This window comes from Anolis sagrei, chromosome 1 (genome assembly GCF_037176765.1).
Source record: "Anolis sagrei isolate rAnoSag1 chromosome 1, rAnoSag1.mat, whole genome shotgun sequence".
Classification (NCBI taxonomy): domain Eukaryota; kingdom Metazoa; phylum Chordata; class Lepidosauria; order Squamata; family Dactyloidae; genus Anolis; species Anolis sagrei.
The window spans coordinates 185,562,314-185,634,402 of NC_090021.1; the positions used below are offsets into that span (position 1 = coordinate 185,562,314).

Here is a 72,089-nt window from a genome sequence, read left to right on the forward strand (position 1 = left end):
TACAGAGAGGTGCATGAATTTCCCCTTTGTATTACCCTGGTGGCGCAGTGGGTTAAACTGCTGAGCTGCTGAACTTGCTAACTGAAAGATCGCTGGTTCAAATCTGGGGAGTGACGTGAGCTACGGCTGTTAGCCCTAGCTTCTGCCAACCTAGAAGTTTGAAAACATGCAAATGTGAGTAGATCAATAGGTACCGCTCCGGCAGCAAGTCATGCTGGCCACATGATATTCAAGGTGTCTAAGGACAACGCCAGCTCTTCGGCTTAGAAATGGAGATGAGCACCAACCTCCAGAGTTGGGCATGACTGGACTTAATGTCAGGCATAAACCTTTTCCTATTCTATGTTACCTTGGGAATACAAAAAGCAGTTTTGTCCACAGTCCTGTATTGCATTCAGAAATAATGCCTGCAAAGGGCTTATTGCAGGAAATGCTTTTAAGTAGTAATAGGAATTATGTGGTTTTCCTCATGTTGGACCAAAGGTGCCAGCATAGCTAATGGTAAAAAAAAAAGCTAGGGTTGGCAATCCAACAATATCTGGAAGATCTCACGTCACATTCTCGATTTAAAGACTAAAAATAATATTTCATTGCTTGTCATCTGAAATAGGAAGGATGGGAAGCAGAACCCAACTGTTGTGAATAAAGGACTAGAAATGTTGGGTTTTCTGTCTCTTTAAAGACTAAAAATAATATATAAAGACTAATAATAATAATAATATTTTTAGTCTTTAAAGACTAAAAATAATATTTCATTGCTTGTCATCTGAAATAGGAAGGATGGGAAGCAGAACCCAACTGTTGTGAATAAAGGACTAGAAATGTTGGGTTTTCTGTCTCTTTAAACTCTGCTGATTTCTGTTGGACAGGAACCTCTGCTGCCCTGGAGAGTAGGACTGCTGTCCTGGAGACTAGGATGTGGAACAATGGCTTCACGCTACAGGAAAGGAGATGCCATCTAAACATTAGGAAGAACTTCCTGACTGTGAGAAGTGTTCAGCAGTGGAACTCTCTGCCCCGGAGTGTGGTGGAAGCTCCTTCTTTGGAGACTTTTAAACAGAGGCTGGATGGCCATGTGTCGGGGGTGCTTTGAATGTGATTTTCCTGCTTCTTGGCAGGCGGTTGGGCTGGATGGCCCACAAGGTGTCTTCCAACTCTATGATTCTATGAACCCTTCCACAATTATTTGTCTTTTTGCTTCAATTTTTTTTTAGACTGTAAATCTAAGGGCAAGAACTCTCCTACTAATTGGTGCATTTGTGACTTAAAATCATTTATCTGTCTATCTAGACCAGTGGTTCTCAACTTGTAGGTCCCCAGGTGTTTTGGCCTACAACTCTCAGAAATCCCAAGCAATATACCAGCTGTTAGGATTTCTGGAAGGCCAAAACATCTGGGGACCTACAGGTTGAGAACCACTGGTCTAGACACAGAGAAGGGGAAAAACTTATACAATGCGAATTGTATAAGTTTGTAGTCATGGCAAAATGCTAATTGTTGTTCTTTGTCTTGTGTACAACAACTGAATAATATGTTCTTCAGCAGTTCTGTAATCAGTCGGCTAAGACAGATGCTGGATAAAACCAGTCTTTTCAGCTTAACCGTCTGACTGCAGCATTATACCAAATGATTTTTTAAATTCTTATTTAGGATCCCTAATTGGAAGAGAATGAGGATGTCACTATTACCTTAGCCTGGCTGTACAAATAAGGTGTCTCCGACCAGCTAATACCCTTGGCAATTTAGTCTGGTAATTATATTAGGATAAGGCATTGCATACCTTTATATTTAATTGTCCCTCTTGAATGATAGCTGTGTTGATGAAGAAACACAGGTTAGTTAATCTTGATTAAATGATAAAGGACATTATGAGTGTCGGAAGCAATAATGCTTTTCTTCTTTGGCTTATGCCTATTATTTAGCTGTCTGTCAAAAAAGATTAGCACTCCTAAGCGTTAAATTAAATGCACTGCTCTGGTTGCTCAGAGTAGCAAGCTGTTTTGCATCTAGGCAAGCTGATATTCTTTGTGATATGGAAGAAGTGAATGTGCATTTCTGATAAAATGAATCTGGGTTTTGTGGCTATTTCCACTGCTGTGACAGGGTGATCTCTGGCAACATGTTCGATATAACAAGATATATATTCTTCATGTTGACTTTTTTGGACTGACTATAACATGATTCTAGGTCTTCTTGTTAAGAACAGTCTTGTACAAAGCCAGTCTTTCAATAGAGACTCCAAAGCTCTGGAGAGCAAAGCTGCAAAAGCCTAGCTCTCAGAAGTCCTACAAACAAAATATTGTGAGCAAACTGTTGTGGGAGATTAGCAACCCTTTTCTTGTCCTTTATGATTTTTCACATCTTAGCTTGATGAAGAAGCAAGTGAAGCTTCAAAAGCATGCACAAAGCCCTAAACAGTTCTGGCCCAGCTTACCTGTCCGAACATATCTCCCTCTATGAGCCATCCAAGAGGTTAAGATCGTCCAGGGAGGCCCTGCTCTCGGTCCCACATCCTTTGCAAGCATGACTGTTGGGGACAAGAGACAGGGTCTTCTCAGAGGTGGCCCCTCACCTATGGAATTACCTCCCTACCGAAATTAGGCCATCGCCCTCCCTTTTGATCTTCAGAAAGAAAGTAAAAACATGGATATGGGACCAAGCCTTTGGACAGTAAGCAATGCAAAAAACGTACAGGATTATGTGCAATTGACTCTTGGAAAGGCCTCTGACTTCTGGATTTGTGATTTTAATGTTTTATATTAATATGTTTTTATTCCATGTTTAGATGTTGTTGTTTTTCTATTTCATATGGTTTAATTTAATTTATAGATATATGTTACAGTTGCTTTTATGTTAGGTTATATATATGTTCTAGGGCATTGAATTTTGTCATGCCCTTGGGAGAAAAGTGGCATATAAATGAAATAAATAAATAAATTTTGTTTCTGTCGATTGGCCAATAAAGATAATGCTCTTTTATGGCTTTTGACTTTTGTTGTGCAGGATTTTCCTGCTTGGCAAACACAGTTTTCTGGTTAAAAAGAATTGCAAAATTTCAGTGCATTTTAGGAGGGACAAACGGGGAACCGCTGCTATTTGAATAAATAAAATTTGGGTACAACTGCCAGGAAGTCCTTCAGCCAATTTCGTCTGATGCATTGATTTCTTCAAAAGGGTAATGTTCAAAACTCTCTCCAGTCAGTCCTAAGTAAGTAAATGTTTTAAGTATTGTTTTGAGTTGAGTGTCAGGTGTCATGTTGCCAGGGCTCTGCCTTATTTAGGTAGAGATGAACCAAACTCTCAGTTTTATCAAACAGTTTAATTAAAACAGCACTTACTTGCTGGCTGTTTTAAAAGACCAAAATATAAAACATAAAGATAGCACTCAGCCACAGAATACGCAAGAACTGAAAACAAAACCAACTCCGTAGTCAAAAGAGTCCAGTCCAGTGGTCAAATGCTGAGAGTTCAATAAACAAAGTCCAAGGATCAAGAGTCTATACCGTAGTCAAAAGCAATTCCAAAGGTTCAAGGTTCCAGGATTACAAGAGACAGGTCAGGATACTGAAAAATCCAACAGACCTGGGGGAAAAAACCATCAGCATCCACCACCAAAATACAACAAATACTTTTCTTCCAAAGATCAGTCTCAAGGTTAGCTCCTTAAATCCAGTAACACCAAGCTGCAACCCATCTCCTGCACACCTCCCCCTCTAATTGATTTCACCCATGAACTACCACTTACAGATTACCAAACCCTCTAGAACTAATACTCACATTAACCCTTCCATCACCACCACCAACTGCAGAACATATGACATCAGGCCACATAATTGAAATCAACTGCTTATAATGTAAGTTAGCACTAGGGCTCAGATAACAGTATATTGTTTGTCATGTCAGCTAAAAATTCTAACACCATTTTCCAAAATTGGGCCCAAAGCTGTGCGTATTCTCCAACACAATGTGAAACTGTGCCCAAAGCTGTGCGTATTCTCCAACACATTGGCAATATTCTGCTGGAGAGATGGGGCAGAAATTGTGCCATCCCTACAGATACTGTTTATCAGGCCAAGCCAATTGAATTCTGCTCATAAGAAAACTTCATCATAAAAGGTGTCCCTTATAGTTCAATGGCATTGAAAGACGGCCTTCCTAGTTCCAGCCTCCAGTCTCTCCAAAAAATCCTTTTACAATAATACAACCTTGCAGTTATATGAGCATGCATGGATCCTGATAGACTCTGAAGCTGTCCTTTCCATATTTTACAACTTCATGCACAATAAGTTATCAAACACTACTAAAAATCTTACCTGTCTTCTTATCAGATGACAGTCCAACTCAATTTACATATGGTACCTTTTAAAGTGATTCTTCATCAATGGAACGTTCCCATGTTTTATTAATGGCATATTTGTAGATAACATTTAATTCAGTGCCGAATGACCCACTGTAGTTATCTAGAATTTACATTAGTGACATACAATTGATAATAAATCAAGGGAACTCTTCAGCTTTATGATCTTAACATTTAAGAAGCTAACCTCTCTCTCAAACCAATTTGCTCCGCTCTGAGCACTGTAAAACTTTCGCATTAACCTCCTATTATATCTTTCCTTTCGCAAAGTCATTCTGTTAATTTCTTTCATCACTCTGAACTTTTTCTTGGGCCTATGCCACCAGGGAGCACTGAGTCACTGAAAAGGCTGCTCATGCTCCTCAACTGTTGCATCCGGAGGTGTGTATTTATTTTGTGGATTTCAATCAAATCATGTTCCATGCTTTCATATAAAATGCAGATTGTAACTGTGTGATTCACAAGCTTCCTGAACATAAGCAAATATGTGCATAATTTTTCTTCCTCCAAAACACAATAACAACCTCAAGAGTTCAGTCCAGAAAATGCTCCTCTTCCCACAGTAAATAATCCCTGAAATATAATGGAGATGGTAGTGATCCTTGGAGATAAATCCCCTTCTGCCTTGCATTTTCTTCCAGCTATTCTTTCTGGGTTGACAGACTTTTTTCTGTCAAAAAATTCATGGAATATTTTAATAAGTGCAGAATTTACCAAAGACTGCATTTTTCAAATAAGGGTGTAACCACACTGTAGAATTAATGTAGTTTGACACAACTTTAACTGTCATCTCTCAACACAGTTAACAGTTATGGAGAAGCTTTTATTCTCAATGTAATGGTATTTAATTTTATGCCAATCATTTTGTGTAGTCTTTTTATAAGTTTTATAGTGTTGTCATTTTATATTCTTTTATACTGTTGCTTTTTTATATTGTTTTGTATTATTGCCTTTTAGATATTTGGTCAGGTCATGTAATTGTGGGATTTGTAGTTTGGTGAGGGACCAGAACTTCTTGGCAGAGAAATCTAAAAATACCATGATTCCATAGCACTGAGTGGAATCAAGTTACATTAGTTCTACAGTATAGTTGTATCCTCAATGGCAATCCTTGAGAATGTAACATATTGAAATGTGGACAGCAAACTAACCCCCTGCTTCTAGCTGGTTGTGCAGGCAACCCTTTCAGTCATCAGCAGAGGAACACACAATGGACAGGGGCTCAGACAGTAGAATCATAGAATTATAGAATCAAAGAGTTGGAAGAGACCTCATGGGCCATCCAGTCCAACCCCCTGCCAAGAAGCAGGAATATTGCATTCAAATCACCCCTGACAGATGGCCATCCAGCCTCTGCTTAAAAGCCTCCAAAGAAGGAGCCTCCACCACACTCCGGGGCAGAGAGTTCCACTGCTGAACAGCTCTCACAGTCAGGAAGTTCTTCCTCATGTTCAGATGGAATCTCCTCTCTTGTAGTTTGAAGCCATTGTTCCGCGTCCTAGTCTCCAGGGAAGCAGAAAACAAGCTTGCTCCCTCCTCCCTGTGGCTTCCTCTCACATATTTATACATGGCTATCATATCCCCTCTCAGCCTTCTCTTCTTCAGGCTAAACATGCCCAGCTCCTTAAGCCGCTCCTCATAGGGCTTGTTCTCCAGACCTTTTATCATTTTAGTCGCTCTCCTCTGGACACATTCCAGCTTGTCAATATCTCTCTTGAATTGTGGTGCCCAGAACTGGACACAATATTCCAGATGTGGTCTAACCAAAACAGAATAGAGAGGTATCATTACTTCCCTAGATCTAGACACTATGCTCCTATTGATGAAGGCCAAAATCCCATTGGTTTTTTTTGCCGCCACATCACATTGTTGGCTCATGTTTAACTTGTTGTCCACGAGGACTCCAAGATCTTTTTCACATGTACTGCTCTCGAGCCAGGCATCCCCCATTCTGTATCTTTGCATTTCGTTTTTCCTGCCAAAGTGGAGTATCTTGCATTTGTCACTGTTGAACTTCATTTTGTTAGTTTTGGCCCATCTCTCTAATCTGTCAAGATCGTTTTGAATCCTGCTCCTGTCCTCTGGAGTATTGGCTATCCCTCCCAATTTGATGTCGTCTGCAAACTTGCAAACAGTGCTCTATAGCTGTCAAGGAACAGCGGTTAGAGGTGTGCAAAATGGCTCAAATCCAATTAGTAATTTGTTTTGGAGGTTTGGATTGTCCCTGCTTTGTTTCAGAGGGGTCCTGTTCTGATTTATCATAAGAATCTCCAAAGCTTTGTAATTGCTTCATGAAGATTTGTTCCATTAGCAGCAATGGGACAAATGTAGAGGCTTGTTTCTCTGTCATTTTTATGGCTATCAAAAGGAAACTTGGCACACTTGTAGGCAACAGTTACAACTTTAAGCCAAGTTTTAGAACATTTTGGACATCCATGGATTTTAAGGATTAAAAAAATGTTTTACAATTAATTTTTAAACAAAGGATTACAAGAAGTACCCCCCTGAATTTTTACACAATGAGACAACATAAGCAGGTTATCAGTCATGCAAGGGTTCAGAAAGATTAGTTAATTTACTGATTTTTAAGGAATTTTTAAAAAAGTTGTTTCAATTTAAAATATTTTTTAAAAACTACAAGAGGTATCACCTTAAATTGTGGCACAATGAGACAACATGAGCAGGGCTGGAAGCCTGCCAAGTTTCAAAACAATCAGTCTATCCACTGATTTTACAGACTTTTTTTCAATTTAAGCACATGTGATTAAACTAACTCCCATATCACACTGGGGCTTTAAAGTGGGCAGACCCATTCTTCTGGCATGAGAAGAATTCTGGGAAATATAGTTTACGGTGGGGCCTTTTGAAAACTCAGCTACAGAGGTCCTCACCTTCCCAAACTACATTACCAAGAATTCTGCTCATGCCTGAAGAACGGGGCTGCCTGTGTTATAACCCCAATGTGATCACTTTTATATCAGTGAGACTTATCAACAATAAGCACAGAAAGCTGATAACAGAAGAATTTGAGGGGAAGGAAAAGGTTGTAAAGTTGGGAAGGGAGTAGGGAAATTTGGAAAATATACGTTCAGGTTGGATAATTTTAACAGGGGAAGGTTATAGATTGAATATAAAGAAAGAAACAGAATGATCAAAAAGTTGAAGAAACAGAACAGACTTCCAAACAGACAGAGACGCTGAGAATAAGAGTCCCATTTTGCAGAAAGCCATGTGATTGCCTTTCTTCTTCTGATTAGCCGACAAGGAAAAAAAATCCAAGCATGCAGCTATCCTTGTCAATCACATTGGCCCCTGCTCCCTCCCACCCCAGACAATTATGGACAACGGTGTACGTTACATTGAGAAAAATAAAGCTCCAAAACAAGAAATCTTTATAGAATCATAGAATCATAGAGTTGGAAGGGACCTCATGGGCCATCCAGTCCAACCCCCTGCCAAGAAGCAGGAAAATTGCATTCAAAGCACCCCTGACAGATGGCCATCCAGCCTTTGTTTAAAAGCTTCCAAAGAAGGAGCCTCTACTACACTCTGGGGCAGAGAGTTCCACTGCTGAACAGCTCTCACAGTCTGAACGGTTTGGAGGCTCATGTTTTGATTTGTCTTTCTGATTTTTAGTTCAGAGATTCATATTAACGAATCATAGGAATCTCTGAACTATGAAATGGAACTTCGAAGCTTTGCATACTGTAAGGGAGATTAAGGAACGAGGGGTCCCTTAACGCACGTGTGACAGGAATTTGCATGAGGGAATAACTAATGATGTGAGGGAATAACTAATGATGTGAGAGAACTGGTAGATACTGGTAGAGTTTTGCCACCACCACCTCAATTTTCTTGTTTGCGGAAACAAAGGTGTGAATGTGTTTAAGGTAATATGCACCCAGGCTTCTGGTTCTTCTTTTTGGGCTCATTTGCTTGCTGACTGGACTTAAAAGAGATTTACATTGACTTGGTTCCACTAAGTATGACAGACTGAGGCAGACACCAGTTAACGATGAACTAATAACAGGTTTATTGAACTTTAAGACGATGACAACTCATAAAATGAGAGGTACACACACGTATTTCTGTTACTGAGGCTTAGGCTTACTAGACATAAAGTTTCTACAGAAGGTGTATCTTTTACTTGAAGTGAGTTCCCTTCTTCACACTATTCAACTCTTTGAAACAGTGAGTTTCTAAGATCAGTCCCTCTGACTGTCTTACAGAGTAGCCAGACTTTCTCCAGTCTACTCTCCACTATAGGGCAATAAGCCTTCTTGTATTATCTCCTAAATACAAGCAGACAAGTCTTCTCACTGTCTATCCTCGTACAGCTCTGCTGAAGCCTTTGTCCCTGTCTGTATTCCCTATGAGATCCACTCACTCAAAAGCTTCCTTCTCCCTGTCTAAAATACTTCTTCTCTGATGAAATCCTACTTCTCTCTCTGTTCGTTAGAACCCTTCTCTCCCTCCTGTCAGAAGTGACAGCCTTTTTCACTCACCCCCAACTCCTCCCCTTGGTGCTTCAACCAATCAGGAGTTGGCTGACTCCTCCCCTGCCTCCTTGCCTCTCCCAAGATGTCAGCTATTTCTAAGCTTCCCTACCAAGATGGAGACCCAGCCCACTGACTCTCAGGCTTCGGCCTAGCCGGCAAAGGTTAGAATCTATTATACATACCTCTAGCAGTGTTTATACAGGCATGATCCATCCCTTCTGACTGCATAGATAAAAGTCTGCCAGTCTGGACAGCAGATTGGTCAGAATCAGATCCAGTCCCTTTGTGTAAACTTCCATAAAGCTGTGGGATTTTCTGGTTTCCAGCAAACTTTGCAGTATTTTCCCCAAAGTAAGGCAAAGCTGGTTTAAAACAGAAGAAGAAAACCTTACAACATAATATTCACCAGGAGTCACTGTGCATCATTAGGACAGTGAGCAGTCAATTTGGGTAAATCCGGGTGGAAGTTTTTTTTTTTTTTTTGCCAGTGTAGGCAAGCCTCTAATCATGTAGCTAGTGGTAGCAGACCCCACCTTTTCTGTCTTCTTAATAGTTGCCACACAGTGAAGACTATCTTTGGTCAATGATTGCAAATACCAGTTTGTAAAAAAGCCTACAAGTACTGAAACCTGTCTGATCTTGAACACTAAGTAGAGTCAAACCTGGCTAGTCCTTTGATGGGAGATTGCCAATGAATGCCAGGTACTGTAAGCTATATTTCAGGGAAATGCACTGGCAAAACCACATCTGAGTATTCCTTGCATAAGAATCCACCTTAAAATTAATGAGGTTGCTATATATCTATGATTAACCTGAAGATAGTGGGTTGTTGTAGGTTTTTTCAGGCTATATGGCCATGGTCTAGAGGCATTCTCTCCTGACGTTTGTTCTGATTTTGTTCTGGCTAGCTACCAGTATTAAAAAACTCTATAATTACAACAACGCAAAAACAGAGAGGAAACAAACAAGGATATCTAATCACCTCTCAACAAAAGTTTGCTCTAGGCACTGTCAGGCCATTATATGCTAATCAAGGTGGTCAGTTGAAACATTCACACCTAGCTCCAGCAGATAAGAGTCCTTTGTCTCACCCTGGTCATCCCACAGATATATAAACCCTTTTTCCTAGTTCCAACAGACATCACTACCTCCGAGGATGCTTGTCATAGATGCAGACAAAATGTCAGGAGAGAATGCCTCTAGACCATGGCCATATAGCCCGAAGAAACCTACAACAACCCAGTGATTCCGGCCATGAAAGCCTTCAACAATACATTAACCTGAAGATACACACACTAACACATTAAAGGACCTCCTCACATTATTGAGATCCCCTGGATTTATTTGCCGGGCTCTGTGGTGAATCGGCAGAGCAGTGGGGCAGTCCTGGCGCCCTGTGCCCTGCCTTACCAACAGTAAAACTTCCCCATCACATGTGGGGAAGGGTCGCTGCTCAGCTTCCCTTCGTGCTGGCTCTGGGATTCCTAATAGAACATGGGAGGTTTTGGACCAAGAGTTTTGGGCCAAGGATCTTAGGATACTTGCACTCCAGTTCACCAACTGAGCCCCACCAGAAGTCAGCCTGCATTGTGTGATGTGCAGTGTGGGGCTCTGCCAATCAGCTGTGCTGCAAGAGCATGTGTGATGAGGTCAAAAGAGAACTGCTTGGCTCTCTGTAGGAAACAAGGTTATTAGAGAATGGGATGTTCTGAGGCCGATTTGCTGCATTAGGAAGCAAAGAAAGTTTGTTGCACTTTTCTTCAAGCAACTACTGCAGTGTTTTAGTTGATACAATGAACTCAGGGGACTGAGTATATATAAAATCCAGTTGTGACTTCTGTTTGTTTTGCTGCTTTCTTTTGCCTGCTTTAAAATGCAAATCCTTCCAAGTTTATAATTGTGTTTGCAATATTCATTAACAAAATTAGCCACATAGAACCCAAGAGAGAGACGCATAGACACCGAGGAAAAGGACACACAAATAAAAGTCACAGTAGTAAAAGACTGTGGGGCACTGGAGGATAAATAAGTAAAGTAAAATGCAACACATATCAGTAACTTCTTCTAATGGTGATTTTTTAGAAACTGAGAGACTGTGGAAGAAACTGTGAAGACTCTAAAGAGGGGATGCACAAGCGCTTGTCTTTGATGTAATTTCACTTGTCCAAACTACAGTGTTTCCCTTTCATGTCCACAGGTATAGGTGAAGATAACTGTATCACATAGTATTATCTGAAAAATTAACATATACACTAAGATTAGAGAGAGGAGAAAAAGAGAATTTTTTGAGACTATATAGAAACCATTTTTGAACCACCATGAATGAAGGATGTTGGATAAATGTATTAGGAGAAGACTATTTTTTAATATGAAAAGACATACAAAAATTTATTTCTAAGTATTTGTATAAATCTGTGACAGAGAAGAGAGAGAGCATGGATAAGATAAAAATAAGGTTTTAAATTATGACTTTTACTGTATGGTTATATTGTATATATTGTAAGAATACATTTTAAAAATTTTATTGGCCCATTATTTATCTGCTTTGAACTGGATTATGTAAATCTACACTGTCATATAATCCAGTTCAAAGCAAATAATCTGGATTTTATATGGCAGTGTAGATGGGACCTGAGAAGTTTGGGGAAGAGAAATACACTAACTAAGGCAACAGAGAGGAGTAAATAAAAGCACCCTGTGCCAACTCAGAGAGATACTGTATATGAACAAAGATTATTTGATTTTTGTCACAAACAGAAATTATAAGGAAGACAATATAAATTACAGTTTTATAACTGATGGGATAGTGTCAAGCAGCAAGCTGACATCATAACCCCATTCTAGACAATGGCACAGTCTAGACTCCTCTGACATGTCTTTCCCACCTCTCAATTTGTATTTTTTTTAAAAAAAGAATTAATAATCCAGTTTTCTAACAGTGTTCCCACGTATAATGGGATTAAATGATTGTTTCCCTGGAGGGATATGAGTCATGAGCAGAGCCATAGAACTTCTCCTCCCTTAAATTTCTTTACTCAAAAATCATTTCTAAGCTGAAAAGATAGGAGAAAAAAACCTTATTTAAATTGGCTACTTCTTCTTTATTGCATAGAGAGATACAATAGCCAAAGCATTCCCGACAAGAAAATGGGATGGATATAACCTATTAACAGTGCTTACAATTCAATAAATACATTTGAATAGTGCAATTGCCAATTATTCACCCAATTATCTTAATTAACCTATAGGTTGAATGTTAATCTCATTATAAATTAAATATTCAATAGCAAGCCACCTCCATCTCTGCAGCAGGGCTTTTTTTAGATACAACATATAATAATTATTGGAGGACACTGAATGAGACAGCGGGTCCATCTACATTGTAGGATCAATGCAGCTTGACACTCTTTAACTGCCATTGTTCCGTGCTATATAATCTTGTGAGTTATAATTTTGCGAGCTTCTTAGCCTTCTCTGACAAAGAGCATTGGTACCTCCCCAAGCTACAACAGCATTGAGTCATGGCAGTTAAAGTGTTGTCAAACTGCATTAATTGTAATATATATGTGTATTGGGATGGGAAAGAGGGGGGAAAGAAAGAAGGTTTGATTCGCCTTTGCAGATCACTGGGAGCTCCACTTTTAAAACCACCCACATGCTTTGACTTTTGTTATATTTCTGCTGGTACTTTTAGCTTATTACTGTTCACATCTAGGTTACATTGCAGTGCTATGTTTCAAAGGCAATCATCTGAGACATTGAGGTGGTATGGTTCAAACTTGACAACACTTAAAAATGTATGTATAACAGTTGTTCCTTTCTCCGTTACTCTACAGTCAGTAGGCCTGGGTAACAACGGAAAAATTTGTTTCTAAAATCGATTCATTTTTTGGGGTTTTTTGCGTTTCGATATTTAAAAGAATTCCGAAATTTTCCTTTAAAAAAGTTCGATATTTACGAAATTTCGTAAATGGTAAAAAAATACAAAACAATAACGAAACAATAACGAATCGATTCGTTAATGGCGGCTGCGATCGCTCAATACGCTAAAAAAACTTCTGAAGCTTCCCTCTCCCTCTGTTGTTGACTGTTGGTGTGATATTATAATTTTTTTTCACTAAACAAAAAACAACTATAAAATTTGCCCCAGACATGCGGAAATAATAACGAAACGACCTCAAACCAATAACGAAACGAACACATAACGAAATACGAAGCATTTACGAAACGAATTGAAAAATTCGTTTCGTTTTTAAGTTGCTCCAGAATGGTTCGTTATAGCTTCGTTAACAAAAAAATAACGAATTTTTAACGAATTACGAATTAACGAAACGAAACCGCCCAGCCCTAACAGTCAGCCCTAGAAATACAGTTTGAATCAGGATACCATTATGCTAGTAGGGACATTTTCGCTGTTTTCTTTTGTATTCATCTGGATAAGGTTTCCTAACATTAAGAAAAGGATCATAGAGTATGAATCACAGCATCTGATCTAGTCCAATCTCTTACTCATTGCAGGATCTCCAGTTAAAGCAGCCCTGGGTCATTCCACCCAGCTAACCCATCAGCGATCGTTGTTATAGACCAACATCCATTTCCTCACCAGAAAGTCCCCCACCAGCAGAAGGGAGATAGACCCCAGTAAAGCAATGAATTCAGGGTTTCTCCAATAAAGCTTTATTAAAATTCCCACCACACACAATCCACCAATCACATCTGTGAAACATGACAACAGTGAATGTACATCAAACTAATAAGAAAATGGATTGTAATTTTGGGCCAATCAGAACAAAGTCCATTAGTTTTGAAAACCATAAAATACTGTCAGCTAAGAATGGAAGGCATGGCAGATCTGAGATCTGCCATGACTTCTTGGCATCATTCCTTGATTGACAAAGAAATAAAATTGACCTCTGATTCTGCTCTCATCTCTGCATATCTTGATTGGGAATGTTGGAGCTGGCATGCCGAGAATGGATCCAGCTCTGGGAAAACACTAGCAGGTAGTTGTGCACACTCTTTTTGAAGGCATCCAATGAAGGCAGCTCCAACACCTCTCTAGACAATTGATTCCATTGCAGAAATGCTCTCACTGTCAAGATTTTATTTATTTACAGTATTTATATTCCAGCCTTCTCACCTCGCAGGGGACTCAGGGCAGATTACAATGTACATATACATGGCAAACATTCAATGCTATAGATACTCAACATATATAGACATATATATTCCAGTTTTTCTTGAGGGTATTCTGGCCACCAGGGGAGCTGTTCCTTCACCTACCATTTGTGGCACCAATGAAGTACTTCCTCATTCTTTGTATGCTTGCTGGAGATTTTTATGGCCTTGTAAATTAGTTAAATTTGCCTCCCTGCATAAGCGGTACTTACATTTCCTACTTGACACATGCAACTGTCTTTCGGGCTGCAAAGGTCAACAGCAAGCTACACAAATTGGCTGGAAGCTCACTCCTACCCGGGCTGGCTTCGAACTCATGACCTTTTGGTCAGTAGTGATCTTAATGCAGCTGACTCGCAGCCAGCTGTGCCACAGTGCAAGAATTTATTTGTAATGCTCAGTCAAAATCTACCCTATTGTCACTTAAAATTAAAACTTTAATTGCAAAATTGAAAGGGATCCCTATAAGCAATAGCAAACAATTACATGGGTGGATGAGGTTCGGACCATCTCTGACACTCAGGACATAGCCCTGACCTTGGTTGTGGAACCTCCTCCCCTATAAGTAGAGGAACCTGTCTATGAAAAGCATTCTATAACTAGAATGCCTCCACTGAAAGAGTTGTTACTTCTGGAGAAGAAATTAAAAAAATGAATTTAAAGGCGTAGGTTAAATTGGAGGAAGAGATGATTATCGGAACTATTGTTTATTTATTTGGCTTCTAATCTGCATTTTCCCCAAGGTGTGCAATCTGAACAATGATAGCTGTTTTTGTGATTTTTACAACCAATTGCAAGAAATAGAGTGTGAAACAAAAATGTTGCTATGGTTTTAGTTTCTGTATGCACTGTATTAACAATCCACTGAATGAAGATTGATATGTAAACTTAACCAATATACAGTTTATCTTATTGCCATGAAACTACCTCGTAATTGTTCTTCCAGTACATTAGATTGACTTATAAAAGAATCTTAATTTTTCTCCCAGGAAAATAGATTAGACAAACAGTAGAGAGATTATCAGCTTGGGTTTCAGATAAGAGACTTTTCTATTTTAAGGCAATTCCTTCTTTTCAAGTGATTTACCTGTAGTAGTTTCTGCAAGATGCTCAAAGTAAAATTCCCAGGAGGAGCATTAGATTTTCTTGTTCCTAAACAATCATCTCATCTGCTCAAAAGTTCTCTCTTTTGTGGATATTTGCTAGGAGGAATGGTGGTTGATTTCCTTGTATAGCATCCTTTTTTATCTTCTCATGTAAAACTCCAGATTCATGACTAGTTGCCCAGATGCTTCTAAATGGCTTCTTTTATGCAGGCTGCAATATATATACTGCTAGATTGGCCCATTTTAGGTAAGAAGCCTCTATTTTCCCAGATAATAAATCCTGGAAGCCTTACTTAGCATGGTAAATAGCAAAGGTTTTTGAGATTTGTACTCAAAAGTATCTAGAGAGTCCTTTCAAAGATGAGGCTACTAACGGATGCTCTTCAAAGGAATACACAGTTCTTGTGGGTTTTATCACAGTTCTCAAGTGTGATGAACTTTATGTTTTGAACTTATAGGTTCTAGATGACCCAACCAGGACAGACCAGGCAAGTGGTGATAGGAGCTACTGCCCAAAATATCCGAAGCACCTCTTCCTTAAATTAATCAGTTGTAAACACATTGGTCAAATCCTGACACAAGTCTTTTCTGTTGACACCATGAATTTACTATCTATCAGTCTTTTAAGTAAAACTTTACTGATCTCTGACCTTGATTCTTTGGATTAAGTAGAGAAGCCCTGCTTGGGGCTGGATTTTAGAGGCTATATATGTAATCCTCTGAAATAGATATGTTTCACATTGAATCTCTGTAACATGCTTTTTACTATGCAATTCTTGGTTTTGGATCACTATGACCACTCCCTTCTTTACTAATATTCAGGTCCTTAGTGCAGTGCTGAACTAATTTGTGAGGTGCCACCCTCACTCAGGATGTATGGATTAAACTACATCCATAAAAATGTTATAGTTGCCAACCAGTTATTAAATAAACATTGAACTCCTGGATCTCTATTTGAATCATCTCCCAAAGCAGTTACTATACTCCCAAGTCAAGAACGGAAAACGGAATGTTGATGTACAGGAAAGGAGATTTAAAGATGGGATTAAAGTGAACCTTAAAAACTGTGGCACAGACACCGAGAATTGGGCAGCTCTGGTCATTGAGTGCTCTAGCTGGAGGTCAGCTGTGACCAGCAATGTTGTGGAATTTAAAGAGGCATGAATGGAGGGCAAAAGGGAGAAATGTGTCAAGAGGAAGGTGCATCAAGCCAACCCTGACCGGGACTGCCTTTCATCTGGAAAATGATGTCTTCATTGCAAAAGAACATGCAGGTCAAGAATAGGCCTCTACAGTGACTTACTGACCCACCACAAAGATCTTATACTTAAAAGGCAATCATGCTCAGCCATGAGCGATCATTTGTGATGATGATTTGAAGCAAGGAGATTAAGATACATTTCTGTTTAATAGTCAAGGTAGTACATTCCCAGAGCACTGGTTTCCTTCATTTCCATGATAGCTTTGGCTGTGCTTGCTGTTTGTACAGTAGCGCCTCTCCTCCTTCCTCCTCCCCCTTCTTCCAGATGTGTTCCTCTTTTGATGCTTGGGTCTGCTAGATGTAGATCTTGCTATGTGCCTTCCTTAGCTGCTGCTTTGGATTGAATTCTGATTGGTTTTGTTGAGTGTTAGTGGATGCAGCTGTTGCTACCAGTGATGGCACACTGCTTGGTGACAGTTCTGCCAAAACAAACAAACATACAAACATCTGCTTAAACCCCCCCCCCCCCCCCCCCGCTTCTCAAGGGCTGCTGGTTGCTGCTGACTTTACTGCTACAGATTACTAAGGCTGCTCCAACTGACTTCTGATTCTGCATGGCAATGGTAGTTGCTGCTTTCCATGTTGAAATGTTTACATTTTTTTTAATATAATGACCATGACAATCATCAACTTGATTTTGCCTTCAGTAGCATGTTACTTCACTTGCTTGTTGAAAGCCTCATTATTAAACAAATAAACAAAAATGAGGCCTTTCCCATCAATTGCTTGTCCTCCTGTCATCTCCACAGTGAAGTATGATTTTAGGAAAGATCTCATCTTTCTTCCCTCATCTAATGATCCAGTGATCTCCTTCTCCTCCTTACTCTGCACTTTCTTTCCCTTTGCTCCTCTTCTTTTAACACTTTGCTCTTTTGTTCTTGCGATTCCCCCCATGTACTTCTCTGCTCTTTCTGACAAGGTGAACACATGCTGAGTGCTGAAGGTGTGCTGTGAGAATATCCATGCACCCTTGAATGTTTCTAGATTTAGATGTCAGTATTCCTCCTTTCTGGCTATGTTGGCTAATGCAAAGCTGATGGGTGCTACAATCCATCAATTTCTTATTTTACTATCCTTCCTCTCTAGATACACTGAGATTCCTGAAAGGTACACAATAGCACTTGGAAAGATCTGTATATTTTTTTCCTCCTTGAAAATCTCAATGCTAAAATTTTGTTCATTGGCTAATCCCAGAAACTGACCAGAAAATCAGAAAGCTGTCATGGGGTAAAACAATAAAAATACTTTAATGTTTCTGAAACATGTTATTAATGAATTGAAAACAATCAGATCTCGAGATGTTGCCTGATGTTTTAATGCAGTGATGATAGCAAATGCTCAAAACACAGACAGAAGTGACCTAACAAGTCACATTTGACTATTTTCCATTTTGACTGTGGACAGATTCAACAGCTTTATATAATGTTTTTTGTTTTGTTTTATATGTCTGAACGGCTGTTGCAATGGCTTTAATATTACATAAAGGAGTCCATTCATTAGCTAACTGAAGCCTCCACTTCTTGTGCTTTCTTTCAAGTGTGAAATATTTGGGGGGGGGGGGGGGGAGAATGACAACTTTAAATGGCTATTGTACATTTCTATTAAAAACTGGTACCCATTTTTATGGCTGAATTGGAGTCAGAAGGGTCACAAAGCATAAAGCGATACTTTCACTTCACAGAAATGAAAGCATCAAAAATCTCACTTATTTCCAATACCTGGTTGTCTGAATTCCCACTCCTTGCTGAGAAATGAGGAATCCTTTCCTTAATTAGCACATGATAAACATGCCGTTCATTGTATTACAGAAAATCCTTCCTTTTAAATACATTTTTGTAAATGATTCTGGAGTATAAATATGTGAAAACCTTTCCTTAAGTATTATATTATTTTTTTTCATGTCAGAAGCGACTTGGGAAACTGCAACTTGCTTCTGTTGTGAGAGAATTGGCCATCTCCAAGGACTTTGCCCAGGGGATGCCAGGATGTTTTGATGTTTTACCATCCTTGTGGGAGGCTTCTCTCACGTCCCCGCATGGGGAGCTGGAGTTGACAGAGGGAGCTCATTCGTGCTCTTCCTGGATTTGAACCTATGATCTGACAGTCTTCAGTCTAGCTGGCACAAGGGGTTAACCCACTGCGCCACTAGGAGCTCCATTACATTAATCATCCTAAAAGAATCTATTTCATAAATATCTTTTTATTTGGAAAACCAGAGAGAGAGAGAGGAGAAGAGAAAGGGAAAATAAATGAAATTTTTCATCCTCTGCAATGCTTTTAACACCCCCCCCCCCACCTTCACCTTCATATTACTAGTCTTGGGTCAAATGCTTCTTCAGATATTCAGACTTTCTTTTCTTCTTGAGATAGAATATCCACCACTTTCATGTTCCTGTGGTGGTGAAACTTATCTGACCTTTCCTGACAATGTACATCACATAATTGTTATAGAATGGATGGCACAGCTGGTGTGGGAAGATGTACCCAATGGATTTTTCCAACATTATCTTAGGCTTCTAAAATTACCACTGTGATGCAGGAAAGAGGAAGGGGTGATACAGCAAAAATTCCCATGATGCCAAAAGCTTCTAATAAGGTCAAAGGGGACCTAAGTAGGAAACACCTAGATAACAGCAGACCTTCAATTTTTCTGCTACTTTACATCATTTATCTCTATCTATCTTAGGTCTCTTTCACATTAAACAACCATAGCCCTCTTTAAGTACCATTATTATTTCCTCTTGGATCTTGGGAATTGTTGTTTAATGAGGTATTTAGAAATCTCAGCCAGATACAGTAGTGCAGCAGCAGAAATTGCAAATCCTAAAATGCCAAACAATGTTGCAGTCGCAGTTAAAGTGGTATCAAAATGCTGTAACTGTGTGATAGAGATTGTGCATTGATATGGATCAAAATATAGTGTGGAGTCTCTCTCTCCAGCTGCATGTAGAACAGTCAAATGTCATTGTGTTCATTGTAGAGCTTATTCCAAGTTATGTGCATAGGACTTCAAATAAGGACATTATTGAACGAGACAGGCAAACGGGCACTAAAGTCATATCATTCTAACTGGTCTCCTTTCCATGCTATTGATAGACAAAACCTGTCTTCCATTCAGAGGAAGGCCTGTTCATCTCAGCAAAGCTTTCATGGAATTTGATGTGGTACAGTTCAACTTTATCCTCCAGTGAAAGAGCACTCCATGACGCCTTCTCTTTCTCTTTCAGGGCTTTCTGCCCAGAAGAGAGAGTTTTTGTATACGCAACGTCTGGCAACGGGATATCCCGGCGGTCGACATACGAGGGCAAGCTGAAGTCCTCCGTTTTCACAACGCCATGCCCATGTGCCCTGAGGCAAACTGAAGTGGAAATTGCCCTTTTGCCAAGAAGGCTAAATGCCCTTGAAGCCAACATCCTGCAGCCTCCTCCGCCTCCAGGCCCGGTTCCGTCCCGTGTCCTCTACGCCGCAGACCTGTCAATAGCTCACAATCCTGCAATGTTCCGGTTCCGGTAAACGGTTCCGGCCCAGCTTATCTATCCGAACGCATCTCTCCCTATGAACCCACCAGGAACTTGAGATGGTTGGAGGAGGCCTAGTTCTAGATCCCGCCTGCTTCACAAGCACGTCTGGTGGGGACGAGACACAGGGCCTTCTCTGTGGTGGCCCCTTAGCTGTGGAACTCCCCGCCTAGGGACATTAGACTGGCCCCTTCCCTCCTGCTCTTTTGAAAAAAACCTGAAAACTTGGCTCTTTGAGCAAGCTTTTGGAGCCTTATCGTAATCAGACAAACTCGAATCGGAAAATGACCTAGGAACAGCTAATTTATTTATTTATTTATTTCACAGTTTTGTATACCGAGCTTCTCAACCTCGTTGAGGGACTCAGCCCGGTTTACAGCCATAAAAACATATACATTCATTAAAATATCATATATCACAAATTACACATTAACTTTAAAATACACTAAATATAAAACTACAGTGGTCAGTCGTCCTATTAAGATGGATCTACATCAACTTCCACCCAGAGTCCTATGGTGTTGTCTCATTCCTCAAAGGCCTGACTCCACAGCCACGTCTTCACCCGTTTCCTAAATGTTAGGATGGATGGGGCGGTTCTGACCTCCAGAGGGAGAGAGTTCCAGAGTCGCGGGGCCACCACCGAGAAGGCCCTGTCCCTCGTCCCCACCAGGCGCACTTGCGAGGCTGGTGGGACCGAGAGCAGGGCCTCTCCAGATGCCCTTAGTAATCTTGATGGTTCGTAGGGGAGAATACGTTGGGAGAGGTAAACAGGGCCGGAGTCGTTTACCGGGACCGGAACATTGACGACGGAATGGACGAGCTAAGACGACGGAATGGACGAGGACTGAACGTGAAGACATAGCTTTAAAATTTTTATTGTTCACTGTTTTTATGCTTTTAGATACATTGTGATGTGATGTTTTTTTCTATTTTTATTGATGCATGTATTTTATGTAAGGCATCAAATTGAGTTGACTGTTCGCTGCCCTGAGTCACCTGCGGGCTGATATGGGCGGGGTAGAAATAGCGCAAATAAATAAATAAATAAATAAATAAATATCATTTTTGCACTGGCCACTTTTGCTTCTGTATGGGTATGCCAGAAGTATGAGTGATGTCAGGGGGCAGGATTCTCCTCCTTTCCATTCTCTCCTTTGCTATTCCTGAGCAATTTGTTCTCAGTTTATATAAAATTTTACCTTTTTTGTTTTTGTTTTTTGCAAAATTGCTTGAAAAAAATAAAAGTAAAAAATGGAACAGCAGAAGTGTGGGAAGGTGGGATTATGACGTTGTGCAAAAGTGCAAATTGGCACAATTATGCAGTTGAAGAGAAGTGCAACATTAAAGGTTCTCATCCTGGTATATGTCTGCTATCAATGAAGTTGCCATGGAATAGCAACTTCACACAATAAAGTCCTTTGAGACACTGTCTGAATTTTGCACCAAAAAAAATCAGTTGAGTGTCCCATGTCTTTCCTCCAACTAAAAATAAAATCTTTCTCAGATTTGGCACATATTTAGAGGTTATTCATGTCATCTAAGATTACCCTTCAATGCCTACTTTTAGGCAGCAGATGTTCCTACTGTGAGGACGTGCGGTTCACCATTTATTCTTTTCCTTCCCAAAAGCCAGTAAAAGGGAGGATAATTGTCCTTACGTAGAGTAGCCTCAAGAATGTAACCTTTCTTTTTTTGACAGTGCTTTCAATCTTTCCTCCATGCTGAGAAGACTGCAATGGGTCTCTTTAGCACTCACATGTTTGCTTCAAACTCCTGTAGTTCATAAAATTAATTTTTATCAGAATCAAAACATTCTGATGAGCCTGGCTGTTTGATGAAATCTTCTTTCTTCTCCTTCATGAAAAGAAACAGCTTTCTTTCCCGTTAATTATGTATCTGCTATAGAGAGCTTTTGTGGTATGCTTTCTGAAGAAAATTTTGCCATAGAAAAGCTTGTTCTTGTGAAATTCTTTTTTAAAAAAAACTTTATTGAAAAGGTAGACTTAATGTTCTTGTAAAATACACTGTGGAGCGACTTGTACTAAAGTTTAGCAAAGCACAATGGTGTGTCTTGGATGACTTGATGCTTTGTTTTTCACTAAAATATGGGCAAGTTCAATCAACTAATGTTCCTTCTTATCCGATTATCAAACTTTACATAGAAGACTAATATTCTATGATTTTCTGGTGTGGTTGCAATCATGAAACTAATCTAAAGGAATAGTGTATTGAATAGTCAAAGAATGATTAAGATTGCTTTTCTAGATAAGTTTGACATTTCATGGATTTTTAGCTCCGTCGCTTTGCAGAACTCTCTGATTCTTTTAGGGCTTCATGTAGTCATTTTACAACTTGGAGATTTTATATAGATATGTATCAATGTAAAGTGTGCAGGTGATGTAATGCATTTGTGTACCATTTTCTTCCCCCTTAATTGATGTCTAATGGGGAAAAAACCCTTCCCAAACATTATATTGCTCTTACTCTTGTCTTACTGACCCAAAGGACTCCTTAGTGGCTTCCTTGTCAGGATACTAATGAGAAGCATAGTGCTATTTTTGAAGTCTTGTGCTATTTTGGTATATAACCCAGACAAGTCTGATTCAACTTAATCATAAAGGAAATAAATTGAACATTGCCCTCACCAGTAGCCAACAAGAAAGAGAGAGATTTCTCATTACAAGAATAGATTGCTAATTGTTGTTCTTATGGATGGATTTTAAAAACATGATTTTCTAAGATGATATTATTTTAATGTTATTTGAGGATTTGAAAGGCTCACTTGCAGACATTTTAGGCAGTGAAACACATGGCTACTAATGGGAAGGGATGTATTTATCACTGTCTGGAAAGAAAAGAAGGATGGCAGAGTTAAGATGGGTTTAGCCATCTAAGATACATGGATCATGGGAGAATTTCAACCTTGAAGGGTATAAAAACAAAATAAAATCCTTTGTGTCTCTGAAATGCAGCTTTTGTGGTTTGAACACACTGCATATTTTCATTTTTGCACAGAAATGTTCTCATAAAACCTTGTTTTTCCCCTTCCGAATCTGTCTCTATTTGTCTAAAGACAGCAGATCTACTAAATGGTGAAAGGGAAACATAATGTGACCCAAGTGCTGGTTCATACTGTGCTTTGTGCTGTGATCTCATGATTTATTGTAGGTTTTGAGGTTGTCGGAAGTGCTGGGGTCAGATTTACACTGATCGCTTACATGGATGCAGAGCTAAATCAGCTCTGTGGGGGACAAATTTATTTATTTATTTATTTATTTATTTATTTATTTATTTATTTGGGGTTCTTTTACCCCGCCCTTCTCACCCCGAAGGGGACTCAGGGCGGCTTACAGAAACAAGGCACAATTCGATGCCTGCAGTACAAAACAATCAAGACACAAAATTACACAATTACACAGTTACATCACACTAGTTCATGCATTATATCAATAAAATCAATAAAATCAATAAAAAAACCCATACAAACCCAATTCCTCTATTACATGGTCAGCGATCGCTAACTCATAGTTCTAGTTTTCCGTTCCACTTCATCAATCCTGTTGGTCTTATTCATCTGATTGTCTTATTTAATTGCCTGGTTGCCCAAAGGCCTGGTCCCATAACCACGTCTTCACCCTCCTCCTGAAGGAGAGGAGGGATGATGATGCCCTGATTTTCCCCAGGAGTGAGTTTCACAGGTGAGGGGCTACCACTGAGAAAGCCCTGCTCCTCGTCCCCACCAGCCTCACTTGTGAGAGTGGTGGGGTCGTGAGCAGGGCCTCCTCAGATGATCTTAGATTTCATGGTGGGACGTAGAGGGAGATATGTTCGGACAGATACACTGGACAGGAACCGTATAGGGCTTTATAGGTCAAAACCAGCACCTTGAATTGTGCTCGGAATTGGATCGGCAGCCAGTGGAGCTGACATAACAGGGGGGTGGTATGCTCCCTGTATGTTGCTCCGGTGAGCAATCTGGCTGCCGCTCGTTGGACTAATTGAAGTTTCCGAACAGTCTTCAAGGGCAACCCCACGTAGAGCTGATTGCAGTAGTCTATTCGGGATGTAACAAGAGCATGGACCACTGTGGCCAGATCAGACTTCCCAAGGTACGGGCGCAACTGGTGCACAAGTTTTAATTGCGCAAAAGCTCTCCCGGCCACCGCCGAGACCTGGGGTTCCAGGCTAAGTGGTGAGTCCAGGATCACTCCCAAGCTGCGAACCTGCGTCTTCAGGGGGAGTGTAACCCCATCCAGCACAGGCTGTAACCCTATACCCTGTTCGGCCTTCCGACTGACCAGTAGGACCTCTGTCTTGTCTGGATTCAAATGTTACATAGGGTTGATCCAGGATAATGCTGGGTAAGGCCACTTTAATGTAACCTTGCCCCATGTTACTCAAAAGAAAAACGGAACTGGCAACAACTGTTCCCACTGTTGTCCTGTGTTTCCTAGGCTCAAATGGCCTGGGGACATGGGATGGCCATCATTACCTGAAGTGACATTGTCCACGGTGACAGGGCATTCTGGGAAAGGAGGGCAGAGAATTAATCTTCTCCCCCTCCCCCCTCTGGTGCCCCACCATTAACTCATTCTTCCCATAGTCTCTTGACCTCTTCCCTTGAAGAGATGGTATGTTACCTTTGTACTTGTGAGACTGAAAACAAGCAAAGTTGGAGATGTGAGTAAAATCATCTATAGTATCTACTGGTTTGGATGTTTTATATTGTTACAGTAAGGTATGTTTTTTGTATTGCTTTCTAGAGCAGATTATCACACACTATTCTTTACTCCCATAATTCTGAAGTTACTTGCCTTCTGAAGGTACAGTAGCTCCCACTGGCTCTCCTGTTGTGACATGTGGCTACACCTACAGATGGCATAGCTTATGGATAGTGGCCCAATTGGCCCCATTGGACACTAACTATTATTTCATCATTTAAATTCTATTATTTCATTATTTAAATTCTGAACTGTTGTACCATCTTTTTTCTTCTGTCATAAATTCAATGTACAATTTGACAATTATGGGGTAAATCTTGACTGAGCTGGACATTTTTCAACCTTCCCAGTTGATACTGTGCCGAGCGTCTTAGCAGCTCTAGCCAGCATAGTTAATGGTGAGAAATGTTGGGAGCTGGTAGATAGCACTATAGATTCTTAGGTTCATTTTGATATCTCAGTACTAACACGTCATCAGTATTTGATGGTAATATCAGGTAATCATAAAATGGCAGTTGGAAGATATTACAACAGACATCCAGTCCAATCTTTTGCCATGCAGAAACACCCAATCAAAGGACTCCTGACAGATGGCCATCCAACATCTGTTTAAAAACCTCTACTACATCATATTCCACTGTCAAACTCCTCTAACCATGAGGAAGCTCTTCCTAATGCTTAGATGGAATCTCTTTTCCTGCAGTTTGAATCCATTGCTCCATGTCCATGTCTCTAAAACAGGATTTCCCGAACTAAGGGCCTGATGTGGCCCTCCAAGTTCATTTACATGGCCTCCACCCTAAACTTTAGACTTAGGGCCATCCTAAGTCTGAAAAAACTTGAAGGCACACAACTTGAAGGACCACACCTCCTATTAAAATACTGGTATGTTTATGTTGGTTAAAGTTGTTCTTCATTTCAAATATTGTATTATTCTTTCATGTTTTTGGACTACAAATAAGATATGTGAAGTGTGCATATGAATTTGTTCATGTTTTTTGTCAAACAATAGCCCCCACCCCCAAACAGTCTGAGGGCCCATGAGCTGGCCCTCTGTTTAAAATGTTTGAGGAATGTATTGTTGAAAGTTTTCATGGCTGGAATAACTGGGTTATTGTAGTTTTTTCAGGCTGTATGGCCATGTTCTACAGCCCGAAAAACCTACAACAACCTAATGTTTGAGGACTTCTGCTCTAAAGCTTCAGAAAGCAAGCTTTCACCCTCCTACTATTAGATCTTTTGAAATATTTAAACATAACTGTCATATTCCCTCTTAGCCTTCTCTTCTTGAAGCCATACTTACCCACCTCCTCTTGGGGCTTAGCTTCTAGACCTTTCACCACTTTGGTTGCCCTTTTCTGGATGCTGCCAACCTCTTTGGCCAGTCCCAGTCAGTTTCCTGCCTAAAGCCAGGTCCAATACCCTTCCCAGTTTTTTATTAGGAGAGTCAATTGGAATTATTTTGCTGCCTCAAATGAATGCCAGCTGCTGCCTTCATCTTTTCCCTTTTATGGTGTTATTTGAAGCATAACAGGGCCACTCTGGAAATTAAGTTGTTAACCACTTTCATCCTCAAATGGTTCCTTATTCGTATAAAATGTAATGAAGAGTAAAACAATCTCTTTAGAATAATGTTGGTTGAACTATGGTTGACTGCAGCAAGGGGAGAGGGATTGAGGGAGATTGGAAATGAATCCCCTTTGCATGAAGGGATGTGCTTTCAACTGATGTCATGGCACTGTTGGACCCAAGAAAGCAGATGCAGTGTTGAACTTTAAATATACAACTTGGAATATGGCTTGTGTTCCCGAATTACACTCCAATAGCTTGATATTCAAAAAAGTTGCAAAGCAGTTTATAAGCAAATGTACAAATAGGAATTCTGAAAGGTCAAGTCACATCAAGAAGACTTGGTCATATGTATTTTTAGAGATGCGAAGCATTCTTAATCTTTTTCCTTTCTTAAACTTGAAAGGAGCAAGTTTGAAATTTAGAGCAGTTTTCTTTGACCTCAGGCCTAGCTGACCTACATGATCTCAACAAACCTTTCATTTACTTCAAAGGTAAAGTATGTTTCGCTGAACTCAGTGAAATCAAGTACCCAGTCATCTTTAATGATGATGCATTTCAAAGGGCAATAGAACCTGAATAAAATATATTTGTGTGCAATCCGCTTATAGACCCTGGGTAAACTGGAACATATATGCATATTTCAGTAATCAGTGTTGCTTTTGATCTGCCAGTTTGTTTATAGCTACCATTAAAAAAGAAATAGCATCTCTAAATCGGCCTGTGATGCAATAAATGGAAAATCCGCACTAGTTTGCAACCATAGGGATATCTAAACTATGTTGATTTATTAACCTTAGCAAATGGTCTGGTCTTATTAAGGGAGCTAGTAGTATTATTTACTGATAATAGTACAGGGAAACTGGCTTTGTTTAATGTGATGTAGCAGTACATTGGAAGGTTCAGAGTTTCTAAATTGAAATATTAAATTAGCCCTATAGAGCTAGACAGATCACTCTGTCTGGAGCTATCTGCTTTTTGTGTGTGGATGTCTACTGACCATTCTTAGTGGAAGATCTGTATAATCTAGCTGGAGTGATGGGTCTCTGGTTGTAACTTAATAATAGTCTTGTCTTAACATCATAAAAGTTTCTTTGGTTTCCTCTGGGTATGCTCCAATTATATTACCATAGATAGATCAGCAGTCACCAGAACATAATACCTTCTCAAATAATATTAAGCATTTTGTACTAAACACTGAGTGATATATTGCTATGGATATCTTTTGGTGACTCCTTTTAAAGGAAGGGAACTCTTTTCTATTTGTCTTTAGAGAGTAGTGACTAAACTTTCTACAACCATGCCACACATCAGGTTTAATTTATGAGACAATAGAAATGCAGCCTATACCACAGTTATTGAATGATTGATAACACTTAAATCCCATTTTGTTTCTCAGAAAAGAAGGAACTAAAGCAACTTTCTAACAATAAAATGTTCATAGAATAATTCCAAGTCTACAGGTTGCGTTAATGAGAAAAATATCAACACTGTAAATTGATCAACCATAGCAAAATAGCATTAACACATCCCTAATGAGAAAGGAAGACCTTCCTAAACATCCAGGACATTATTCTACAGGTTGGGAGTCACTATTAGCAAGGTCTGCTTCCAATTGATCCCCTCTGGATTTCAGAGGCATTATGATTTCAGAGAAAGGCCTCCAAAGACATTAGAAATGTACAGACAACAACAAATGGAGGTAGGTGGTATTTGACGCATCCTGTCCTTTCCAATTTTAAACTGCTTTTTAAAAATTTGAAATAAGCCACCATTCAATATATTTATACTTTTTAAACTTTTGTAATTATTTATTATAATAAATTGATTTATTGTAATCCATGCTGAGATAAAGGGTGGAATATAAACATTTTAATGAATATTTATATTTTAAATGAACTCAGTTGATGACTTGCATTGGGAGATGGGCAGAGGAATTTAAACCTTATTGGTTCTTCTAGAACTTTCAATGGCAATCAGTGAGGTTTTGATGTTGGTGTCCTTCTGGATCATCTGGTAGAGAGGGATAGTCAAGTGTTTCCACTCATTCCTAGAGTCAGGAAGAAGTCCTTGGAAACTTCTGCCTGTCCAATATCCCACTGCTTAGCCAGTGGGATTCTGAAAGATATTATCTTGTTCCTATGCATTTCAGTGTCTGCAAGGCTTCACTTGGAGATGTCATTTAGTCACTAGGAGCCCCGGTGGCACAGTGGGTTAAGCCCCTGTGCTGGCAGGACTGAAGACCGATAGGTCGCAGGTTCGAATCCGGGGAGAGGTGGATGAGCTCCCTCTGTCAGCTCCAGCTCCTCATGTGGGGACATGAGAGAAGCCTCCCACAAGGATGATAAAAACATCAAAATCATCCGGGTGTCCCCTGGGCAACGTCCTTGCAGACGGCCAATTCTCTCACACCAGAAACGACTTGCAGTTTCTCAAGTCGCTCCTAACACGACCAAAAAAAAAAAAAAAAAAAAAAACTAGGCAGCAGAATCAACAATATGCTGCTGACACTTAGCTATACTTCCAATCTTAGAATGGCAGTAGAAACTGAAACCTCTTTTTTAAAAAAGCCCACCGATCTCCAAAATTAACTAAATAATGATGGTAAAATGTCAAGTATAGTTGCATACATACGTAGGACTTTTGACATTATCTTACCTTAATTTTACCTGTTGTTTTACCATCTTTGTATGCTGGCAAAACAGAGTCCCATGGAGGTAATCCCACAATGCACAGCCATTTCTGGTGACTGTCCATAGAAATTTGTCTTGCCAGCATGTGAAGATGGTAAGAAGACTCCATTTTCAGGAGCTGGTTGTTCCCTGACTTCTGATTGAAGAAACCAGTGGGAAGTGGAGTGAGGAAGGGAAGAAGATGAGAAAAAGTTGTGGGATGGTTGGCCATTCCTGAAGATGGGCCTTGCCAGGGTAAGACACTCTTCAAGATGCTTTTCCCCTTCTCTCCCACCTGTGGGATAATGTTCTTTATCACACCAACCTGCTGTGTCACAACTGTTGTGTAAGCAGTAGATAATAGACACATACTGTTTTGAGTACCTTCAGTATCACACCTCTTTTTATTAGCACAACTGTACCAGTTCACTAATCTGTGGTCTTGTGATCAGTCTTCCACACTTCCTCATGCTTTTCTTCTTTTGACCCATGACCTTTGCCCGTGTAGTTATGCCAGTATAATCCACCAACAGAATTCTGAAAATGGTGAGCCAATGAGTTAGAGATTCTTTTAATTCTCCAGAGAGAAGATTGCTGGATAGCAAGAGACTATCATGAAAAAGACATACAATTCAACAAAACCTTCTGAAATATCCTACAAAGAACGCAGAGTAGCTTAGCAACAGTGTAGACGTGCACAGAAGTAAGATTTTAGTAAGAAAATTCTTTTTTGAGAAATGTAGTCAAATGCCCAGATATGAAATGAAATTTATCTGGAAGCAGTAGATGAAATAAGAAAAGAAGAAAGGAGGATAACAACCATATCAACAGATTTTCAAATAAAAATAGATAAAATCAGTCTGATTTTATTGTTCTTAACTGCTGTCAAGTCGATTTCGACTTATTGCAACCTCAGGTCTAGCTGTCTCAGTGTTACTGCTTTCTTGATTTAGTTTATCTATCTGGAATATGGTCCTCCTTTTTCCCTGCTGTTTTCTACTGTTTTCTTCTCTGCTGAGCATTATTGTTTTTTCCAGTGAGTCACGTTTTCTCATGATATGGCCAAACTGTGACCGTCTCAGTTCTAGGCTTCTAGGAAGAATTGGACATGATTTGCTCTAGGATCAATGTAATTGTTTGACTTAATTATCACTTTTTATCTGTGGTTTTAGAGCAAGTGCACCAGATTCTTGCAGAAAAATTATTTCGAGAAAGAATACAACTCTGGATTTATGACTGGGGGCAAGAAACATTTCTTTCATTTGATGGTAATGTTGGCCACTTCATTCCTTGGGCAACAAACTCCTGTGAGTTTGCAAAGGCAGAGGTATTAAAGAGCAAAATAGGTTGCCATGATCATACAGTTTGCCAGATTTTAACATATTTAAAATAATGATGATTTTTGTTTGCAGCTTGTCCTAGTATGTTATTGGCAGCATTGCACACATTTGTGTAACTGCACTCACAAAATATTCTTAATCTCTTATGTTTAAGCTTAGACAAATCATCTGGAGCGCTTTAGGCCACAACGATCAGTTCAAAACCTACAATGATGGTTTCGCTTATGGTCTGCGATTGAATCCCTGGAGTGCTGATTAAAAAGACCTTTTTAAGGTTCCATCAAGCTTATTCCTGTTGCTCTTTTTTGGAGTCTTATCAGAATAATTAGGCTTTCAGTCCTCGAGAGATGCCGAAGCTATAAATGGTTACATTTCTGCTTTCCCTCTGATCTTGTCAGAAAACAGCAGCCTCTCTGCACTACAAGAACTCCTAACTACTTAACGCGTTCATGCTATTGAAGTAGGGAATGTGTTTCACATTTTAAATGAATTCTGCTCCAATAAATACTATACGTTTTGCAGCAAATTGCTTTCTTGGTGAAATGTCATTTCAAACCTGTTGCACTGCTAGCTGACTCACTGATACGTTAATTTTATTATAAATTGATTGTGCTTGGTTTCATGGAACATGAAGCTTTCTAAAAAAAATTAAAAGAAGAAAAGTCCCAGCTACCCAGTATAAAATTAATTTGGGCTATATTATTCATTTACTTTTAAGTTATATGAATTCAGTGATTTGAGTTGTTCAATGTCATTCTGTTTAGTTCCTAATGGTATGAGAATACAGTGTCACTCATAGTTTCTAGAACTAGTAATGCTGATAACTTATTATATTTGTTTAATTTTATGACTAATTGATTCACTTGGATCAATATTAATGGTCCTCCATATGTTATTGGTCTGCAGTTCTCAACAGCCCTAGCCACCCCAGCCAATGTTGAACATTACTGGGAGTTGTAATCCAACAGTGTCTGGAGGGCCACACAGTTTTAACTCCTATTGTAGACCTTGAAAGTCAAGAATGGTTGAATAATTGATCAGTATCAATATTCAGCACCAGAATCATAGAAATATAAAATTGGAATTAACCACAAGGGCCACCAAGTCCAGTCTCCTGCCACGCAGAAACTCTCAATTAAAACATTCCTGAGAGATTGACATTCAACCTCTGTTTTAAAGACTTCCCAAGAAGGAGACTTTTCTATTCATGGAGATAGTCCATACCATCATCAAACTGCTCTTACAGTCATGAAGTTCTTCCTAATGTTGAGGTACAATGCTCTTTCTTTTCATTTGAATCCATTGTTTTGTGCCTATTGTTTCTAAAGGAGTTTGCTTCATTTTCTACATGATATCCTTTCAGGCTCCTTCTACACTGCCATATAAAATTCACATTATCTGTTTTGAACTGAATTATATGGCAGTGTACAGGCCCGTAGCCAGGATTTTGATTCGGGGGGGGGGGGGGCTGAGTTTTTTTCAGGGGAGTTTGGGGGGGGGCTGAGTTTCGGGGGGGGGGCTGAGTCTGAGTCTACCTTAGCAAACCTTTTGTATCATTACCCCAATACCCTCATGCATATGGGATATATTGAGCATGGTGATCAGATCATGATATGAATAAACATAACAGTTTAAATAATGCACCAGTAAGGCCTTTTTGCGAACCACCATGAGAATTTCAGGGGGGGCTGAAGCCTCTCAAGCCCCCCCCCCCCCCCCCGGCTACATGCCTGGCAGTGTAGACTCGTATAATGTGGATTATCTGCTTTGATAATCTGGGTTATATGGCAGTATAGAAGGGGCTGTTGTCTTTTTTTCTGTGGGAAGAAAATTGATAGAATTAATAATTACTTTGAAAATTAGTGAAAATTTATACCTCATACAAACACTAATTTGTCCAGTATTTAAAACATCTCTAGCAAACTGGAACAAAGCAGGTCTCTCCCATCACTGAAAATGTCTGGAAAAAAAGTATAATTCAATATGCTGGCCAAAAACAAAACTGCCATAGCTAAAAAATAATCCAGTTGTGGTTGTTAGCAAATAAACTTCCTTCAGCTATTCTGGCAATTTAAATGCCTTGACAAATTTCAATTCAACAAACCCAAATTGGCTGGATGAACTGCAGAAAGCATTCCAGAATGCCTGAAAGCCTTTTAGGATACTGATTTGGGTAGGGACTCACATGGATTAGAAGTTCTCTAAAGAGCACTAAAATGCCTAAACACATGAGTGAGAATGACCCCCACTGAAATCAAAGGCAGATAGCATTATAAACACGCTTAAGGGAGTCTCTATAGCATAGACAAAATGAATCCATTACTCAGACCAAAAAGAAAAGAAAAGAAGAAATCCTCCCCGCTCCCACAACTTTTTTCTTTATGCCTCCAAATTTCTAGCATTTCTACAATTGATCATAAACTTTCATGTGGTTAGTTTGGGTATGCACGATCCATCTGAAAGTAAAAACAAACAAACGAACAAAAAACCTGTGAATATCTTAAGCCCTCCCAAACATGCAAGCTGTAGACACCTTTCCCACGAATAGTCCTGGCAATACACAGCTCTACTTCCCTCTGAGGCTGCTTCTACACTGTCCTATGTCTCAGGATCTGATCCCAGATTATCTGTTTATCCCAGATTATCTGGCAGTTGAGACCCATGTAATCCAGTTCAAAGCAGACAATCTGGGATCAGATACTTGGATAAAAGGACTTGGTGCTGTCACTGGATTGACACAAGGGATGACATTGCTTAATTATTATTTTGAAAAAGAGGTAATGGCTGTTTCCCCTTGAAACAATTAGTTTCAGACCACTTAAGGGGCATAGTGAGATAATGGTCCTCCCCAACCCATCCCTCCCAAAGAGTTGGGGTGTGTGTGGTAAATGAAAGCAGTGGTCCCATATAAGAATTTTGTTGCTGTTGTTGTTCAAGGACCTCATCACAAAGGGCAGATTTTGGTGGCATATATTGGCTCCGACCTACTTCACCAACAGATCCCATGGGCTCCCATCAAATGATGGTGGGCTCCGTGGGCGAAGTAGGGCGGAGCTGGCACATGCAGCTATGGTGGCTTCCATGTTGCCATTTGAATCTCATGGGGGTAGCCAAGTGATCGACGCTTCCCCCATGAGATTGCCTTCAACTGGAACCGGGAAATGCGGATGTAGGGCACTGGGTTCTCCACACCCCCATGATGTGCAGTGTTTCTGACAGCCATGTGACAAGGTAGTAAGTCTTTTCTGAGTTATGGAAACCTTAAGGAGAAACTTAATCACAGGATTTTCTTGGCAAGATTTGTTCAGGCTGAGTTTGCCTCTGAGACTAAGAGAGTGTGTCTTGTCCAAGGTCTCCCAATGGGTTTCCATGGACAAGCAGGGGGAGTCAAATCCAGGTCTCCAGTCATAGTTTAAGCTCAAACCAAGCTGGCTCTAAGAATTCAGTTCTACAAATTATTTTTCCCCTTCACACCTCCAATCTCTCAGACTGCAACAAAAGCAGCTTAAAACATCAATTAGACACTTAGAAATAAGTTTTCAGCACTCAAAGAAAAGGGGCCAGTCAAATTACCAAAGGAATATGAACAAAGCAAATAAAAGAGTTCTAGGTTTGAACAATTTTCAGCATCTCACTCTTTGCAGTGCTAGAAATGGGAGCACTGAAGGAAAAGGTCATGGAGGGTGTAGAATTCTCATTTGGAGGGACAATGCTAGGATTTTCCCCACATTTCTCCTCTCTCAGAAATGCACATATTTTTATTCTCTGCAGTATATTTTATATGCATAGAATCATACATCATATTTAAAAATGAAAAAAAGCTAAAATGCCAACTATTGCAAACATGCATAAACATATTTTAGCTGGGGGCAAGGAGGAGTGTACAAGGTGATAAACATTACAAAGTGTACAGAAATAAATGCATCCACGATGGAAAATACATAGATAATGTGCATATAGATTTGGCTGTAGTGTAGGATTTATCTGTGGATTGCCTAATTTATTCAATGCTACTATGTGAACTTCGTATTGATGGGACCGGTAGCTGCTTTTAGTCTCTTTTGTGGAGAGAAAAGGCCAGGTAAATAATAATAATAATAATAATAATAATAATAATAATAATAATAACCATGATTTTATTTAAACACATCTGACCAATTATGCCTTTTCTATGCATTTTCTAGACCTTCTGAGTAATCTTATGGTATGCTTCTGGCGGAAGTCAACTATACAGTCATGCTGGAGGATCTAATGATATCTAGAGAGATGTCCTCTTTAGACATTTCTAGATCTTCAAGTGTGATTCTTACTATATATCAGTATATGGAATCATAGAATTATAGAATAGAGTTGGACGAGACCAGTGCAGCACCCTGCCAAGCAACAATACACAATCAAAGCACCCGTTCAAAAATGGAATAATTTCAGTCCATCTCTGCTATAAGTCAGATGACTCAGGAACAGTATAAGGCAGTCTTCTCAATTTGATGGTTGGAGTTGGACTATAACTTTCATCATCCCTGACCACTGGCCATGTTGGTTGAAGCCTATCAGGAGTGTATTCCATAAATCTGGAGAGCACCAGGTTAAGAAAGATGCAGTGCATGGAGAGTGAAGTAGATAGGAGGGTTCAGTTCTAAATGCAAAATATTACTATCTCTGTTGACTTGTTTTCATGCATAAATATATCCCTTTGACATCACAGAATGACTGGACAGAAGTTAAGAGCAGTGCCAAATGGAAACTCAGCATGTATGTTTCCCTTCACCAGGAGTCTTCTGATTTGGGGATCATCAACACATATTTTATTATGAAGGTCATATCTTATTTATGAAGGTCATATCTTCTGCTGATACAATTCTACTGCTTTTTCGGAGAGCCAAAGGAATTGTGCCAGTTTACAGTGGCTGTAAAGCTGTCATATATAAAGATATATGAATGCATACAATTTTGATCTCAATAAATTTAATATTCAGAGTCTGTAGGCTAAAGGAAGGTGAATGGAGTAGCTAACTATTGCCCTGTAGGTGGTGCTGTTGTTATTCAAGAGGGACATAGAGCTCAACACTGCTTCAAAGTTTATTCTGTGTTGCAACTTTTATTGTTGCTTAACTGATCAATTTTGTTGGTACTGTTAGATTATTTTAGTTTTCTGTTATGCTTTTTGATATATGGCTGGTCGTCTCAATATCCACATCTAATTCTGAAACATGTTTCTGGATGACAATGTGTTTTACCGTCCCCTCAGTAATTTGCTACATAGTTAGAATGCCAACTTCTTGATATTCAAAGCTTTCTAAATAATGTAAACCACGTTTTGAAGGCAATGTTTTGCCTATCTTTAGACATACAGTTGTCCCTCCATATTCACAGATTCTGTATCCATGGATTCAACCTTCCACAGTCTGAAAATATCCCCCCATAAAAAATCCAAAAAACAAAACTTGATTTTGTCATTTTATATAAAGGACACCATTTTACTATGCCATTGCATATAATGGAACTTGAGATTTCCATATTATTTGGAGGGGAGAGTTGCAAATCTCAGTGCATACCAAGGACCTACTGTATATAGATTCTTTTAAATATGTCTGTTTCAAGCAAAGAGTTAGCTAAAAGCTCGGGAGGACTTTAAATGATTAATAAAGAATAAAAGTCTTTGTTCTTGCTTTAAATCAATAGACTGAATATACTGGAAAGCAGGCAATATTTTACTAGTATCTATTAACTTTTAAAAGTGTTACAATGGATCACTTGAAAGGCTAATCAGTTGATATGGCTGCTTGCTGAGGATGAGAAAACAATTACATGGACTTATCAGTCTTCATAGCATTTTCACAGCTCTTGGGCTTCGTTGCAAGAAAATGTGCAGTCTCATAAAATCATAGAATAATAGAGTTGGAAGAGACCACATGGCCCATCTAATTCAGCTCTCTGCCATGCAGGAAAAGCACAAAGCACCCCCCCCCCCCTACACACACACAGATGGGTGCACTGACTAACTAATGTTCAAAGCCCCCCAGCACCCCAATTCCCCCAGAAAAGAAAGGAAATCAGCACCTCATGTCCTCTATTTCCTGGTTTTTCATCATGCAATTGAGGCCAGCAGCTTCAGAGGAGGGAAGGACACTTGGTTCTTTCAAGCTACTTTGCTTAGTTACATGGCAGCAAACCAGGAAAATGACGGCCGACATTATTTTATGTCTTTTTGGGAGGGGAGGGAATTGGGATGCTGGCATGGGTTGCAATGCCACCCTGAGTCGCCTTTGAGCTGAAAAAAGTGGGATTAAAGTGTGGTAAATAAAAAATAAATTAAATAAATGCTGCCCTATTCCCAACTGTGCTGAAGCTAGCATGAAAAAAATGACTGATTCCAACTGCATTGTGTGCCTGTGTAGAAAGGTCCCGAGAGTCTATTGTATTACATGTTTTGCTAAAAAATGCTGTCTCATTTTTTTTGTTAAGCTATGTTACTTTAATGTATTATCGAAGGCTTTCATGGCCGGAATCATTGGGTTGTTGTAGGTTTTTCTGGGCTATATGGCCATGTTCTAGAGGCATTTTCTCCTGACGTTTCGCCTGCATCTATGGTAAGCATACTCAGAGGTATGTTACTTTAAATAACGCATGCTTTAAAAAACAAAAGAGTGGACACATTGCCATCCGTGGGATTTAATTGAAGTAGCAATCCTAAGGGCAAGAAGAGTGTGAGAGAAAGAGGCCTCTTCTTGACAATACTAAAAGGCGGCGGTGATTTTTGAGCTCTCTTCCTCTTATCCACTTATTCACGTCCCAGGTCTTCCTTTTACTGTTTTCTACCTTTGCTTAAAAATATAAAGAATTGTGTTAGCTGTTCTCTAAGGCACATATACGTCTACCTCCATCTCTATATTGGGGGTATCTTGCTTGTGAGACGTAATTGGAAATTCCAACCCAGCACTTCTGGGAACTTTTGACTCATTAAAGTCCTGTTTATTTCACTGCCTCTAAGCATGACTGAGTTTGGATTCAGTTGAGTGTTTTGTTTCTACGTGTTTTAAGTCCCCCCAAAATCAATGTAGAACAACAAAACAACAACAACATAGTTCCAAAATTACTTCTTAGACTTTCAGATGAAATTGCAACTAAAAGTGAATACCACAAAGCCAAAATGTGTCCCTTCTTTCTTACATGGGATTTTACAACTTGATTACTGAGAATGTTACAATCTTCATTACAAAATGAGAACTGACAGTTTTTAAGAACATTTGAAGAACAAAAGTAACAAAACAGGAGACTTCTGTTTCTTCCAGGAGCAACAGAAAATACAACATATTGCTAATTATGAAGAATTAACCTTTCCAATATTCATAGATATCATCTAACATATTCAGCTTATTCTTTAGCTTCAATATCACATTTATTGTAATATAATAATACCATAATTTTATAAGTCTTTTTCTTGTTAAATAATTAGTTGTCTTCAATAGTATTGTCAAAGGCTTTCATGGCTGGAATCACTGGGTTGTTGTAGATTTTTCAGGCTATATGGCCATGTTCTAGAATAATAGAATATGGCCATATAACCTGAAAACTCTACAACAACCCAGTGTCTTCAATAGTTTTGAAATATATTTGTTGAAAATATTTTTTTTAAATACTTGTTGGAAAATGACATTAAATTTATATATTTCATGCTGTTTATTCAGAACCCTTGGCTGAAAAGTGTGCCATCTTAAACTTAAAATGGTCACACCTTTATTTATTTATTTATTTATTTATTTATTTATTTATTTATTTCTATCCCACTTTTCTCCCAGATCAGGACTCAAACTGGTGCACAACATGTAAAAAGCAAAAAAGTACCCCCCCCCCCCAAAACCAAACTAAACCAAAAACAAAAACAAAAAAATAGCATACAATAAAAACAGCAATATCATAGACATAATCCTATATATAAAAATCATAAAAACCCATATAAACATGATTGACATCTAAACATAGAAACACAATTAAACAATGAATAGATTAAAATAGTTTAAAAATAGATTAAAAACCCCATCAAGCATCAGTTCATTTAGGCCAGGGGTCCTCAAACTAAGGCCCAAGGGCCGGATGTGGCCCTCCAAGGTCATTTACCCAGCCCTCGCTCAGGGTCAACCGAGATCTGAAATTACTTGAAAGCACACAACAACAATAATCCTATCTCATCAGCCAAAAGCAGCCCCACACTTCGCATTGAAATACTAGTAAGTTTATATTTGTTAAATTTGTTCTTCATTTTAATTATTGTATTGTTTTAAGTGGGTTTTTTTTGCATTGCATATAATATATGTGCAGTTTGCATATGAATTCATGTTTTTTTTTTTCAAATTGTAATCCTGCCCTCCAACAGTTTGAGGGACCTGTCCCTCTGTTTAAAAAAATTGAGGGCCCCTGATTTAGGCCATAGTTAAGTCCATTGCCAGAGGACTTAACTATTTTCAATCCAGACATTGCACATGATCGATCTGGCATTTATTCTCCTTCAAGGAAGGCCATGGGAAAGTTTTTGCTTGGTTCCTGAATGAAGGCCCTCTCTCTTGTTCCCACCAATCACACTTGGGATGATGGTGAGACTGAGAGTAGGACCTCTCCTGGTGACCTCAGGACTTGTGTGGGTTCACCTTCAAAGTTTCCCTTGCTTTACCCTAAAACTGGATGTTGTAGTATTAAATTAATTCACACACACACACACACAATACACTCCCTTACCCTTCCTCAAATGCCACCCTATTTTTTTAACAGATTCATCATCTATGATCTTCTCATAAAATAATACACCATGAGGTGTGACCTGAATTTGAAAAACCCATGATCACACCACTAAGTCTACACATTTACAGTAATGTGTGTATGAATATAAATCTCTACAGCTGTCAGGATACATTATACTGACAACAAAAAATGTGTACAGTGGGCTCTTGATTGAATCCGTGGATGCAGGATATATATGTATATGAAAATATCTCAGGCTTTGCATTAAAGTGAATCATTTGCAAAATAGTCAACAGTTGAAAGAAACAAAAGGAGCATGATGTGCACCTTGTTTTCATGCTTAATTGCCCTCTCAGGAAAAAAAAATGGTGTGAAAATGCTGTGCTTTCAAGAATATCACAATTCAGTGTCCAGAGAAAATAGTTGATCCTTGTGAGTTACAAAAATGGATATAATTCCTCTACACATTGCTTATACACTGTTTGTTTCCCACCCTTACTCTAAACTACTGAAAGGACTGGGACAAAGCTGAAAATTGCTAGCAAGAGGGGGATGATTTTGAGGGCTTTTACACACCAGACTGTTGTATCGTAGCATTTTAAAACAAATGGGAAAATGGGCCGGTATGAACACAATCACTTTCACACATTATCTTCAATGGCATTATGGTACCACTTCAATGATGTACAATTCCACAATCTGTCAGTGCTGCATCACTTGACCTTGCCTCCCTGCCCATGTCCACCATACATAGCACATGAGTGCTGATTATTTTTCCCCTTTCCTTATGCTGCAATTGTTCAATTGTGCAATTACCCAGTTTTGACACTTCTTGCAAATGGAGGGTACTGATATAATCATGTAATTGCAACTCACCATGGTAGCACAATTACCCATTTACAGCAAAACACATTTTAAAAGTGAAATAAAGAATGGAATAAAAGTAATATTGTTCATGTACACCAGTGTTTCTCAACCTGTGGGTCCCCAGGACTTTTGGCTTACAACAACTTGCAGAAATCCCACCCAGTTTGCTAGTTGTTAGGATTTCTGGGAGTTGAAGGCCAAAACACCTTGGGGGCCACAGGCTGAGAACCACTGCTGTACACAGTGATGTCCTTTTGGTCTGGGAACTGAAAGTGGAGCAGCTCCACCCTCCTTGGACAACGTAAAAGAGAGTACATGAACATGTCAGTACATGACAGCATTGTTTTCTTCTGCAGCAGAAGAAAACAATCACACCACACACTATAATTGAACAGTAGTGGTACTAGTGCCATTAACAGATTTTTCCCATTCATGAAAATATGAAAAAATGATGGAAATGCAATGCATCAATAGGAGAGACATAAAATAATGGGATAAGTCCTAGCCAAAGATATTATTATCCTGCTGTAAATGTGATTTACCACCCCGGTATGATAAAGCCCTGAGTCATCTCCTTTTTCTGCTCACATTCATTTCTAAAATTATTTCTCATGGAGGAATTGCACACTTTGTATTCATTCTGTAGTATTAGTTGTAGATTAAATGTATTTTCAAACAAATTTCATAAATGTACTTACAATAAAAATATGCATGAAATGATAAGCACTAATGAACTATTTCCCTTCTATTTATTTGTTTGAAAAGCTGTATCTTTTCCTTCTCTGGGAAAGCCTTGAGTAACCCCAAGGATGTGAAAGATCACGATATGTGGTAGCTAGCTACTAGATGATGGGTAGATTACCATGGTATTCATTTCTCACTTCATTCTGTAGAATAAGATGGCAGTTCTTCATCTTATTTAAATGTGAAGTTGCATTTAGTCACCCAGTGCATTTTGAGATGGTATTTCTCACTAAAAATGTTATGAGAACTGCAACGAATGAAGCTATTTTCTGTGACATGACAATACGGGAATGCAATAAGCCCTCCCCCGCCCCTACTCAGAAAAGTATGGTACTATCAGAAAACAAATTATAGCATACGCTTCAAGATATTTAAAGATGCTGCTGCTGACATTGAAATGCAGGTAACATCTGTGAAGGAAGAATGCAGCGTAAGGAAAATTTTGTATAAACTTTGATTATAAAACTTTGGCAAAGTTGTCCATCTGTTAATACAATAACAGTGGGAAATTTGAATGGGAAGGATCTGAGTGATGATGGAATTAATCTATAGTCCATAGATAGGAAGAAAATCATGTAAAGCAGAGATGCAAATCATGTTGCCTTCTATACTGTTGGATTGTAACTCCCAGCAGCCTTAGCCAGCATAGCCCATGGGCAAGGAGACTGGTAGTTCAATAATGTCTGATAGTCTGGATGATTCCCATCTGAAATATAATAGAAGATGTTGTCCACAGACATTTTTGTATGTGGCAAAAGGGGAGAACAAGCAGCATATGATGGGCAAATTAACTCGTTATGATGAGGTCATAAGACAACATCCAGTGTCAGCTTGGAGCTATGTGGGTATTTACACATGTGGGTATCCTCACACATGGAATTCTATGCAATTGTCCACTATTGCTATACATGATAATATATTTTAACTTTATTTCCTTTATCCAACCTTTAGCTTTCAACATATATTTAACAGAACTTCTGTTGTCCTCAGATAAATTTATTTAAATTTATAGCCTCAAAATTGACCTTGTTTGGAATAAAATATTGATTTGTGAGAGTATTACCATATTTATTTCTGCAATCCGACCATTTTTAAGTATTTCTACCTTTGAGTTTGAAGTGTAATATCCACTATTAATTATAATTGTAATAGTTTTCTTTGGTATGAACCTCTAGATAACTCTATTGTTGAATCCAAACTCACTTGTTCTTTATGTTTACTTAGCACGAAAAAATAAAAAGCAAACAATTTTAATCTCAGGGATTTTATTTATCTGTTATTACCATCATGGTATTGTAAGATCAAGGAGTTAAATCAACTTAAAGGAAAGGGAAAATTGGATCCCTTCCATGCTGTATTGCACTCATCTATTCAGATGACAGCTCTCAGGTCCATAATTCTCACTATATTCACCTTTTCATTATTAATTTGTTGTTGTTGTGTACCTGCAAGCCATTTCTATTTTATAGTACCCTAAGGCAGATCTATTTCTAGGGTGTTCTTTGGGGCAAGATTTATTCAGTTGGGGTTTCAAGTGCCTTCCTCTGAGGCTGGAAGCATATGATTTGTTCAAAGTTACTTTCAGGGCCAAGCATGGATTGAAATCCTAATCTTTCAGGTCCTAGCCCAACAGTGAAATCATTGCACCATGTTGGTACTTACATGTCCCCCCCCCCATGCCCCACCTTGCCCACCTTGCCACTCACCCCATTCCATGGGGGGAAGTATTGCCGCCCGACTTCCCCCATTGTTTCTTATGCAATAAGAAAACCTCCTGTGTGGCTGTCACTGCCTCCTGCAACACTTGGACTTCAGTGGAGGCATGCTTCATGCCTAAACTGAAATCCAAGTTTTTCTAGGATAGGAAATTTTGCCCATTTGATGTCTTTAAATTATACTGGCTCATTGTTGATTCAACCTCTATAATATTGACTTGGTTGGTATTTTCTGGATTTCAATGTAATGTCTGCACATCTTTTACAACCTTTTTTTCTCATTCTCCCTTCCAAAAGGGGGGTCCAAAAGTTTAGATTTCCGAATATTAACTCAGTTTTAGGACTGAGTTTTGGTGGTGATTAGCACCAAATTAGTCCCTGCAAAAGTTTATGTTAAACTGGGTCTTGAACCAAATCTTGTGGTTAGTGTACAAACTTAAAAGTTTTTTAAAAATAATGTTTACAAATTTATTTATTTGTAGCATTTCTACCCCGCCTTTCTCCACCCCGGAGAGGACTCAAGACGGCTTACAAGTAAGCAACCATACGAAGCCAGAGGATATGTACAATTAAAAATATATAAATAGAGTTATAAAATACATTAAAATAGTTCAAAAACATATTAAACAATCACATGATCCATTAAACGCAGTCTGGCTGTTCCAGTTAGTCAGTGCACTTTGATTCCTTCAATCTTTCTATTTCTCAAGTTCTCCAAATGCTTGGTCACAAAGCTTGATCACATATAATTTACAACACTAAGAGAAACCACACAACCAAATACTTTGGTGTGGTTCTTGTCTATTTTCTGATTCTTGTCTCCATTTTAAATGCACATGAGAAGTGTGTCCTATTCAACTAGTCTACTGGGTATTTTAGATCATTCGAAAGAGTCCAGCTACAGAAAAAAAATTGTCTGCATTTTTGTAATTTCAGATAGACCTTTAGTAGGTTCAAAGGATTCTTTGTCTGTTGTTGTATGATTGAAGTTATCAAGAGGCCAATGAAATGATTTGAAGTAGGCTCTTCATGTGTCTCTTCATCTTGATTATAATAAGCAAAAATTCTCAACATCAAAAGTTGCTTGAGAAAGAGCCGGAGGGTACTAAAGGTGTGTGTGAACATCACTTCAGAGCCTCTTTCCTCATATTTTTGTGTTAATACTGATTTCAAGACTTTAAAAAAGAGCATAATATCCATGCAGGCTGTATATATTGATTTTTCCTAAGTTGTTTGATTTTATACCACAAAGTAAGTTTTACACTTTTAGTACATACACGTTGTTAGTCCACCAACTTTTGATGTTTTGGTCTTGAGTCTTAAAATAAAGCTTGGCAACAATATACGTAATTACTTCAGTTTGAACAGATCAACTCTACTAAATAATCTCAAGTGTATCATTGACATAAATATCAGTTTTACAATCACTAAGCATATTTAAGAGAATGGTGCTGAAGTTGATTTAAAGACTCATTTTGTTTTTATGTATGAAACTAATCATTACCTTTGGTTGAATACTCTTAGAGACAAACCTTTGCTGCTCTGAAGCTTAGAATGGTAATTGCATGACCGGTCTATCATCTGAAATGTGCTATTAGAAATATGTTGCACTTTTAAACTGAGACAGTAAGGATTTGGAAGATGCCTTTATTGTTTGTTCTGATGACCATTGCTGTACCAAGCTCTGCCAAAAATATTAAAATGTCCTTGCAAATAAAATAGCTAATTATATTTGAACATTTCCTGAATCTTATATGAACTATTTAGTTACACAACTTTATGTATACCAAGCTACGTATACAAGAGACCCTTTTACTGAACTCTGAAGATGCATAATGGGGCACCAGGAAGAGTGCCTGTGGTGCTTTGGTGCCCAATGTGCATCAGGCCGCTGCAATGCATGTTCATCAATATCGTATTTATTTAAATATAATGTACCATCAAATGTAACGTGCACCTCAGTTTTGAAGGTGTGCATTACAAAAACGAGATTTGGTGTTGAATGTAATGTGAGATGGTGATGGCCATGAAAAGTGAAACCATGCCTCTCCATCAGCCCTGGGAGGAAGTCAGTAGTGGCCACAAATAGGTTGATGGGAAGCTGTACCTCTCCATTTGGTCGTCTCATGGATCTTTTTGTGGCCACCATTAAATTTCCACCAGCCTTTTCATGGCTGCTGATGCTTCTCCTTCCTCTGCCCCCAACTGAGATCTCTTGGCCAACAGCGCAGGTGAGTTTAGGTGTGTGATTCTAATGCACCATTGAATCTAATGTGCACTTCAATTTTAGCAATGTCATTTAACCAAAAAAGGTGAGCATTAGACTCAAGTAAATATGTGATGCATAGTGGGCTAATGTAGATAAGTTTCACTGTGCATCAGACACCAATCTGCATTTGGAACTTTGCTGACACCACTATGTAGTAATGCAACAAAACTCCTCTACTGAGTGTGGATGTTGCACAAGTATTCAATTCAAATTCTTGGATATATGAGGATTGCACTGAATATAATATCTATCAGGCCCTAACTCCTTCAATAACAACATGAGACATACATAACTACATACATGTATAAAGTAATGCTTTGTCTTCAATGTGGTACTATTCAAAAACATCTTCACCTTCAAAAACATCAGTGGTGATTAATTTTGTCTCAGACTTCCACTTATTCAGGGAATGCTCAAATTATTTGTTTACAAAGTAGAATTGATGAGAGGGTTCAAAAGTAGTGCAAACACATCACCATTGTGAGGAACTGGCGTATTCAGGAATCAAACTCCAGTGAATAATGAGGGTCCACTATACTCATATCTCAACAACATCAAATATTTTTAAAATATGAATATTTGAAAGTATTATTTGATTTGTATAGCAGCTGCACATCAAGGGCAACAATTTCCCAAGAAAATTGAATGGGGGGCAGGGGGCACAGTTTGTGATTTTCCAAAGAAGAAAGGAGCAAAGAAGGAGGGGAGGGAGGAAGGGAGGAAGAAAATAAGTAAGTTATTTACTATCTAGTAAGTAAGCTGACTTTTTGTCTTCTTTTTCTCTCCCTTCCTCCATCCTTCCTTGGCAGCTCATAGCACACTATGTATATCATTGGTAGAAAAGGAGGCCTTTGGGATGGATACACTCCACTTGTGGTATTTTTTGTAGTCCTGAAGACACCCTTGAGTCCCCTATACCTATTGGATATAGAGAGCAATATCTTCATATTTTTGCTTCTTGACCAGATAGTTGCACTACAGTCTCATCATACGAGGAAATTTCAGCTTCCTAGGATGCTTCTGCCCCAGTTGAGCCACGAGCCCCACACCTCCCATCACATGATGTAGCTTCACTTCCGGTTGGGTTCTGTGGCTCAACTTGGATGGCAGCATCCTACAACACTGCACTGCCAACACAGGAGCCTACCTAGGTTGTATTAGAAACAACAGGGCTACTGTAGGGGCAAGCCATGTCATTATACTTCCCCATGTGTGATACACAAGTATCAGGTGTTGGTGAGACAAGGCGCCAGGAGCCAGGATTGCCCCACCATTCCCTGATTCCCCATGCAAATTGATTTGGAGGACCTCATCAATGTGATGAGTTCTTTAATTAAGAAACATGTGGGCCAGAAAACTCCAGTGTATCCCCTGATATTGATCAAAGAGAGTCAAAATCATCTTAAAGCAAAACAACAAGAACAACAGCAACTTCCGCCTTTCTTTTATTGTCGGCATTTTCTGGTATTATTTTTATGGTGGAGTTAAATACCTCCCCACTTAAGTGGTGCCTAATTTCTCTACTCACAACTCACAGCTGTTTTCAAATTGCTTAGGTGGGGAGTAAGCTGGGCTGAAGGTTAGGTGCTCATCCCGACCCGGTATTTGAACTGTCAACCTTTCGATTGATGTTATCTATTGCTACTGGTAATTAACCAGATGTGCTAAAGTCACATTTAAGATAAAAGAATTAAACTATCTTCCTTTAAGAATAGCAGAAGCCATTCTAATTGAAAATACTACAACAAAAATGTCAAGATCAGATATTCCTAGTATCAATCATTAGCTATCCCGATTCAATCCTGTATTATAGCACAAAGAAACATATAAACCAACCCCATAAATATCCACTGAATGAAGTCTTACTGAGTTCAGCCTGGACAATTTAAACCTTTTGATCTGAAGTCCCTGTCATCATTATCATAGAATATCTCACCAAAATCTTAGGGATTTCAAAATGCTTACATCCCCTTGGTTTCAACAAGATGGTTACGTGTGTCCTTCAAACTGTTTTGTTCAAGTCCAAGGAAATTCAAAGTGATAATCTTTTCCTGGATCATGCCCAGGATTTTTTTATTCATTTGGATTTGCTATTCACAAGGAAAAGATAAGAAGTCATTTTAACTAAATCTTGCATCTCTTCTTTCAATTCTTTGAAGCATACAAAGGAAATTCTTATTGAACAGGCTTGAGGGATTTGCAATGGGAAACTGATCAAAAGGGGACGGAGAGCAATCATTACTGGAAGTGTAAAGCACATCCCAAATTGCACTAATTGCTATGCTTGCATACATCCTTGGCAGCAATGTTAAGAACGGGCAGGGAGAACTATCTTTCCACCTATAGAAAAAGTTCCATTAAAGTAAAAGGGGGTTAAGGAGAAATCTCCAAAGCATATTTCTAGTTCGGGTGCACATTCTCTTTCTCAAACAGCCAATACATATTCCTGACACTATCATTCCTGCAACCTGCCAGTTCTTTTAAATGTCCTTAGAAAAAGAAAAAAAGTTTGCAGACCTATAGGGTTCTTTAATACTACTTAAAAGCAGGCTGGAGAAAAATGAAGATGTGATGGGCTGAGTCTGAAACAGACCTATATATCAAGTCAGAATAAAAAGACTTTGGCTTCTCTATATTTGAAAGGGAAGTCCTCCTGCAGTGTTCAGTACAAAGGTTAGCATTAAATAGCATACTTGAAATGCATCAATTTCTGTAAAAAGGATTAAACCTGCAAGCTTTGCCAAATGGGAATTGGAACTTAGGACATTTATATATTATTTCCTTCTCCCTTTTCTAAATTTAGAATTGGAAAGTATTTCATTTTGTAAAGTTAGAATTAATCATTCTGGATACAACGTTTATTACGATGTGATTCTGATCCAGGGATGTCATCACACATCACGGGAAGAATCTTTTATATTTTCCCTCTTTGTTGGAACATTTGCAGCTATTGAAACAGAAATATTCAAATATTGTGCTTCTGTCCTTTTTAGCTGCTTTATATAAAAGTAAACTGTCTCCAAGGCAGCAGATACAGAATACAGAAGATGAGGGATCCCAAGTAGAGGGATGATGTTAGGTGTTGTTTCTTCAATTGAGACTGTGAGGTAATAATGATGTGTTATGTTTATGAGTCCAAAGGTTCTTCCCCCATTTCTTCCTAATGTTCTATTCCAGGCATTGACAAAGGAAATAGGCTGTGATGTTCTGGCTAAAAGATCCAGCCAATAGTTAAGATTACATGTTCAAATCTGTAGATCTGGATTTTAAAACGTGTGCATAGGTTCATTGTTTCTTTTTGTTTATATACTGTAAAATGCATGCTATTGAATAAATATAGTGCAGATGGTCTTTATTGTTCATATAGGGCCTCTTCACACGTGCTGCTGAAATCATCAATTATTGCTATGGATCATGGCAATCCTGGCTGCATCCACTCAGGGGGCATGGGGGCCTGTTGACCCATGCCCCACACCGTTCCGGCCTGTAGCCGGGGGGAGGGGGAGGGTAGGGGTTCCATCCCCCCCCCCAATTTTTAGGTTAAAAAAAACCCCGGTTTGCTCATGAATTTTAACTGGTTAACCAATCCCCATGCTAAGTCTATGAGACGCAAAAAATTAAGAGTCCCTCCAGAACTGCAAGCACTATCTCAAGCAAATATTGAAAATTTATTCACACTGTCATTACTTGCAGCAATAGCCGATGTAACGAAACAACCAAGTTGGGGGGGGGGTGTTGAATGCTCTCATTAAGGAGGCCAGACTTGGTGGAGGTGATTGACAGGGGCAGAGCTGCAGGCTATTGAAGGCCCCTGATGTGCTCTTTGCTTCAGCGTGACCCTAGCACCCCCCACCCCGAAATTTTCAACCCTCCCTGAAATTTTCAAGTAATTAATATGTTTGTAATTATGTGTATTGTGTTATATATGGTTTACTTAAGTTGTTTTATAATTTATTGAGTTGTTTCTGATTTGTTTATATATTATTGTTGGCATTTAATATTTGCCACTGTGTATTTTGTTGTGAGCCATCCTGAGTCTCTTCGGAAAGATAGGCTGGGCTATAAATAAAGTTTCATTCATTCGTTCCTTTTGAAAAGATGGGAAGCCTCCCATCCTGCACTACTGGCATTTTTTGATGGTGGCAGGGATTTTTTTTCACTTTCACTACAGAGCCACCCCAGAAGTACTTTTCTGGTATGTGATGGGAGTGAAAGTACAAAAAACTATAACCTCCACCACATTTTTTCCCATGTGAAGAGGTCCTTAGAATAGTAAATTCCAATGTGAATTGTTCATATAGTATAGTATTTAATTTAGGGTGTGTGTGTGTGTAGATAGATAGATAGATAGGTAGATAGATATAGATAGATATGTTCATCAGTCATAAAGTCTCCTAGAGCAGCTTACATACAGCTACTTTGACATTTCAATCCAAATAATGCATAACACACCAGTTAAAGGAAATCGCAATAGAGGAGGGGATTTAGACCAGTCGATAATACTGGTTCTTCTCTCCTTCCAAGGTAGTGGCAGTTCGGATGAAGGGAGGCCTTTCATCTGATTCTGAGCCCACACATGATACAGCTGTGCCTGCCTCTTCTTTTGCTCTCTGTACAGTATATTTACAGTGTCTTTCAGATTAAGCAGATTTTTAAATAATGTATTCCAGCGGCTTTTAAGTATTAATAAGGGGAGATCATACTTTTAATAAATGATAGCCACAATTCTATATCAGCTACTTAGATACAGAACTATCATGTTATGTAGCTAAATAGTATCTCCCAGCTCTGTCCCGATAATCCTGATTTAGTGGGCAGAAGCCACCATGAGCAACAGACATCTTACCTTCTGTAGATTGGGATACAGCTGACTTCTGTTTCTACCTGCCTCCAGTGATCTCTGGTGCAACAGTCAAAGCCAGAAACTCTATTATTATTCCCCCTTGCTCCAGAAAACACTCATGAGAAGTCTTGGTGGAACTACCAAGACTTCTCCTGTGGATCAGGTGCATCCTGATCCACAGAAGAATAGCAACTGTCTAGTAAGTGAGTATTGGCGGTGAGGATCAGTTAGAAAACATCTATGTAACCTTCATCACACTAGAGAATGAATCCACTTTAAATCTGGTTTCTGCTTCCTGAAGAATTCTGGGGTTTGTAGTTTAGTGAAGCTGTTAAAGGCCTAAACTATAAACCCCAGAATTCTACAGGAGGCAGCAACCATATTTAAAGTGGATTCATTCTCTAATCTGATGAGGTCTTTAAGACAGTTAGATAGCTAAGTAGCTGATTTACAAGCATGGCCAATGTTTTCAAGCCTTCTAGAAAGAGAGCAAGGTGTCATATTTAAAATGGGACTAAAGAATTTAGCATGTCTTTGATTAAAAGCCTCATAATCAGATTTCTTTTTCATAAAAATGTAGAATCCTAAGTAAAGTAACACTGGATACAATTCTCTAATGCAATCTGCTGTGCTTCCATGTATACTGCAGGTTGAGTAAATTGAACACTGGAATGTAGACTTCCATTTTAAATCTTTTAATCTTTATGCACTTTGCAATAAAAGGATTAATTCCCCTGAGGGATTGTATTGGGGGTATCATCAGTTGACCAAAGTAGGTTTTGTTCGAAACCTTCCTGTGACATATGTTATTCAGGAAGCTGTTCTATATTGTGTGAATTCCTGTATTAATTATGTGCAACATTCCTACTGTAGCCTAATAATATCCCAGCAATCACAGACATATCCCCTTGCTTATAAGCAAACAATAAATGTCCTGCTGATGCTGCAACACAGACTGGACTGAATGGAATTCTGATCCCAGAAATCAGTGGATGAAAATAGTTAATGGCGTAATCTTTAGAAGTCAGTGTTTCAATTATTATTTAATAATCAAAATCATTACACTCTTTAGTAATGGCAGTGAGATGTGTGAGATTAACCATATTCTTGACGTATCATGTCAAGATATTTTCAAGGTCAATTTGGCATAGTCTACTGAAAGCTCTAGTTTGTAGATTGTTACCCTGGGAAATCACAATATTTTTTTATTTACTCATTTCCCGGATTTCTACCCCATCCTTCTCAATGCCCTAAGGGGGACTCAATCAAGTTTAGCTTAATCGAAAGCAATATGAGAAGTAACCAGAGTAGTCTAAATGGAATAGTCTTAGCCTGCAGCGAGGATATTGTCCCGTCCCCCCCATTCACCTGGAACATGATTTTGAGGAATATTCTAGCCTCAAAATGTAACATTATATATAACATTGTAACATTAAATATAACATTGCAGTGCATATTTTTGAGTACACATATGTGTATATGTGTGTGTGTGTTAGAAAAAGAGAACTATGGAATGAAACAGATAAGACAGTAAACTATAGGAATATCCACATTAGATAATTATAATAGTTCAAAGCCAGTCAGGGTTCAATTCTATGCAATCTTGGGATCTGTAGTTTGGCAAGGGTTACTTGGGAATTCTCTGCTAGTGCGCTCCAGTGTATACTCTCCTGAGCCACATAAGTAGCACTCTTTATCAGATAGGATCCTCAATCAAATGATTCCTTAGGATAGAACAATGTCAGTTAAAATTGCAGCTGCCCTAACTATAATACATATGTGCTTCAGAAGAAGGTAGAAGTGGATCAATTCTTCTGAAGTACATAGTTATGTCTCTCAATTGTTTTAAAGTACTTAATGTAAAGGAATGTGTTTTCCTCTCCTCCTCCTCTTCTTTCTTTCTCTCTCTCTCCATAATTAGCCTGGGGGAAAAGAAAAGAAGTTAATGTTTATGAAAAAGAACTTTGAGTTCACTTCTAATACTGAAAATAATTTTTGCTTTGGGCACATGCTCAGGCATCCTGCTACTTATTTCAAAGAGTATATTTCTGCCCCCTAAACCATTGTTTGGCACCCTTCCCTTGGAGGTCAAGGTGGAAAAAAAATATCTATTTTAGCATTGATAGTGCTCGCATTTTTTTCAAATACAAACATGTCTCCTTCTGTCTTAATTTGAGTATGCTTTTAAAAAATCATGGACAATTGTTGTATTATCATGTCAATGGATATTGCTCTTTATTTTCTATCCGGTTCCCTTGGTATTAGGAGTGTGCAAGATTCTGTTTCATTATTTGAGTTTTGGGGAAATTTGGTGATCTGGCAGCCAGACTGCCAAAAACAGACTGGGCAAAGGGCAGCCAAAGGCTTAGCCAGAAAAACATGATGCCAAATATTTCAGCTACATTTGGGCTTCTCCATGACTGACAAGCGAAGTCACACATAGGTTTTTTCCTTGTTAGCCTTCCCAGAGCCAACAAGAAGAAAGTTGATAACATGTCTTTGTGGAAAGCTGGTCTATATCTACCAGGGTGACCGCCTCCATTTTTCTGTGGCATTCTGGTATTTGGGAAAGAGAGCTTGTGTGCTAGCTAGCTTCGTGTTCTATCTCAGTGCTGTCGCTGCTTAGGATCACTTTGAGAATGCCAATATTTTTCTTCTTCATTATATCATTAAATTATCATTGTTAACATCTTCCTTATATTCCTTCTTTTATTTTACTAATTTTGCTAGGGAAGTGTGGTTGAGTGTGCATTGGAAGGGGGGCTTTGCATTTTAAAAGGGCATTTTTAAAAAGACATGTTATATAGAAACTTTTTAAAATTCCTAAAAATCAATGGATGACTGAAATGTTCTGAAACTTGGAACATAAATGAAACTTCATCCTATTTCTTACTGGCTCCCACTGTTTTTACTGGTTTATATTGCTTTTAATGGCTTCTATCTTTTTACTGATTTATTCAGTTTTTACTGGTTCCTTCTGTTTGTGACTGGTTTATACTTTTTTGACCCATCTACCTGCGTGACCGCATTTCTGTACCCACATGATCTCTTTGCTCATCTGGAGAGGCCCTGCTCATGATCACACCTGCATCGCAAGCACGATTGGTGGGAACGAGAGACAGGTCCTTCTCGGTTGTGGCCCCACGACTCTGGAACTCCCTCCCCAAAGACATCAGGCAGGCCCCAACGTTGGTAGTCTTTAGAAGGAGCTTGAAAATGTGGCTGTTCCAGTGTGCCTTCCCAGAATAAGGAATCCTAAACAATATGCCCTAAATGCACTTTATGAGAGACTTAGAACTGTCTGCATGCCCACCTATCCCTAAATATCCAGCCTATTTCCCTTGGACTTGCCCAGCATTTTAAAATTTTAATCCTTACATTTGGCTCTGCCACAGTTTTTTAAAATGTGTCACGTCATTATTGTATTGTTTGCTTCGTTGTGATTTATTTATTGTTGTTTGTTTGTTGTTATGTTTTATGATGTATTTGGGCTCGGCCTCTTGTAAGCCACACCGAGTCCTGCGGGAGATGATAGCGGGGTATAAATAAAGGTTTATTATTATTATTATTATTATTATTATTATTATTTCACTGGTTTTTACTGTTTTCACTAGTTAATACTATTTTTAATTGGTTTATATTTTTAATACTGTTTAATTATATTGTTTTACTGTTTTCTACTAGGTTTTAATGACTGTTTTTTAATTACTGGGTTTTAATATCTGGAGTTAACTTAGTGGGTTTTAACACTGGTTAACTCCAAATAACACTAGTTAACACTGACTGCACAAGCTGTCCTTTTTCTGGCACAAACTACTGCAATTTTATGGTTTCTTTTATTTAGTACTGTCAGTCCGACAGATGAAATTACTTTCTGAAAGAATTTGTAAATCAGCATGGATAATCAAACATACTTGGCATTTTGGTAAGTACTTCAGATATTTCCAGGTTGCTTGACAAGCTTATGCCATGAACACTTTCCTTACTTCTTGAAACTTCCAAGTGAGTGAACACTTGCAATAGAAAATTAACCCCTACAGCAGATAATTTCATCCACCGATGAAATTAGTCATGTGGCCTTGACTAATTTTCAGTTCCAGCAGCACAGCCTTTGAGAGCAACACTGTTAATTGCTCAGAATGAATTAATGAGCATTAGATCTTTCTATTGCCGGAGGTAAATGTTTCAGGCAATTAAAATGTGGTAGGTCCCATGATTTGATTTCACTTCAGCATATGCTACAGAGCTTGCCTTTAAAAAAAAAGCTGGTTTATGCGCTACATGTTTGCAGCCTCGCTTGACATACAAGGGTCAAACTTAGCAATTTCACAAATTAGAAGGGTGCATTACAAAACTGGCAGATAGATTGTGAAGCAAGAGAAATGGTAACCTGAAATGTGGCAGTCTCAGAATGAAGTAAACATGTTTAAAATAGCGAGGAAACAGAAATTAAGAGGAAAAAGGAGAAAGGTTGTAACTACTATATACACAAACATGAAAACATTTTTTTAAAAAAAATTAGAAAATAAGAATTGAATTTTTAAGAATTACAATTTGTTTCAATCTCTTTTCCCAAGAAATAACAAGGAATAGAGTATTTTGTAAACTATGCATCATGTTTGATCTGTTAGCGATTGAAGCCCATGCTCTCACTTTTTTTACTCTGCTGTAGGCATTTTTACAGAAACAAAAATGTGTTGTTTTGAACTCTGAAACTCTTGTGAGATCATCAGCTTTAGTTTTCTCAGATCTGGAAGTACTGTACTTCATTGTGGGAAGTACCAAAGTAATCCGAGGGTTCTTGTTCTGTTCCTTGAACTTACTCTCTCAGGTGCCCTATTCTCAGCATGAACAGATTTAGAAACACAACAAAAGGTGTAACCAGGGGTGGCTCAACCCATTACGCAAAGTAAGCATTTGCAGTATAGTTGATTTTGCCCAGGGGTGCTCTTGAGGCGCTCTTGGGGAAAAATAGACCTTGACATATGTGAGTTGTAGTTACTGGGATGTATAGTTCACCTACAATCAAAGAGCATTTCAAACTCCAACAATGATGGAATTGAACCAAATATGGCACACAGAACTCCCATGATGAACAGAAAATATATATCAGTGATTGGTTTGGGGAGCGGGGGCACCAAAATATTGTTTGATTACCGTTGAAAATTACCTAGGGCCGCCTCTGGGTGTAACAGTAAACAAAAAAGTAATTTAATTATATTGAAGATCAGTATCCCGACTCCTCCCAGAGTCTGACTAACAAACCATTACTTGAAGAAAGAGATGGAAACTTGGAACTTAACTGGGTCTCTCTTGATTTCTTCCAAAGAGATAATTTTAAGCCTCTATTATGTGTCCTTTGTCTGGCTTTAATGTCAGTTAACATCTCATATTAAGTCTCTTTTCTTTTTTAAACTGCAGACTTGGTACCTTAATACATTAACTTTGTTTCTCCAAGTCTCAAACTTAATTTCTACAATTTTAGACTTCTTAAACTTTGACTGATTTTCCTTAACATTTGACTTAGTTTCTTAAACCTTAGACCAGGGGTCCTCAAACTATGGCCCAAGGGCCGGATACGGCCCTCCAAGGTCATTTCCCTGGCCCTTGCCAGGGAAATGACCTTGGAGGGTCAACCTAAGTGTGAAACAACTTGAAAGCACACAACAACAACAACAACAACAACAACAACAACAACCCTATCTCATCAGCCAAAAGCAGGTCCAAACTTTCAATTGAAATACTGATAAGGTTATATGTGTTAAAATTGTTCTTCATTTTAATTATTGTATTGTTTTAAGTGTTTTTGTACTACAAATAAGATGTGTGCAGTGTGCATAGGAATTCATTCATGTTTTTTTTTTTCAAATTATAATCCGGCCCTCCAACAGTTTGAGGGATTGTGACCTGGCCCTCTGTTTAAAAAGTTTGAGGACTCATGCCTTAGACTGATGTCTCCTTAACCTTTGATCTGGAAGATCTTGCAGCCTCTTGGCTCCTTGGCTCATTGGATTAACTGTGAAGGAGTTGCTGAGAAAAACTGCAATTTCCATCTCTTGAGGATTTCTTAAAGGGACAGGGTCTAATTAAGGTTCCCTCCCACAGAAAACTATACAAAAAGGAACTGAGTACCTTCTAACAAAGAGACAACTCATAAAGAAAACATTAAAAGCCTCTGTCCTGATCCAGGCCTTTGTCTAAATTCAACACACAAATCTCATATAATCAACATTAAGAAAAACAACAATTCCCAAGAAAGTACATTCTGATCTTCAACTTTGAACTCAAGGAGATTTACTTATTAATAACTTCAAGAACTGTTTAATGTGTTTAATCATTCCGATCTCTTTTATCCTGGAATGTGGCATCTATCCTTTGAAGCAGAAATGTGTTGCTAACTCTGATAAAGCCCTTAATGTGTATATAAAGAGGAGTTGATGACTGGAAATTAAAATAAAGCCACAATATTTTAATGAAGTAGTTATTATGGGGCATACCAAATCATTTCAGATAAAGGTGATGCTGCTAATGTTTGCCAGGCTGAAATCAGAGTCTTTGTGATTTGAGATCACTTTGTGCTGATAATTACCAATGCAATGTTTCCCACGTATGCAAAATTTTTGGCCCCTCCAACACATGTACACATAAAAACAACAATGTATTGTCGAAAGCTTTTATGGTGGGAATCACTGGGTGGTTGTAGGTTTTTCGGGCTATATGGCCATGTTCAAGAAGCAATCTCTCCTGACTTTTCACCTGCATCTATGGCAAGCATACTCAGAGATTGTGAGACCTCACAACCTCTGAGGATGCTTGCCATAGATACAGGCAAAATGTCAGGAGAGAATGCTTCTTGAACATGGCCATATAGCCCGAAAAACTACAATAACCCAAAAACAACAATGTTTCTAAAACTAACTAAAAATGTGGACTAAAACACTGAGAACTGGGAAGCCCTGGCCCTCAAGCATTCTAACTAGAGGTCAGCAGTTACCAACAGTGCTATGAATTTTGAAGGGGCATGAATAGAAGGGGAAAGGGAGAAATGTGCCAAGAGGAATGTCATGCAAGCCCTTGTCGGGACTGCTTGCCATCTGGAAATGTATGTCCTCATTGTGAAAGTCCATGAAGATGCAGTATAGGTCTCTACTAGGCATGTGCAATCCATTAAAAATGGTTCTAAACTCCTTCCAAAAATAGGGGATGCTGGTGCTTCATTTCTAAAGTCTTTGCACATTTTGGTAGTGAAAATTTCAGCACGTAACAAAACTTATGAATCTTCATAAGTACTTCATTAATGGTGGATGCGATTGTGCAATAGGGGAAATATCACTGGCAATGGGGCTTCTCTAGCAATCATTTTGAATTATCCTGATGAAACTTTCTACAGTGGTAGAAGACATTTACCACTGTTAGCTCATCAAATTTCAGAACATTTGACTTATTCACTGATTTTTTTTTTCAAATTTTCAAAGATTTTATCAAAAACATTTTTAATAATAAAGAAAATCTGCTCCTGGCTTGAAAATGCTATTTCCTCTTTCATTGTGTGGTCTTTACTTTGAAAATAGTTGTTTTACATCAGAAACTAAATAACATTTATAACCCAGGAACAGAAATTATAGTACAGTCACCATCAAGGGACATCTAGACTGACCCTCTTCTTCTGGGCAGAAAGGCACCATCCAAACTCTCCTGATATCCATTTGCTTCCCGTATTGAGTTGGATGAGACCCCCAAGACACATCCATATGTGTTATTTCTTATTTTTTACAGCTCAGCACATAGATTGGCTTAGAGCAAATCAATTTATCCCCCAAAAGCAACAACAGCAATCTGTTTGAATGGCATTCTGTCTTTATAACACACAACCATAGAGTTATACTATCACTTACTTACTTTAGCTCTCTTTGCAGATTCAATCATCTTATCATTAGACTGACTCTAAATGGCTGGCTGGTTGCCCCCCACAGTGCCTTTCTTGTGGTGATTGTCAAAAGTAAAAGGAATGGCTTTGCCAAAGTTGTTTAATGTTTCCTTTCTTTAGTCCTCTTTGCAGATTCAATAATTGTATTTGTTTTATTTAGGCTAACTCTAAACAGCGACTGCTGAGGCCAGTCCTCACTTGGGTCCTTCAGTCTCATTTGGACCCAGTCATTTCTACATGCTGGGAGAGCTCCGGCAACATAGAGGCCAGGTAAGTTTTCCTTACTTTTAGAAGGGGTTTTAGGGCTTTGGTGGAAGAGTGTTGAGTCTCCAGGTGTTCTCCTGGCCCAGTCTTGGAAGAACATCTGGACACCATCCCAGAAAGCATCAAGTCTCAACCAATTTAACATTGTTTGTGCCACACTAGCAAAGTTTCTGTAGTAGAACAGCTACTTTCAAAGGAAGGGTGACACCATTAAACATGAAATAACACTTTCAAACAAGAAACATATTTTCTTTATTATTAAAAAGTTGTTTTTAATTTTTTTGAAAATTCCCCAAAAATCAGTAGATAAGTTAAACATTCTGAAATTTGATGGACTAACAGTGGTAAATGTGTTCTACCAGTGTAGCAAGTTTCACCCCAATAGCTGTAAAAATGAGGGAGAAAGGAGCCCTAGAAGTACCCCCCCCCCAGCATTGTCTGTAGACGTCTGCAAGGTCATATTGCTGGCATGACTGCATGGAGCTCCGGTATCTTCCACCAAGGTGGTACCTACTCACAATGTATTTGAACTGCTAGGTTGGCAGGAGCTGGAGCTGACAGCAGGAGCTCACCCCACTCTCTGCATTTGAACCTGCAACCTTTCGGTAAGCAAGCTCAGCAGCTTAGCGCTTTAACCTGCTATGTCATTGGGGGCTCAATTACTATAATGAAAAAAAAATGAAATTTCATTACTCTTGTTATAGTAACAAAGTTTTCACTAATGATACATTAAAAACACTTTAGAAATGAAACACCACCATGCCTCCTCCCCCTTCTGTGGGCCACTGGGAAACCCTTTGCAGGCTGCATCTGATCCACAGGCCATATTTTAGGCAGGCCTTTACTAGGTCCTCCAGTACAATTCTATGATAGGTTTAGTCCACATATAATTAAAATATAGGATTTGCTATTATTCATGCTTTCATTCAAGCATATCTCTCATGGATATGGCGGTTATATTGTACAACATGCTTGGGTTCCAGCTAGCATTTTCCCTCAAGAATAACAACTGATTCCTGTATTATTTAAAATGAAATGCGCTGCACAGGAAAGTGGACTTGTATTATTGAGAGCTCTAGGGCAGCAGTTTCCTTTCAAACCCACATAAAGACTCCTTGTCACCTTTCATCCCTTTCATTTATTAAACTTATGGTAGTTATTAAAATAAATTAGAAAAAGATTGGAAGGGCCTGCTAGACCAGTTAATCCCTCTGTTCACACACAGAGCTATTTTTCTAACTTTCTTTTTTAGCCCTTTGAATCCGGCTTCCACTATACCGCTTTAATAAGAGCAATTATGACTTAGGCTTTTATGGACACGAACAATATTAAGGCAGAGTGGTGGGGAGGAAGAAAATTAAGGGGTGGAGAAATATGGATCAATTAAGTTTTCAGTCAGTCCTCTTACTACCTTGATGTTGGTATGACTATTCTCAGATTATGATTGCGTCTAAAGATCTCTGAACCACATTCTCTCTCCTTCTCATTTTGGTGTAGCAGAAGACAACCTCTACTTCAGATGGTTGCCTGTCTATATTCCCTTCCTTCAGAACTAATCTAAAAAAAGCATTTTTTTTAAAAAAAAGGAGAGACAAAGGGTGCATCTACACTGTATAATTAATGCAGTTTGACACAATGATTCAGTGCTATGGAATAATGGGAGTTGTAGTTTTACAGTCTTTAGCTTTCTCTGCCAAAGAATGCTAGTGCCTTACCAAACTACAAATCCCAGGATTCCAAAGCATTGAATGATGGTAAGTGGTATTAAACTGCATTAATAAATCCTAATTCTGATTCTAGTATTTTATTTGGGTTGCTGTGAGTTTTCTGGGCTGTATGTTCTAGAAACAACCTCTCCTGACGTTTTGCCTGCATCTATTGCAGGCATCCTCAGAGATTGTGAGGTCTGTTGAAAACTAGGCAAGTGAGGTTTATATATCTGTGGAATGTCCAGAGTGGGAGAGAGAACTTTTGTCTGCTTGAGGCAGTAATGAATGTTGCAATTGGCCACTTTGATTAGCATTTAATGGCCTTGCAGCTTCAAGGTCTGACTGCTTACTGCCTGGGGTAATCCTTATTTATTTATTTATTTGCTAGTTTTGTATACCGGTCTTCTCACCTCCATTCGAGGGACTCGGGCCGGTTTCCAACATCAATATTACAGACCGTCATTAAAACATCATATTTCTAAATCACACTAAAACATTAAAACATTGAAACAATTAAAATGGCAAAAATACAATCATATGATTACAGTGGTCAGTCGTCATCAAAGTCATCCATCCATATCACAGGATCATGGCTCATTCGTTGAATGCCAATCCCCAAAGCCAGGTTTTCACCTGTTTCCTCCTTTGTTGGGAGGAGGTGATTAGCTGGCCCTGATTGTTTCCTATCTGGAATTCCCTTGTTTTCTGAGTGTTGCTCGTTATTTACTATCCAGATTTTAGAGTTTTTTTAAATACTGGTAGCCAGACTTTGTTCATTTTCATGGTTTTCTCCTTTCTGTTGAAATTGTCCACATGCTTGTGGACTTGAACAGCTTCTCTGTGTAGTCTGAAATGGTGGTTGTTAGAGTGGTCCAGCATTTCTGTGTTCTCAAATAATATGCTTTGTCTAGGTTGCTTCATCAAATGCTCTATGGCTGACTTCTCTAGTTGAAGTACTCTGCAGTATATGGTAGACCATGCAGCTTGGACAAGTCTACATAGGGAACACTAAACACAGCATTGCCCAAACACAAATCAAGGAACATGAAAGGCACTGTAGACAATTCAGCCTGAGAAATCAACCCTAACAAAGTGTGTGATTCTGGCCATGAAAGCCTTTGACAATACAATATTTTATTTGTTCAAAGCAAATATTGTGGCTTATTCTGCCTTGGGAGGAGAGTAATGACCAATCTCAATAAAATAGTGAAGAATACTGGCAACGAAGATCCGCATAATTAAAGCAATGGTATTCCTTGTAGTCACCTACGGATGTGAGAGCTGGACCATAAGGAAGACTGAGCAAAGGAAGATAGATGCTTTTGAACTGTGGTGCTGGAGGAAAGTTCTGAGAGTGCCTTGGACCACGAGAAGATCCAACCAGTCCATACTTCAGGAAATAAAACCCGACTGCTCACTGGAGGGAAGGATATTAGAGGAAAAAATGAAGTGCTTTGGCCACATCATGAAAAGAAAGGAAAGCTTAGAGAAGACAATTATGCTGGGGGAAAAGGAAGAGGGGCTGACCAAGGGCAAGATGGATGGATGGTATCCTTGAAGTGACTGGCTTGACCTTGAAGGAGCTGGGGGTGACCACGGCTGACGGGGAGCTCTAACATGGGCTGGTCCATGAGATCACAAAGAGTCGGAAGTGACTGAACAAATGAACATTCTGCCTTGATATTCTGGGTTATATGGCTGTGTGGAAGGACCCTAAAAGACCTTGCAAAAATCAACATTTTCAGCAGTGCAGCCCTCCTTCAATGTGGCCATTTCTATGTTGCTAGAGAACAAGGGAACAAAAAAGAGAAATGCCCATGTTGGATATCTCTGTGCACTGCTTAAAGAAGTGTGTGTGTGTGTGGGGGGGGGGGGGGGTCAGGATGGCATTGGGAGACACAGATATGAAACTTATCACACAAGGCTGACAAAACTCAATTATGTCAGGATAAAAGATGGAACTTACCACACAGCAATGTGCGTCTCCTGTAGTCTCATAATATTTTGATTTTTATTGGATCACCTATTTTCACTGATGGGGAAAAAACGCCAATGAATCCTATATCACTATTCTCATGTCACCCTTGGGTGATAATGTCATTTCACTGTAGTCCTGGTAGTGCAAATGTGATTGTGATGAGACAACTGGCTAGTGATTGTGATTGTAATGAGACAACTGGCTAGTGTGATAAAGTTTCTATGTATCCCGTTGCAGGATTTGGGTCCTTTCCTTTGAAAATCAGACTATTTCTTGCTCCTATAAATATCAGCCTACTGAAGACAAGATTCCACATAGTTGAAGAGGAAATGAGTCTCAGCGGCAGAACCAATAAGTTCACCAAATTAATATTTCCATGCAAAACAGACTATGAAGGCTAGATAAAGCCCAGAAGGATGTTACCAGCGAGCAGAGACCGAGTAGTAAATTACAAGTGCATGTATCACTACAGCACATTTTCTAAAAACTCAATATATTCCTCCACTGAAATTATTTGAAATATAATGATAAATTGAGTTTTGATTTATGTCGGATTGTCAACCTGAGTGATTTACTCACTTGCGCAATATAACATTGAACCAGAAAATTCAAACAACAATCTAACTCATTCCCCATAAACTTCAAATATAATACACTGGAAATATCAATATATTGTGTCAGAATAACACAGGAGTGATTTTTTAAAAATCAGATATGCCAGGTTTTGGTTGGATGCAACTTAAATTTCATCTCAGATAGATATGCATTCTCAGGTAGAAGTGATGGGTCTGTAATCAGCCAGATACTATTGAGCTCCCGTCAACGCTAACTAGCATAGGCAATAGTTATTTGATCGGTCTGTATCCTACCCTTTCTTGTGAGATACAAAATTCTGAAATAATAGATCACAATCAGCTTATTTTATTACTATTATATAAAAATGAAAATCATAACAAGAGCAATCAGGAAAAGAAATAAAAGGAGTGTGACTTCTTGTGATGTGAGGGCACATCTACACTGACTAATTAGACCAATGGGTTGGTAAATCAGCTCTGTGGTGGCTAAAAAAATGTGCAAAGCTGATGTGGGTTAATGTGGTCCACGGTCATCTTAACATAGGGTTGAACAATGTTCACTAAAGTTGCAGGCTACTCCAAATTCTCCTCAAAACTCTGAAGCAACCCATGACTTTGGTTCCATGTAAATGGTTAGACCAGTTCTGAGATGGGACCAGTTGAAATTATATCCCATATTTTATGGGCTTAGGTGGCCCAGGGATAAAGGAGGACAATCCCTGCCACCCTGTTCTCCTTGTCATGGTGATCTATTTGAGGCAATGAGGGGATTGACATAAGCCATGTCATACCCTCTCTGCCTTGATGAGGAGAATGGAGGGCGGGTTGACATTGGTGCCCATCTGGCAGCACCATTGGTATCTATATTTAAAAAACTGAAAAAACTCGTGAAAAATGTGTGTTCTGAGCATTGAGAAAAATCTGCAGAGAAGAATCTTGGACTGTCAAGAATCTTTAGAGTTCAGAACTTATTATTTGAAAAGAATGGTTTTGCCCAGAAAAAAAAGTTCTGTGCAGGAAATATTTTCTGCATGGACAATAATATTTCATCAGAAAAATATGTGATGCACAAAAAACTATCATTACTTATGTTTTGGTGCTCCCGGTAGTGCAGTGGGTTAAAGCGCTGAGCTGCTGAGCTTGTTGACTGAAAGGTCGCAGGTTCGAATCCGGGGAGTGGTGTGAGCTTCTACTGTCAGCCCCAGCTTCTGCCAACCTAGCAGTTCGAAAGCATGCAAATTTGAGTAGATCAATAGGTATCGCTTCAGCAGGAAGGTAACGGTGCTCCACGCAGTCATGCCAGCCACATGACCTTGGAGGTATCTACGAGTAACAACAACTCTTCGGCTTAGAAATGGAGAGGAACACCACACCCCAGAGTCGGACACGACTGGACTTCATGTCAGGCAAAAACCTTTACCTTTACCTACTTATGTGGTTTTTGTAAATTTTGACAGAATAAATATGATTAATACAGGAATTAACATTTCTGCATGGAAATATTGTTTTCCACACACAAAAAGCTGTTTCATGCACAGAAAATATTTCTTAATTCCAGTAAAGAAAATATTTTCTATGCAGAAAAAGGTGTAATTATGTAATTGAGAATTTGTTCTGTACAAAATTTTTATGTGTTTAATTCTGAACAAAATAATCATAAAACTTTCTACAGAACCAATCCTCAATCACAGATTTTTCTGTGTGAAAAGCATTATCTACAGAGTTAATATTTCTTCATTGTCCAGATTGACAAATGGCTTTTGAAAATATTTTCAAATATTTTCTTGCAGCAGGATGGGAATGGTTAAAATTATTTTTCATAACCTCTAAGAGAAAACACAGAAGCATACAAGAAGCTCGACCTGTCACTGAACATCGAGAAAACCAAAGTGCTCTTCCAGCAGTCACCAGCCAATCCCTCTCCAAGGCCAGATATACAGCTTAATAGTGTAACATTAGAAAATGTTGACAATTTTCACTACCTTGGCAGCCACCTCTCCACAAAAAAATTTCAGTGTCAAATAAAACACCACCTGAGCTCTGTGAGTGCAGCATTTTTTGAATAAAGCAGAGAGTGTCTGAAGATCAGAATATCTGTAGGGATACCAAGGTCCCAACCCTGTTATATGTTATAAGGGAGAAATGTACTAATAGTAAGGAGCATCAAGCCAACTCTAACCGGGACTGCTTTCCACCTAGAAACTGATGTCCTCACTGTGAAAGAACATGTGGATCAAGAATAGGGTTCCACAGTCACCTACGTATCCACCACCAAGACACTACACTTGGAAGGCTATCATACTTGGACAACGAGGGATCACCTAAGTAAATAAGTAATAATACACATTTATTTCGGATATTTAACTCCCAACTACTTTAGCAACAAATTTTGAAATCCTTCTAGATGAGGCCATAGATATTTTGAAAGCCCTGGAAAATAAATCAAATTTTAATTGATATTGGAAGGACAGCAGATTGTGGGGGATGATGGGCCCCACATTCTCCATTCTAGGTGAGGAAGGAATTGTGATGTTTGGTACTGCAGAGCAAGTTTTTCTTTTCCTATTTGTTGGTATACTTAGGGTGGAGTACATTTTACTCCAGGCTGCAATTTTCCCATGTTGTGCCTGCCTGCTATTTGCAATGGGTCCCAATAGCAATTTGCCTGAATAAGGGTTTTAGTCACTATGAACAGATTATCACATTGGATTCTCACTTGACACATATCTCACACCCTATCTGAACCAACCTCCATGTTGCTTCTCCAAAATATTAACTTTATTTTGGAGACATATAGCTTAGGAGAAATATCTGCCGCTTCTCACAAACACTAATGAGTTTCGAGAAACTATCTCAAGATAGCAGCTTGGTTAAACCTCTCCAGGAAAGAAGCCAAAAGCAGCACAAATGTCTCTCAGCTATTTTGATAATCCCTGGGGTAGGACCAACTATAGTGGCATGTATAGGACACAGGCCAATCCACACACCATTTGTATAAATAACTTGTGTTTGCTTAAGAGGAGAAAGAAGAATTGTTATTCCCATTGTTCTTGCTACTTACTCCCTTAAAATATGGTTTTTCTTTTTTCTTTTTTGCTGCTTTTAGTCTGATTTTGTTCACTTGAGCTGGGAAATGCGTAAAAATTATTGCAAGTTTATCGAAAGGAAAATGCCTTAGTTCTTAACAGGTCAGGTCAGCAACCAAGTTGCTGGAAAATCTCCATGGACTCTACTTTCTTACTCTGCTGAAGTTTGTTGAAACTTTTCTTGGAGGATCAATTTCTGACATTTGTGAAGGATAAACTGCTGAAACCTCTAATAAAAGATAAGGAAGCACTAGACTTTATCAGAAATTCCTGAGGAGGAAGAGCAGAAGTAGCTCCATTCACTTACTATCCATCCTCCACATCGAATAGTGAACAGGAGTCTTTCAAACAGAAACACAGGTGTCCTTTCTCTGGTAATACGTGGGAACAGAAAGAATATTAAAAGTATATATATATTTTTAAAAAAATAATTCAACAGCCTGTTTCTCTAATATCAGAAAAACCTCATAAGAGAATTCTGATAGACACCTCTGTAATTCAGGACTACAAATACACAAGTTGCATTTCATATGTAGAAAACAGCATTTTCAGTGCAGGAAAAAACATTTTTTCTATAAAGAAATATAACATTATTGTACATTTTTTCTGCAGGAGACACTGTAATTAAAAATGTATTATGCACAAGATCCATTTTTATGGTATTATTATTTTATGGTATATTATTTTCTTCATAAAACATTATTTACTCCTGGTCACTACAGATACCTAGGCTTCCAGGGTCAATGCTGAGTCCAGGAGTACCCCCAAATTGCAGACCTATCTTCAGAAGGAGTGTAACCCAATCCAACACAGGCTGGATCCTTATTCCATGATCTGCCTTCTGACTGACCAGAAGTACCTCTGTCTTGTCTGGATAAAGTTTCAATTTGTTTGTTCTCATCTAGTCTATTACTGATGACTGACACTGGTTTAGGATCAGGATAGCTTTCTTGGCTTTAGGTGGGAAGTAGAGTTGGGTGTAATCTGCATATAGGTGACACCACACTCCAAAACTCCAGATGACATCTCACAGCAGTTTCATGTATATGTTAAACAGCATGGGAGATAAAACGGAACCTGATGGAAGCCCATAGGACAATGGCCAGGAGTTCAAGGTGCAGGTTCTTACCTACAAAGCCCTGAACGTTTTGGAACCCGCCTACCTGCGTGACCACATTTCTGTGTACGAACCTACATGATCTCTTCGATCATCTGGAGAGGCCCTGCTCGCGCTCCCACCTCCTTCGCAGGTGCAATTGGTGGGGATGAGGGCCTTCTCAGTGGTGGCCCCCCGACTCTGGAACTCACTTCCCAAGGACATCAGACATGCCACATCTCCGGCAGTCTTTAGGAGGAGCTTGAAAACATGATTGTTCCAGTGTGCCTTCCCAGAAGAAGGAAAACTCTCAGCAGTATGCCCTCAATGCACTTTACCACTGATTTGATTGCATTCCCTCATTTCTCTTTGAAAACCCTATGCCAGTTATATCCTACCTCGTTCATGCCCAGCATTATTTTTTAAATTTTAAACTATTACATTTGGCCCAGCCATAGGTTTTTAAATGCTTGTGTGTTACTGTTTATTGTTTATTGTTTTTGTGATTTATATTAATTATATTATATTGATTGTTTTTGTTATTGCTTTTGTTATGATGTACTGTGGGCTTGGCCTCATGTAAGCCACACCGAGTCCCTTGGGGAGATGGTAGCGGGGTATAAATAAAGATTATTATTATTATTATTATTATTATTATTATTATTCAAACAAGAGCCCCCCAGCCCCACTTTCTGGGTATGGCCCTCCAGGAAGGAATTGAACCACTGTTAAACAGTGCCTCCCAGTCCCATCAGAGTGAAATGACCCAGAAGGATACCATGGTCAATGGTATTGAAAGTTGATGAGAGGTCCAGGATAAGAAACAGGCACATAGTCCTCACTTAGCTCTCTGCCTAGGTCATCCACCATGGCGACCAAAGCTGTCTCTGTTCAATAGCCAGGCCTAAAACCAAAATGAAATGGATCTAGATAATCCATTTCATCCAGAAATCCATGAAGTTGGGAGGCTACCACAAGCAACAAAACCTTGCTCAAAAAAAGGAGGTTGGATACTAGCTGATAGTTGTCCACTATAGAGGGATTCAGGGGTGGTTTTTAAAAATATAGGTCTCATAGCTGCCTCTTTTAGGCAAGTTGGAACTTTGCCTTGTTCCAAGGAGACATTGACCACTGCCTTCATCCACTTTGCCAGTCCCCCTCTGGCCTGTTTGATCAGCCAGAAAGGGCAAGGATCTAGAATACACGTGGTAGCTCTCACCTCTCCAAGGATCCTGTCCACATCCTCAGGCTGCACAAGAACTGCTATCAGCAAACTAAAGGACTACTCGGGTTGTTGTCCAAAACTAAGTGGGGGAGTTCCCACCTCTGCTCTAAATCTTCCACATATCCACTCCCTGCATGGCCTGGATGTGTGTAGTGGCAGGATGATGGACCTGACTTCTGAAACCATCTAGAAAATGCTATCTTTATAAATTCTGCACCTCACCTTGCCAATAGTTTTGGCAATAGTTTGGTTTCAGGCTGCTGCCTGTTCTTGCTGTTCTTATAGTGCAAGTTCTTTTCTGTCTAGAGGAAGTGTGCTGCTTCTTAAATGAAAATAAATGGCTGCATTTTGTAGTGGAAGGAAATGTCTCAGTATTTAATGAACAAACGGTGGGAATAAACTGACCTAACAAGCTTCCTTCTCTTGCTTGGGATTGGAGTTTTTAAATAATGTGGCTTGCTGTGCTCCTGTGCTTTTCAATTTGGGCCTAGATTTTGCTTTAAGGTTGAGTTTTGACAGGAAAAGATAAAATCTGGAAGAGAGTGCCAGTCAGTTTCTCCTCTGTAACCCCTTAAATTGTTTTATTAAAGCATCTGCTGGTTCATTCTGCCCTGGCTGCTACCTGTCATTAGTGGAAACAGCATCCATTTTGCAGAAATGACATGACAAAGGAAAGCTCTGCTTCAGGAGGTGGTGACTTAATATGGTTGATGAGCTCCTTTGCTTCTACAAGGGCGACCCATGAAGGGAAGTAAAATGTTCTGAGAGAAACACTCATTTTAGATTTTTTTTGAGAGGGGAAGGCATAATCAAGAAGCACGAAAGTGAGCCTATATTGCCCATATTGCCATGTTCAGGTTGCATATTGACTCCCCCCTTTAAAAATTCCTGCTGACTAGTCCACTTCATTGATGAGTAGGAAAAACTTGTTAGCAATGTTTGTTTATTTATTTAGAGCATTTGTATCCCGTCCTTCTCAACCCCCGAAGGGGGACTCAGGACGGCTTACAAACTGGCAGTTATTAGATGCCAACAAAGAAACACAGCAAAATAAAACATAAACAGGTCAACAGCAATGAAAATACATTTTAAAAGCAATAAAATACATTAAAATATTGGCCCTTAAAATATTAACACAACCATGTCTGAGTCTGCAAATCCAAGTCATAGTCCAGAGTTCCAGTCCAAGGTTTCTTAATTGTCAATTCTCAGGAGTTATTACAGTTGTTGCTCAGCCAGCTGCCCGAATGTTTGGTCCCAAAGCCAAGACTTGAATTTCTTCCTGAAGGAGAGATGAGAAGGAGTCATCGTGATTTCACTTTTGAGTGCATTCCACAGACGGGGGGCTACCACCAAGAAGGCCCTGTCTATCGTCCCAGCCAATTGTGCTTGCAATCACATTTCTGTGTTGCATGCATAACACTGGCCAACACACACCTTGCTGCCTCAAATGCTATTCCTGTTTCTTGGTATATTTGACCTGCTGATTCCAAAAATGGCACCAGCTTTCCCCTAACAGGTCTGTTTTTGAGATCACAAACATATTCCATTTACCAGTCACTATCTGCTCACCTATAGAAAACCATGATAACTGTATTCAAAAAACTGTAGTTGATGTGGACTATCCAATGTAATTTTCTGATTCAGCACCCCAAATAATCCCAGGAACAGGCCTAAACACGAAGACACCAAGAATTTTGGCTTGTGTTGTCAAAGGCTTTCAGGGCCGGAATCATTGGGTTGCTATAAGTTCTTCAGGCTGTATGGCCATGTTCCAGAAGCATTCTCTTCACACTTGCCTTAAGCAGACAAGAGTCCTTTCTCCCACCCTGGGCGTTTCACAGATATATAAACCTCACTTACCTAGTTTCCAACAAACCTCACAACCTCTGAGGATGCCTGCCATAGATGTGGGTGAAACATCAGGAAAGAATGCATCCGGAACATGGCCATACAGCCCAGAAAACTCATATCAGCCCAATTTTTGTTTGATTGGGCTGTGTAATCTATTTGTAAGGGTGCTCAAAATTCAAAATGTGAAACTAAAATCTGTGTTGTTCACCCATTCACATCCTCAAAATATATAAAATACAACACTACAAAAACAAACACAAGGAACCCCCCCTTCAGCATCACCCAGTCCAATAACAATCTTCAATGATTAGTAAGTAAATCTTTCCATAAATAATTGTGTGAAACAGGTGGATAATATTGGCAACTATTATAATTAGAGTAATTAATAAAGGGGACCTGCATGTCAGTTGGCCCATTACATTTGTGTATTTAGTTTTTGTGAATTCCATTATTTGTAGTTTTGAACTAATATAATTTATCCAGGATTCTCTGGGCCCTCAAGGGCAACTTCCTTTTTGTATTCATATTTTCCCACTTTCATGGATGTCCTATGCCCCCTATCCAAACAAAAGTGGAGGGTCTACTTTACATAGAATGGATTCTGTACTTGTTTTTTTTCTCATATATATATATATGGTCAAAGTTTCCATTCGGACAAGAATAACTTTTTCCAGCCAAGGGGCAAGTTCCTTTTATTTTTCAAGTGGCATGTTGTTTCTAATTCTGTTCACATCCCTGAGGACTATAGGACTGCACACCAAAGTTTGCTGCAACATAGTAATCCTAAACAGGAGGGGAACCAAAAGACTAGGAAGTAACTATTGGAGGATTTCTATCTCCAACATTGGACTACAGTTTGACAAGTTTTACCTATGCAGCACATACCTTGTTTTCCAGAGGTATGCCTTTACATAGACTTCTTGAGAAATTTAAGATTTGTTGTTTTAGGACAGTGGTTCTCATCCTGTGGGTCCCCAGAGGTTTTGGCCTTCAACACCCAGAAATCCCAACAGTTGATAAACTGGCTGGGATTTCTGGGAGTTGAAGGCCAAAACATCTGGGGACCCACAGGCTGAGAACTACTGTTTTAGAAGGTCTCTAGCCAGGCCCGTAGCCAGGATTTCATTTCGGGAGGGGCTGAATTTTTTTTCAGGGGGGGTTTCGGGGGGGGGCTGAGTTTCAGGGGGGGGGCTGAGTCTGAGTGAAAGAGGGTCTACCCTAGCAAACCTTTTGTATCGTTACCCCAATACCCTCATCATGCATATGGGATATATTGAGTATGGTGATCAGATCATGATATGAATAAACATAACAGTTTAAATAATGCACCAATAAGGCCTTTTCGCGAACCACCATGAAAATTTCGGGGGGGGGGGGGCTGAAGCCCCCCGAGCCCCCCCTCTGGCTACATGCCTGTCTCTAGCCTTCTCTGCCAAAAGAGTGCTGATGCCTCACCAAGTTTCAATTTTAGGCTGTGGCAGTTAAAGTGATACCAGATGACATAATTTCATCAGTGTAGATGCACCAATAGTCAATAAAGTGCCCCCCCCACTTTTAAACTCAACTCTCTGTGTCTACTTTCATTATTCCACAATGAGTCATCGGTATTTTAAAGGTCTTTATAACTGTTTTAATTGTATTTTCTAATATATTATTTGATTTCTAATATATTATTTGAAAATAAGATGGAATTAAAATTATATTAACTTTTGTAAATTAATTTTAATTCCATCTTATTTTAAACTTCTGAAAGCCATCCTTAATCCCATCCTGGGAGAGTGAAGGAATGAATATACATCCTACTGCTCTTCACCCTTGGAACCAACAACTTGAGTTGGCTTCCTCACACCACCTAACAATTGATCCAGCACTTCTGATTAAGGGAGCATCTATACCAGGGGTCCTCAAACTAAGGCCCGGCAGCTGGATGCGGCCCTCCAAGGTCATTTACCTGGCCCTCGCTCAGGGTCAACCTTAGTCTGAAATGACTTGAAAGCACACAACAACAACAATCCTATCGCATCAGCCAAAAGCAGGCCCACATTTCCCATTGAAATACTAATAAGTTTATATTTGTTAACATTGTTCTTAATTTTAATTACTGTATTGTTTTTAAGTGTTTTTTACACTACAAATAAGATATGTGCAATGTGCATAGGAATTCATGTGTTTTTTTCCCCAAATTATAATCCGGCCCTCCAACAGTTAGAGGGACTGTGACCTGGCCCTCTGTTTAAAAAGTTTGTGGACCCCTGATCTATATCATAGAAATAATGCATTTTAACACCACTTTATCTCATGTCTCCATGCTGTGGGATCATGGAAGTTGCAGTTTTACAAGGTCTTTAGCCTTCTCTACCAAAAAGTGCTAGTGCCTCACTAAACTACCAATCCCATGATCCCATAGCATTGAGTCGTGACAGTTAAAGTGGTGCTAAACTTTAACAGTAGATGCACCTTAAGAAGACCCTAAATGCATGGTGGTTTGGGATAAAAGTGGAATGATTTTAGTAAATCAGCTTATTTATTTATTTATTGGCAAATTGAAAGCTAATTAAACAGCAAATTATTTTTCAGATTATCTTTCTCTTCTTACTAAGCACAAAAAATCTCTACTGTACCATCAACAGAGATTCAGAAAATTTAGTTGATTGAAATGGTGTGAAAGTATTCCAAAGTGTTACAAATGGTAAAAATGAAATTGTAATATGAGTTCTCCCCACCCCTTGTACGAAGGTTTGTTTGTTTCTCTGTCTCTATGAGTTCTCCCTTACAAACAGTTCTGCCCCTTTATCTCACCCTGAGTTTTTAAATCATTTTATGTACATGCGGACTGCTCTCTGTCATTATGTTTGGTTTCTATGTTTTGTGTATATTGTTTATATGCTTTGATGTTTTATACTTTATTTTTATGTTGTTTATTTTACTGCAATTTGTATTTTTGTATTGTAATTTGTTGTTCAGGCTTGGCCCCATG

General features: G+C 39.0%; 1 protein-coding gene across 1 annotated transcript; it reads right to left on the reverse strand.

Moving 5' to 3' along the window:
* Nucleotides 1–19,487: 19,487 nt before the first annotated feature.
* Nucleotides 19,488–19,865, reverse strand: LOC137096119 (cytochrome c oxidase subunit 4 isoform 1, mitochondrial-like). The gene has a single exon (XM_067464317.1). It carries the CDS (start codon nt 19,812–19,814, stop codon nt 19,488–19,490), a length of 327 nt encoding a protein of 108 aa, XP_067320418.1. The 5' UTR covers nt 19,815–19,865.
* Between the last annotated feature and the right edge of the window lie 52,224 nt (nt 19,866–72,089).

Bases quoted from the DNA above. Each gene is read 5' to 3' on its own strand.
- LOC137096119 (XM_067464317.1), bottom strand. From the start codon at position 19,814: ATGTTGGCTTCAAGGGCATTTAGCCTTCTTGGCAAAAGGGCAATTTCC.